The following is a 72,089-nucleotide window of genomic DNA, read 5'->3' on the forward strand; positions in this document are numbered from 1 at the left end:
TGGCCATGGGTCACAGTTCTTTGTAATGAGATATAAGTGGGAGTCTTTTGGGTGAATTTCATTCCCAAACAATGTGACAAGGCTTTCAAGGATCATAATGTTTACTCTTTACCCTCTAATATTTCCCTTTCTTCTTCCTAGAATGGAGGTACACAAGCTGGAGGGCCAGCACCCATCTTTCAACCATGAGATGAAAAGGTCCTATACCACAGATAGTACGTAAGTAAAACAGGAGGAGCTGGTTCCTTGGTGACGTCCTTGAGTTGCTACATTGGTCTTGGGCTGCCAAGCTTTGAGGAAATTGTTTACACCACGATTAGAGGTCTGCCGGCTCTGGAGTTGGACAAACCTGGGCCTGAAGTTCAGTTCCATCATCCACCAAATTATAACTAATTCCTCTTCTATACAATGGAGGCTAGAGTTGTTCCAACCACACATATGGTAAGCGTTCAATAGTGTTGGTTATTAGCCACTCATATGCCTTCTCTCTAATAATCGTAATTCTCTAAGAATCTTTTTGCTTTTCCTATTCAGCATGACAAGGTATCACCAGTCTTGAAGCATTTACTATTCAATCCCATTGATTTTCTTTATCATGCTTTTACCTCTTTCTTTCAAGGCTGACTTCTCTTTTAAATATATTTTTATTGATTTTTTACAAAGAGGAAGGGAGAGGGATAGAGAGTTAGAAACATCGATGAGAGAGAAACATCGACCAGCTGCCTCCTGCACACCTCCTACTGGGGATGTGCCCGCAACCAAGGTATATGCCCTTGACCGGAATCGAACCTGGGACCTTTCAGTCCGCAGGCCGATGCTCTATCCACCAAGCCAAACCAGTTTTGGCCCAAGGCTGACTTCTTGATTAGATGGATATAATAACACTCACCACTGTCATTTCTTCACCTCTCTCATTAGAAGAATTACATAGACACTCTGGAGTAGTGTCACTAGAATAACCTCCTTTATGAAATTCCCCAAATCAGCCAATTCCACCACTTATGAAGAATATTTTAAAATAGCCAACAAGTACAAATGATTATTTACAGTAGATATAAACTACTGGCTAAAATGAAGCTTTAAAATTTTTATTTAATTAACATTGTGGTTCTTTTTAACATAATCAAAACTTGGAATGTTGCACAGTATATGCTATCTGTAGGTGTTAACACAGTTTTGTGTTCTAAAAATTATTTTTTTCTGTCTCCCTATACTCTCCACCATAGAAGCCAAAGTACTTATTTGAGATCAGAGAGGTATTGCAGGGAGAAAGGTAAAATAAAGTACCAGTATTCTAGTAAGTCCAGGAAAGCAACTTATAACTAATTGGTCAGCTCTTTTTATTTTGTTATGGTTCCATTTTCAAAAGAACACATACCACCGGTCTCACTTCAGAAAACCACTTAAATTTAGGAAAATTACAAAAGTGTAACCTTTACTTAAAGCAACCATGTCCATGGCATTTACTGTTCATAGTCCTTGGTTCTTGAAATTACAATGGTATATGCTCTGTTAAGAAAGCAGTTTTTCAAATAAATAAACAAATATCAGAAAATATGCAAAAATGCCCTTTAAAGGGTCATAAGAAATATCATGAAATCCATTGAAAAGTAAAAAGTGTATACTCCTTACTCATAGAGAGACACTTGAGGCCTCACCTCTGAGCCCATTAACTCTTATTTTGAAAACAATTCTAATGACTTTGCCCCTCTGATCTCTAAACCTTTGGAAGATATTATAAGTTAAATGTAGGAAGAGATTGTGATAGAGGCAAACTGACAGCAGCATGAGTAACAGCTGACAGCGAGAGACCAAAAAGATAGCAATCTAAGGCTACAAAATGTGGGGATAAATATCTTTTCCATAAGGGATATTTGAAGCTTTGGCCTGACAAGCATTTCCCACCTGCTCCACCCCTTTTTTGGGGTCACAGCATACTCATTTTCTTTTGTGGAATCCCCATCTCCCCTGTTCCCCATCCATGTGGTTCATGAGGGACTGTCATCCTCACCTCCCCAAACTCCATGCATCACCAATGTTCCAGAGACAGGACAGGCCTGGCCAATGGGGGAACTCCCTCCCAATCACATTGATTGTTTCAATCATGAGCATGTGGCCCATGCCTCACCAATGAGGGTGAGATGTAAGGTATTTACTAGAACCACTGGAAAAGAGCTTTTTTGCTAAGCTCCAGACTGTTGACAATTCTTGTGATATACAAGGCAAGCCTTCCAGAGAACAAAATGACCACAGAACAAAGCAGATTCTTCATATGGAAAGGGAAGAAAACTCCAAACTAATAATCACATTGTTCGTACACCTGGAAGCATCTGTTTCTGTGAAGTGAGCCAATACCTTCCTTACCAGTTTGAGTTGGGTTTCTGTCACCTGCCACCAAATGAACCCTTAGTAAGACACTTTCATACCTGAACTGGCCCTGAAGGAGCCCCTGTATAATAACAGATGCTTAGGAAGGTAATTTTACATCTTCAAGAAAATGAAAAGAAAAAAATGATATGGAAATATTTTGTTTTAAAAGGCATTAAAATATACAGTACAGTTTAGAGATTTCTTTAAAGAGAATGTTAAAATAAAAAATTGTATTCAAGAAAATAGGTGCCCGTTATCCAGAAAAGTAATTTAAGTGAAATGTTTTGTTTTTCAACAATGTTGGCTTAAATGAAATATGGTAGCTTAGGGACCTTAATTATTTTTTCATTGTGTTCACGTATATCTTTTAAAATTCTTGGTCCCAGAGAAGGTTCAAAGGACCTGTTAAAAATTAATCTGACTTCTAAGTTTTCATGACAATAAAAATAATTGAAACTACATGAGATGATAAATGTTAACTAAACTGTTATACAACTCATTTCACAATATATACATATATCAAATTACTAGGGGCCCAGTGCACAAATTCGTGCACCTTGAAAGGAACTGTGGGCCACAAGGCTGCGGTGGGCACAGGGGCGGGTCTCAGCCCATCCTTTGCGCCCCCGCCCAGCCCCTCCTGCCGTGGCCCCGGTCCTCTGTCTGCCGGCAGCCCAGCTCCCACATGCTGATGACACCAGGCCACTCACACCTGCTGACAGTGCAGAGCGATTGGGACAGTGCCAGCAGCAGGTGTGAGCAACAGCTCCAGTGCTGGCAGCAGCTGCAAGAGTCGGCTGCCGGCCCTGATCGCCCCTCAGGAGCAGGAGGAGGTGGAAAAGCCCTGAGGGGCAGTTGGGACCAGCAGCCACCACTTGCACCTGCTGACAGTGCCAAGTGATCAGGGCTGGGGCCAGGCGCCAGCAGCAGTTGCGAGCAGTGGTTCCGATGCCAGTAGTGGGTGTGAACGGGGCTGGCACCGGCAGCAGGTGCGAGCGCAGGGTGGGACCACGGCCCATGGGAGCAAAGAATTTTCAGTAACCACCAGAGGCTCGCCCTGATGACAGCGACCAGCCTTGGTCTGGAGCCCCTGCTCAACTGCTCCACCATCCCATCACGGCCAATGCCCGTCATGTTCCACGTGCACCTCTTGGTGGTCAGCACACGTTATAGCGACCGGTTGTTTGGTTGTTCCACAGTTCGGTCTATTTGCATATTAGCCTTTTATTATATAGGATTATGTATACACCTTAAACTAATAAATGTTATATGTCAATTATAGCTAAAAAAATAAATAAACCATGGTGGGGAAAATAATTGATCTGACATGTGGGTGTCTGGGATAGAAAAATTAAAAAGTGAGAATATATGGCCCTGGCCAAGTGGAACATCAGTTGGTTAGAGGGTCATTCCATACACCAAAAGGTTATATGGTTTGATTCCAGTCAGGGCACATACCTAGGTTGCAGGTTCTATCCCAGGTTAGGGTGTGTACAGGAGGCAACTGATCAATGTTTCTCTCTCATATCAATGTTTCTTTCCTTTCCTCTCTCTCTAAAAAAAGTCAATAAATACATATCCTCATATGAGGATTGTTTTTTTAAAAAGTGAGAAAATAGATGGTTCCCAAGTACCTAAGCATCATAGTTTCATGGAATAATAAAAGTTGAAAAGGTCTTCAGAAATTATGTAGTCTGATTTCTTTTAATATTCAAATGAGAAAACTAAAGCCTAGAAAAGCTAAGTAACTTTTTTCAACGAACACATTATCAGCCAGAGCCTCATAGTAAAACTGTATAAAAATTTGTGGAATGAGTCTATCTTTGACTTCATGTCATTTCTATCAAATCACTGCATTCTATTTTCACAGTTTTTGCTGTAATATTTTGTTTAAAATCCCACTCATATATACCCACAGTTAATTGTAAGTTTGAAAACACATTCCACAAGAAGTTTAAAAACACATTCTATAAGCAAATATAAGTATTTTTATTTTCTACCTTGTATTATTTTAGCTTTACTCTTCCTCATTTTTATGAATATTATAGAGTTTATTATAAACAAAAAAATTACTAATCCATTTAGGATGCACAATATTGATAACAAAATGAATAGAAATAGAATTTTTATTCTATTCTCATGACAAATAATGTTTAAATATTCTGAATAACCAGCTAAGGGACAACTTGCCACTTAAATATGCCTTAAGAGTCTAAGAATGAAGGTGTTTTTCTTTAAAAAAATATTCAGTTAAGCCCTGGCTGGGTGGCTCTGTTGGTTGGGGCATCATCCCACACACCAAAAGTTTGCGGGTTTGAGTCTGGTCAGGGCACATACCTAGGATGTGGATTTGGTCCCCAGTTGGGGTGCGTATGGGAGGCAACTGATTGATATTTCTCTCTCACACCAATGTTTCTTTCTCTCTCACCCTTCCTCTCTCTCAAAAATATCAATGAAAAAACAACATATCCTCAGGTGAGGATTAAAGAAATATATATTCAGTTAAAATGAGATGCTTTGAGAGATTTTTTATACAGGAAATTATACTGAAAACTAGAAAGGCAAGGTATAATTTAGATAAACACTAAAAGATCTATTCACAGAAGCAACAGTTATTTGTTATTTTTTTGCTTCTCAACCAAGATATATTGCATTATTCATACTGATATACAACCTATAAACTGTATTAGAAGAAAATGTATCCTGTGTCAAATGGTAAAATTGTATAGATTTTATAAATTTAGATTCAAAGTTCTGCAACTCAAATGTAGATTTCAATAAAAGAATGAGAGTTGACGTAAGCCACAGGATGTGGCTGTTATGACTACTGTGATTGCACACTTCTTTGTAGGTGAGTAGGTCAATATTTTCTAAAAGACTACCCAAAGGCTGTTAACTCTCATGCTTCTCTTTAGCATTCCCAGTAAACAGAATTTCTTACAGGACTCCACACACTTAGAACACGTTGGCTTAAGTTGAGCTTTATTTTCCAGTATTTGGGACATATGCCACCAAACCCATGAAGCTGAGGACCTCAAAGGAACAGTCTCCTTAGTCTTTCCTTCAAACTTGAGAGAAAACTACAAATCAAGAATAACACATCAAGAACACGAGCAAGTGAGCACCAAAGCCCCATCGAAGCAAGTCTAGCCCCAGAGGGGTGTCTCCAGCACAGAAGTTCTCCCACTGTAGACACAGCTGATTCTCACAGCCAATTGGCCTGGAGGTCAATTCCTCACAGTGATAACTACAACAATCAAGGCTTAACTACAACAAGACTGTGCACAAAGCCCACAAGGGGGTGCACCAAGAGTGTCTACCTCAGGTAATTGGGACAGTTAGCACAGAAAGGCACTCTATCAACACAGCGAAGCATAAAAAATGCCGAGACAAAGAAACAGGACACAAACGACAGAATTGGAGGAAAGCAAACTGTTGGATATAGAGTTCAAAACCACACTTTTAAGGTCTTTAAAGAACTGTCTAGAAGCCGCCGATAAATTTAATAAGGCCCTCGAAAAGACTGGTGAGACCGCCGATAAATGTAGTGAGATCTTCAAGAAGACTGGTGAGACTGCCGATAAATGTAGTGAGAACCTCAAGAAATCTAATGAGACCCTCGATGTTGTGATAAAGAACCAACTAGAAATTAAGCATACACTGACTGAAATAAAGAATATTATACAGACTCCCAACAGCAGACCAGAGGATTGCAAGAATCAAGTCAAAGATTTGAAATACGAAGAAGCAAAAAACACCCAACCGGAAAAGCAAAATGAAAAAAGAATCCAAAAATACGAAGATAGTGTAAGGAGCCTCTGGGACAGCTTCAAGCGTACCAACATCCGAATTATAGGGGTGCCAGAAGATGAGAGAGAGCAAGATATTGAAAACCTATTTGAAGAAATAATGACAGAAAACTTCCCCTACCTGGTCAAAGAAATAGACTTACAAGTCCAGGAAGCACAGAGAACCCTAAACAAAAGGAATCCAAAGAGGACCACACCAAGACACATCATAATTAAAATGCCAAGAGCAAAAGACAAAGAGAGAATCCTAAAAGCAGCAAGAGAAAAACAGTCAGTTACCTACAAGGGAGTACCCATACGACTGTCAGCTGATTTCTTAATAGAAACTTTGCAGGCCAGAAGGGAGTGGCAAGAAATATTCAAAGTGATGAATACCAAGAACCTACAACCAAGATTACTTTATCCAGCAAAGCTATCATTCAGAAGTGAAGGCCAGATAAAGAGCTTCACGGATAAGAAAAAGCTAAAGGAGTTCATCACCACCAAACCAGTATTATATGAAATGCTGAAAGGTATCCTTTAAGAAGAGGAAGAAGAAGAAAAAGGTAAAGATACAAATTATGAACAACAAATACACATCTATCAACAAGTGAATCTAAAAATCAAGTGAATAAATAATCTGATGAACAGTATGAACTGGTGATTGTAATGGAATCAGGGACATAGAAAGGGAATGGACTGACTATTCTTGGGGGGGGGAAGGTGAGGGGGTGAGGGAAGAGATTGGACAATAATCGTGCACCTATGGATGAGGACAGTGGGTGGGGAGTGAGGGCGGAGGGTGGGGTGGGAACTGGATGGAGGGGAGTTATGGTGGGAAAAAAGAGTAACTAATGTAATAATCTGAACAATAAAGATTTAATTAAAAAAAGAAAGAACACGAGCAGTTCTATATATGCACCAGTATATGTATGTACACAGAAAAAAAAAAGTCTATTAACAGTAGTTGCCTTTGGAGAAGAAAATGGAATTAGCAGGGTTTTCATTCTCTTTATTCTCATTTTCAGTCTCTATTTCTGTATTAGAATTTTTATGAGAAGATTTTCTTATGTAATTTAAAATACATTACAAAGAATTATGCAATTCTTAAAGCTTTAGAGAATAGAAAATGATACAACTTTCCTTAGTAATATTTTTCATAGACAGCACCTGATCATTGGATTTTAGGTAACTTAATCCCACAATTTTTCTTTCTTATTGTGGTTTACAAAGAAGATAGGGAACTGCCTGGAATCTTCTACGGTAGTAGTTTTCAAATATTTTTCAAGCCAAAAATCCTTTACCCAATAAAATCTTATCCTGAACCCAACGAATGGGACAGATAAAGGTGGTGCTGGAGGGGCCCTGTTCACCCGCCACTGTTCTGCCTGGCAAGCGAAGCACACTTTGGAAATCACCTCTGTACCTGGTAAATATGTGTTCACATACGGAGAGATGTTGGCTAAATCAGCCTTCTCCTGTTCAGGTTGCCTTGGTGATATACATGTTTGAAAGGGCTTTCTGTAATATTCCAGAGAAAATAAAAGAGCTGTCAACTTGCAAATGTTCACAGGCTCTTGGTCAAGTGAAATATGCTTGATGATATCAACTGAATTCCTGCTACAAGATCATCAAATGGAAAAAGACTAGTTACCCCTGTTATTTTCTGTTTGTGAGCATTTGCATAGATTGCTGGAGGTGCTCTACGTGCTGGACTCATGCAGTGAAAGGAGCTTCTCCACAAGGATTCATTAATTATTATAATAATGACTAGAAGCCCGGTGCACAAATTTGTGCATGGGTGGGGTCTGGCCAGCCCTCCCCATGTGGGTCGATCTAGGGTGGGGCTGGCCGGGGTGAGGGGCTGAGGGCGGACGGGAGGTGGGGGCGGCGATCGGGGCCGATCGGGCCAGTTGGCTGCCACAGTGCACATCATAGTGACCGGTCGTTCTGGCATTCCAGTTGCTTGGCTTTTTATATAGATAGATTATATGCTCTATAATTACTATAATAATGGAAATCTCCTACCTTTGGTGCTCATCCATTCATGTGTTGAACATGTAGGTTCTCAGTCTCATGCAGTATTTCTATGCCGAATATACAGAAACCTTTCAATTTCTGGACTGTTAATCAATTCTAATCTAATGGTCATTTCCCAAATCACACCATACCCAACAAGAGGAATTCAGATCAAGCAAAGAGTAGGGCTTAAAATTTCCCTGACAATGAAATTACTGAAATGACTAAGAGCGTTTCCCCCAAATGAGAACTACCTTATTTAAAATTGTTAGGTGTGCCAACCACGTGAGACCAAGTATCAAAGGAAAACTGCTATTCTGCTTGTTTAATTGATATTGTAATTTGGTTGAATCATGAATAAAAGAATGTTAGGCCTAGGTAAGAAAGGACTCAATACTGGCTTCTCTCCTTTCTGATCCCTCTTCCTATGAAGGGCAAATGTATTTAATTATAAGTTCAAAATATTATTTCTTGACCTACTGAAATCAGACTCTCCCGAGACCGAATCTCCCCAAGTGTGGCTGACAAGATTTACTTTCCAAGTGCCGCTGCTCGGGTATGCCAGTGGGTCCCTTCCCCACTCCCAGGGGTAAGTCATGATTGGTCAATATCAGTCTTTGGAACACCATTCCTTTTTGCCAGCTGTTGGTTTAGGGCTAAGCATGATTCATTTCTTGCCAATGAAATTTGTGCACAATGCTATTGAGGCCCCTGGGTAAGATTTTCCTTCCTAATAAAAAGAGGCAAGGGGAAAATTCTCTTTTAGTCTTCAAAGGCCCGTGTGTTTATGTGTGGGGAAGATGAAGGGATGGGGGGGAGATGTGGATGGGGACTGTATTTCTTGGAACTCTAGCTGCCATCACTTACCCATGGGAAAAAAAAGTCAAAATTAGCTCATTGAAAGCAACCTAGATCCTGCTATCATTGGGCTACTGAACAAACCCCGTATCTACTTACTTTCAAACATCTTGTTGTATGAGAAAAGTAAACATATTTTTTAAGGCAATTTTTCCCAAATAACCTGTTACTTGCCGCCAAAAGCAGCCTAACCCGTGTAACAGATGACTCTGATGCAGAGCCAACTCTGGGAAGCTATGATAAAGAGTACCGATGAACAAGGAACCTTTGCCTTACGCAGGCTCCCTAGCTTTTTGACATGGTGCAAAAAAATGAATGATCACAACAAAGAAGATGAATGATCACAACACTGCCTTTGTACTGATAATTCTCAAAAATTTTCAGAAAATAACATTTTAGTGCCAAGGGTTTTAGGGTCATTCTTTTAGTCAACAGAGATTATATAGATTATAAGGTTATATAATTTCTCTTCCCAACTCTTACAACTTGAAGGGAATTTGTAATGTTTGAACACTGAATGAAAAAAAATAGCTGAACTTATCAGCATTTGATTGTTTTCTAAATTTCTACTCAAGTAACAAGCAAGGCAACAACAGAACACCATTATCACTGCTGCCTATAACTTTTCTTTTTGCTTTCTCTACTTGGCAAAATTCTACTAGTTACTCAAGATCTAATTTAAAAGTCACCCCAATTAGTATTTCCCAAGTCCATGTAAACTAACTCTGTCCTTTTTATTTTCTGAGGACTCATTCATTCATTCACTCATTCATTTAACAAACATCTATTAAGCTCTTGCCAAGTTCTATCCCTTTTGCTGGAATTCAAAAGTGAACAGGCTGTAATCTAGTCATTGAGTAATAGCTCATTCCTTAAGCAACCATAATGAAGTGTGGTAACTTTCAATTTTAAGCACATCACTAGCAACCTCACCCCTTACAATCTGTGAAGTTCATCAGACTTTTCCTGGGTGTCTATGGTGTGTAAGGCACCAAAAGATACAAAAGTGACTGAGATGCTGTCTCTCTTCTTTAAGAGAGTGATAGAGACTAATATGTCTTCACCAAACTAGTTTCCCCCTGCTGCCTGGGCATTTAGATAGTTGACATTTCCCAGCCTCCCTGCAGGTCAGTGTGGCATGTGACTGAGGTCTGGCCGATGGGATGTGGGAATAAATAATGCCTGTTACTTCCATTCCTCACCTGTAAGAAACATATCATGCAATCCTCCACATACCTACTCTCTCTTTTCCTGACCATTGCCTGGAAACCAAAGTCTTAGGGGATGGCAGAGCCCTAATATACAAAGAGTTGGGTTCCTGCATCACTGAATCGAAGGCCACCAGCTAAATACCATTACATGAGTGAAAAATAGGCTTTACTTGAGGGAGAGAGAAGCTTCCATTGCATTGTTACTGAGATTCTGGATTTCACCTGTTACAGCAGTTGGCGTTACCTTTAGGTAATCTTATATAATAAAGAGCTAATATGCCAATTAGACCGGACTACAGAACAACCTTCTGGAACAACCAGTGAGCAGGGCCACGAGGCAGCTGGGGCTGCCAGGGCCGAGCCCCTTGCATGAATTTCGTGCATCAGGCCTCTAGTATAATCATAATGTGAGAAGTGTAGGCATAGAGTTAAGCAGGGAAGAGGAAGTATTGCCTTGCTTGGCTGGGGTCAAGTGATACTTGAATAAAGCCTTGAATGATGACTTAGTCTTATAAATAAAATCAAGACCATTACAGGCTGAGGAACTACATGATTAAAGGATGAGAGGTGGGAAGGAAAGTGCATATAGGGAACTCTATGTATGGCTATATTAATTAGAGCATCATGTTAAAAATGTGGAGTGGTCAGAGGAATATGGAGATGAAAAGCCTGAGTGTAAATCCTGTGAACTGCCTCCTACTTGGGCCATTTTGGGCAAGTGAACCAGTCTGGATATGTTTCTTCTCCTGTGAAATGGTGATAATGCCTATGTCGCAAAATCTTAAAGCAGTACAGGGCATATGTTAGAGTCCCCAATGCAGTGCTCCCAATGCTTTGTCTTTCTGTTATAAGATTTTCCCTGAGAATGCATATACTGTACTGAAGAGCACAGATAAGGGACACTGGTAGATTCAGACCTTCCAGACCTTCATATAAACCACAGAAAAATAAATTTTAAAAAATGGGTTTTTAAAAAGGCAAAGAGCTTTTAGTATATGGACAAGATATACTTAATTACTTTATAAGGCTGTTAGAAAACTCTAGAACGTATCACAAGTGTGCTTTCCTTAACAGGTACTACACATGACTACACAATACTGAGACACCCTCTCATCACACAAGTGCATTCATTGGAAGCCCCATTTCCCCCTACACGATGCTCCTAGTCTTTCTCTTAAACAGATGTAAGCCCTTTCCCACAGAGGAAAACTGTTTTATCACTGGGGTGGGTGTGCTGACCAAAGAGTCAGTGGCCTACTGATTATCACTAGTAAATAACTGGTCATGAACCAGATATTCAACAATCTCTATAAATGCTTTAAACAGACAAATGTTTTACATTATACTTGTAGAGCAGCCGTGGGCAAACTACGGCCCGCGGGCCGGATCCGGCCCGTTTGAAATGAATAAAACTAAAAAAAAAAAAAGACCGTACCCTTTTATGTAATGATGTTTACTTTGAATTTATATTAGTTCACACAAACACTCCATTCATGCTTTTGTTCTGGCCCTCCTGTCCAGTTTAAGAACCCATTGTGGCCCTCGAGTCAAAAAGTTTGCCCACCCCTGTTGTAGAGCAAGAGACTTCAGAGATAGTCCAGTCCATAGGTAACACACTCAAATGCCTTCAGGGCCAATCTCAAACCTGGGGTCTGAGGCCATTGGAGAAGGCACAGCCCCACTGAAGACATTGAAATCACTGCCAGCCTCTGGATCTAACCTCAGGGTTTCATTTCTCATCTAAGGAAACTGAAGAGCTTAGGTGTAGGTGACCCCTAGAGGCTATATAGCAAACGCATTAATCAGAGGCAGGGAGAGCAGAAAACCGAAACCACTCCAGGTATTTTAAGCAGAAAGAAATTTCATACAGGGAATCAAGTAAACTGTCAAAAGGGCTAGGAGTACAGGATCTAGGCTGGGCCTCCAGGAATGACTTCTAGAACATTAGTAACTGAACAACTGAACAGTGTACTATTTTTGCACAATTAGGAAAGCCAACAGGGACTGTGGAGTTCAAGAATACCACTTGTAGCCGTGACCCCAAGAAGCTGGGATCTGGAAGCTGCCTGGAGAGGGAGCACAGACTATGTTGTTCACCACCTTCCTCAACTGCCTCTTGATCGCTACAGAGCAGGTGAGTCAACACAATAATGCTGAGTCTGGCCGTCACAGGCTGTAAGTCCTTGCCAACACCCTCAATTCTGGAGACTGGACCCTGACATCTCCAGGGCCTTCCTTGCCAACAGAAAACAGCCCCAAATAGCAGGGAGAGGGCCTCTGCCTCACCCCTGCCTTTGAAATCTCAGGCAAGTCATCTATTTGCCTGACCTTAATTTTGCATCCAGAACTCTAGCTGGAAGGCAGTGCGGGGAGTGTTTTCAGCTCGCCAGTTTCTCCTGGACAAGAAGGCACACCGGAAGGGGGAGGAATGGATTTGAGCGCCCACCTTCCATAACTAGCACAGCAACTTGTAGTGTAGGCTCCCGGACTCTGACCTACATTACGGACCTTTTCCCACTTATTCTATAAAGCCTTCTATGCAAACCCTAAAGAATAAAACAGCAACAACAAAGGGCATAAACCTTAAAGGGTATAATTCTAAAGATCTTAAGAGGCTGGGAAATACATTGTGTGAATAAGTCACTTTGCTCAGATCGTTAGTATAGCACGAATCACACTCCCTAACGACTTGTTAGATACACTCTGACCCTTTGGATTTGGAATTACTGAAAGGCAGGAGCTGTCTTTGATTTCTATTTGTATCTCCTATCCCCAGGCCTGCTTGGCCCAGAGAACACACACAGGTGTCTGCTGGATTGAGATGTTTCACTCTGGACTTGGAGAGAAACAGCCAGATTTCATGAGTACTAAGAGCTGCAATGTCAGGCGAGGTCCCTTACAGAGGAGCGGGAAAGGGGTGTTAGTCTTTCAGTGAAAACAGGGGTGGACCCGGCTAAGAAAGGTCCCGGTGCTGTCCACTTCTCGATGGGAGGCTTAAGGAAATGGTACTTTTCTGCTATTAACCTTTTAGGATCACAAATCTCACCCGAGTCTAGGGTGAGATGACAAGCGGATGCCTGGTCAGTAAAAGAAGCCACAGGCAGACTCAGCGGCCGCTCTGAGCAGGTGGTTCTTGTCTCCCGTCGGTAGGATCTGCTGGTTCTTATCACTTCGGGGTGCTAACCTCGCCCACGGCAGCAACAAACAAGAGCAACCCGCGCCACAACAACACAGCAGGGAGCACAGCCGCCTCTCCGCGCACAGCCAGAAACGCTGGGCGCAGCTGCAGGTCTCTGGCCCCGCAAGGCGGACTAGGTTCCCGCCGCGGACGCCGATTCTCCGATTCTCCGGACCCTCCGTATTCTGCGGGGACACTCACCTCGCGTCTCCAGCGCTGGCCCCGGGCTCTGCCCCGCGACTGGGAAAGGAGCCGAAAAGGTCTGCGAGGGAGCCCCGTGGCTGCGGCCCCGCCTTCTCCGCACGCGCGGGGCGGCCCCGCGGAGGGACCCTGGCGCCGGGCCAGCGCGTCCCTCCCCCCGGGAAGCTCCCAGGGAAGGTCGCGGGGGAGCTCAGCCCCGGGCTGGCGTGATGCGGGGCGAGGCCAGGCCCTGGGCCCTGCAGGAGCCGGGAGTGCAGGCCGTGCAGCCGAGGCTAGTTCATCGGTCCCTAAGCCTCTATATTCCGGACTTAAACGCCACCTTTTAGTTGTACTTTAGGAGTCTTCTGTGCGAGGGAAGATCAAGGTTCATTCTTCTGGTGACCCAGTAAGTGGGACAAAATCTTATTCTTCCCCCTTGTGTTGCTTGCTTCTTTAGCACGTGCCCTTCTTGTTCTTGTTTTAGGTTTAACCTTTCCATCAGCAGTTTGATTATTTTACCTTTAAAACTACCTTCCCTTGTCTGCCTTTCCTCTGTATATATTTTGACCCACCAATTGTGTGCATATGCCCGCACATGCCTTTGGGGGTATTTTACATTTTCTTCTGAGATAGCCCTAACCGGTTTGGCTCAGTGGATAGAGCGTTGGCCTTCGGACTGAAAGGTCCCAGGTTCGATTCCAGTCAAGGGCATGTGCCTTGGTTGCGGGCACATCCCCAGTAGGGAGTGTGCAGGAGGCAGCCGATCAATGTTTCTAACTCTCTGTCCTTCTCCCTTCCTCTCTGTAAAAAATCAATAAAATATATATTTTTTAAAAATGTGTTACCTGTTTTTCACTCCTTTAAGCAAGTGCCAATTTTAATCACCTCTTTCCAGGCAAGAGGGACAATGCTGAGTGAATGCCTCCAGCAGACAGAAAGCACTCATTCTTGTCTCTGGGGTCCTCCTTTGTGGAAAGAATGGATGAACCTATGTTCGGCCCAATAAGCTTTTTCAGAGCATCTAACACGATTATTTCCTAAACTGGCCCCTTCCTCTTCTAAAGCTTGGCCAAGTTTCTAGTTACATCCAGCTTCCTCTGACCACAGGAATGAAACACATTTTCCCTTTTCTTTCAGTCATATGGTCTTCATTGATACATCGCCCAATTTCATTAGCATGACTTTGGAGAACTGAACTATTGAGCTAAATTTTACTTTGGTTTTTATTGTGTATAATGTTTTATAGTTTACAGTTAGCTCTGAGAGAAATAACTACGAGGGAGCATGTGTTAAAGTTAGAATGCATTTTGTAGAATCGAGTTTATTTAGAATTCATCTGTTCATAGCTCTACATATACATGTGTGTGCGCTCACAGCGTGAAGTACTTCAGAATAAACTTTAGTGTTCCATACTTCACTTGATAAAAAGTTACAGCATTTGGGTTATGATGCACCTAAAAGAAATGCAAGTCATTTGGCCCAACTTCCTAATTTCACAAACCAGAAAACTAAAATCCAAGATAAACTGGGCAACGTGGTCTAGGTCACAAACCAAGCTCTCTGTGATCCCGTAGAGCAGCGGTTCTCAACCTGTGGGTCATGACCCCTTTGGTGGTAGAACGACCCTTTCACAGGGGTCGCCTAAGACCATCCTGCATATCAGATATTTACATTACGATTCACAACAGTAGCAACATTACAGTTATGAAGTAGCAACGAAAATAATTTTATGGTTGGGTCACAACATGAGGAACTGTATTTAAAGGGCCAGAAGGTTGAGAACCACTGCCGTAGAGGAACACCTAGCCCAGACCCTCATAGTGAATCTTATAATCAATGGACTCTTTGGGAATGCTAGTCAAAATATCCTTTGCTGTCAGTTTAACTCACTTTTATCAACTGCAAAATATTCTTCCTCCTAACATGTTATCCGTTCATTGTCCATTTCAATATTTTCCTTGTTACTATTAAGGTTCTAAGAGAAAAGGCTATCACTGTTTACTATCTACTCTATATGTGCATCATACCATTTGCTCTTTTGAAGTAGAAAAAATAAAAATAAACCCTGTAGCTAAATGAACAAGAAAAGGCTCTTTCTAATCATCTTATAGAATTATCACCTGTGAATTTACTTAAATGTTTTCTTGAAAAATTTATTTTCTTCTTTATGTATTCCTGATACATGATTCATTTATATTCATTTATCCAGAGACTATTTCTAAATTTCATGTATGTCCCCTTGTCTGTTATCCTGGAATTTGGTGAAAAAAAATCTATACTTAATCTAAGAAATATTCCCCACACTGACAATACTGCCAAGTTAGTTAACTACATTATTTTAGGCCCATGTCAAATATCATTGTTTATTTTAATAAATATTTTTTAGTTAGACTAAGAAGTTAAGCATTAAGAAAATAGTACTTAATTGTAAGTGATGGCATTTATTTAGTATAAATGCCTGATTATATTTCTTTTATGTAACAGATTAGCAATATAGTTCTGATTAAACTCCTTTAAATGTAAATTATTGAGCCAAACTCCTTCCTACTGTAATAAACGCCCCAGAGCTTAGGAACAATAGTAGCTTACAGTTAAATTAGGTCATTGCAGTCTCTGGCTTTGTTGCAAAGGTCACAGCTTCCTCTTCACATTTTTTACAGCCAAAAAGAGCATGTCACGGTATAGCTAGGGGTGACGGGTTCCAGGAACCTAACCTTTCAAAGGTATGAGTCTATATCCTTGTTGAGAAATAGAGCAACGAACTTTGTGTGTGTTTGGCCAACCGTTTTGCGGTTTTTGTGAATAAAAGCTTACTTCTACATCTGGTCGGGGCTGCAGTTTCGGTCCTCGCTTCAGTGTGGTACTGGCACTGCAGACGCTGGCCAGCTGAATAAAGGCTCCTAAATTCTACCCTTTGGCTCTGGTGGTCGTCTCTTACGGGTTGCCCCATAATGTTATGGGTTCACTCAGTGAGATAGACCACCGACTCAGAATTTAAATTTAGGAGCCTTTATTAAGCTGGCCAGCTGACTACAGTGCGTCCCTGACAACCCTAATCCACCTCCTCCACCAGCACGGGAGGGAGTCGGTTCCCCCGCATGTTCAGGGCACTCCTTTTTTCCAATGTCCTTCCTTTCTGCAAAATGCATACTGATTTTTCCCAAGCTGGGGTCAGACTCCTTTTCTCCCGCAAGGCTTTCCTTTGTCCTTATTGTCTCTCCAGCCCCTTGGGCCTTTTTCCTCATTTATGGCCAGGAGGACCTTTGCCATCCCGGTGTTTAAACCTGCTGTTGGGTCCTCCCAATTGTTAAAAACCTTCTGGGCCACCTCAACCAACTCAGAGATTGATTTCCCCTCAAAGCCCTCTAACTTCTGCAATTTTTTCCTAATATTTGGGGCCGACTGGGAAACAAATGCAACATTAACAGCCCTCCGATTTTCCGGGGCATCAGGATTTGGCCCCTGGACTGTCTCTGTCACTTTAGAGAGGTTTGTGGGTCTCCGAGCAGCAGCTCGGATGCCCCCCAATAGAGTCTGGTGATACCGATCGAGAGCCTCCTTTCCCCTGTCGCTATTGGGGTTCCAGTAGGGTCGCCTGGATGGGAACACAGTCTCTAATCTGTATGTAGGCTGTCTATCCGGACCCAGAACAAGTTTCCTCCCTTCTGCCCTGACCCTCTCTCTCTCTCTCTTCTGAAGTGAAAAGGGTTTGTAGCAGCTGCTGACAATCATAAAAAAAATGGACTCCAAAAGAGAAATTAACCCCTGTGGGTTCTGGGAGAAAGAAGGACCCTGGCCCCTCCAACTGTACAGGCCACCGGTAGAAAAGGGGACACGGACCACAAAAGGCTGCCCGTCTGGACCCGTAGGGCCTGCCTGCCGTAGTGGCAACATAGGAACTGCTGGACTGGCGGATGTCGCAGGGTCCCACAGGTTCTCCCCCTCCCTCTCTCTCTCTCCATACGCTGTCCCTTGCCTAGTGTGAGGAGGGGAGAATGGAGCCGGGTCCTGGACTGGTGTTTCTGAAGGAAAGGAAACCGGCTGTGGAGGAGGCAGGGGCTCCGGATCGGGGTCATTTGCCACCGTGGGACCGGTGGGTGGAGGAGCATACGGGAGAGGCCTGACCCCGGGGAGTGCCTCCTCACCAGGACCTTAGAGAACTGGGGGAATTTTGCCCTTCTGGGCCAAAGCCAAGAGGATTGTCTGTCTCTGTCCTAATTTCTTTTCCTCATTCTGGCAACTCTTTAACCACCTTGGTTTTTCAGTCAAAATATTGACCCACACTTGAATATAGGGAATTTGGTTGGGATGACCTGGCCAGCCATAGACAACATGGTGAACCCGATAAGCAGTGGTTAAATCATAAGTCCCTGCGTCCGGCCATCCCACCTGGAAAGTGGGCCACTCCCGTTCACAGAATTTCTGCAAATCAAGAGCATTAACATTATAACCTTTAAATCTACCCTAGAACTTTAATTTAATACAGTAAATTTACAACCTAGGTAAGAGCAACTGATAGACAGAAATCTTTATTAGCTCAGTGGGCTGATTCCCCTTTAATAGTGAGCAAAAGACTCTGAGAAAAATAATTCTCGCAGCTGCAAGAGACTTTTGCAGACCATCATGGGTCCAGCCCAAACGTTCAGCCAAGCGTATCAACAGAAAAGCAGAATAAATCAAAGTAGCTTTCACTTCACACAGACCAGTAATGAGCAGCCAAGGCAGACAAACACCCGTACTTTATACACTCTCTTAGTAGACTAGCCCAGACTGGAGCTGTATCCAGTCCCCCTTCTCTGTAGTAAATTGGCTAGTCTCACACAAACAAACTTTGTCCCGACCCCATGATGATCGGTGGCAAGAGACAGACAAGGGAGGGGGTGACCTGTTTTCACAGATCCTCATGCAGATGCCCACTTGGCCGTGTCCCTTGGGAGCTTAGATTCATCTTAGCTAAGGTGCACCCGTATAAACCCCGGGCCTGGTCACCTCCACATGGGGGTGAGTCACTGTTATGCCATATGACGAATCGCGGAACCGCAGGTTGGGGCCCACTCGGACTCCATAACCGAAGTCGTGGAGCCACACAAAAGAAGGGAGAGGGCAGGCCCCCTCCCTCCACACTCACACACTTTCACCAGACATTCACTCAGAGTTTAAACAATCCACCCAATTCCTAACAATTTCCCAATTCCTGAGGGAGCTCTATAGCTTCCCGGGAGGTGATCAAGCTCCCCTTCCACTCATTCGGAGTGGGCCTGATTGATAGGGGGTTGACGAAGATGACTGACCCTATCCCATTTTGACAAAGACAAAGACAACAAAGAACAAAGACAAAACAAACCAGACAAATGCAACCTAAGGTTGCCCGGAACCTGCAGCTAGCTCCTTGAAGTCCTGAAAATTTTTCAAAAAACATTGCAGCAGGGTGCACACAGAAGCAAACGACTTTTTTTTAAATATATTTTTTATTGATTAAGATATTACATATGTGTCCTTATCCCCACGTTACCCCCTAGCGCCCCTCCCCCCCCCCTCATGTCCTCACCTCCCTGTTGTCCGTGTCCATTGGTTAGACCTATATGCTTGCATGTAAGTCCTTTGGTTGATCTTTCCCCCATACCCCCACCCTCCCCTACCTTTCCTCCAAGGCCCGACAGTCCAATCAATACCTCTCCGTCTCTGGATCAGTCCTTGTTCATCAGTTTATGTTGTTCATTATATTCCACAAATGAGTGAGATCATGTGGTATTTATCCTTCTCTGACTGGCTTATTTCACTTAGCATAATGCTCTCTAGCTCCATCTATGCTGTGGCAAATGGTAAGAGTTCCTTTTTCTTCTTCCTCTTCTTAAAGAATACCTTTCAGCATTTCATATAATGCTGGTTTGGTGGTGATGAACTCCTTTAGCTTTTGCTTATCTGTGAAGCTCTTTATCTGACCTTCAATTCTGAATGATAGCTTTGCTGGATAAAGTAATCTTGGTTGTAGGTTCTTGCTATTCATAACTTTGAATATTTCTTGCCTCTCTCTTCTGGCCTGCATGGTTTCTGTTGAGAAATCAGCTGACAGTCGTATGGGTACTCCCTTGTAGGTAACTGACTGTTTTTCTCTTGCTGCTTTTAGGATTCTCTCTTTGTCTTTTGCTCTTGGCATTTTAATTATGATGTGTCTTGGTGTGGTCCTCTTTGGATTCCTTTTGTTTAGGGTTCTCTGTGCTTCCTGGACTTGGAAGTCTATTTCTTTCACCAGGTAGGGGAAGTTTTCTGTCATTATTTCTTCAAATAGGTTTTCAATATCTTGCCCTCTCTCTTCTTCAGGCACCCCTATAATTCTGATGTTGGTACGCTTGAAGTTGTCCCAGAGGCTCCTTACACTACCTTCGTATTTTTTTTATTCTTTTTATTCTTGGGTTGGGTATTTTTTATTTCTTCATATTTCAAATCTTTGACTTGATTCTTGGGATCCTCTTGTCTGCTGTTGGATCTCTGTATATTATTCTTTATTTCAGTCAGTGTATGCTTAATTTCTAGTTGGTCTTTTTTCATATCCTCCAGGGTCTCACTAAATTTATTGGCGGTTTCCAGAAAATTCTTGAAAAACCTTATAAACGTGGTTTTGAACTCTATATCCAGTCGTTTTCTTTCCTCCATTTCTGTCATTTGTGACCTGTTTCTTTGTCTCCGCATTTTTTATGCTTCCCTGTGTTGGTAGAGTGGTTTTGTGTGCTAGGTGTCCTACAGGGCCCAGTGGCTCAGCCTCCCCAGTTACCTGAGGTGGACACTCTTGGTGCACCCCCTTGTGGGCTTTGTGCACAGTCTTGTTGTAGCTATGCCTTGATTGTTGTAGGTATCACTGGGAGGAATTGACCTCCAGGCCAATTGGCTGTGAGAATCAGCTGTGTCTGCAGTGGGAGAACTTCTGTGCTGAAGACACCCTTCTGGGGCAAGACTTGCTTCAGTGGGGCTTTGGTGCTCACTGAGTCTGCCCCTTGAGTGTGTCCCTTATGGATCTGAGGAGTTGTAATCTGGATGGTCCTACTCTGACCACTGGGTACACTGGCTCTTGGATCTAAGGAGGTGCTAATTCAGCCTCTGCCTGAGGTTACCCAGCAGGAGCTACGAAGAGATCTGCAGATTCCCCTTCCTTTTTTGGGGTTTGGAGGTGCCCAGATGAGGCCCAGCTGTGAAGCAATGCAAGCTGCTGTGGGGCCTTGGGCCTTCTCTTGGAAGTTCTGGGCCTGTCTGGCCCAGCTGCAATTTGTTAGGTAATTTTCAGGTTGCAAAAGGCCAGGGCATTCATATGCAAAAGCCTCTGCTGCAGCCTGAGTGGGGCGGGGTCTAGGAATCAACAGGGTGGAGCAAGCAGCTATGGTTGATCCTCAGCCCTGCCCTAAGGGTCCACGAGTCTCAGTCTCCTGGTAATTGCTGCAAGCACCTCTGAGGGAAAGTTGCCCTCAAGTTCCAAGTTCTGCCTGCTGCCTGACAGTCCAGTTTCTCCCCGTATGAGCCCTGGGTCCCCAGAGACTTCCCGGAACCAGAGTTCAGAGCAGTCGGGAGCTTGTGACTCCCTCCCGATTCAAAAAAACAGCCGCGTCCTCAGGTACCAGCCCCTTTCCATGAGCGCTCGAGCCTCCGTACCTCTGCACTTTACTTCCGCAGCTCCTCTGAGTCTCAGTGTGCTTTTCTCTTTTCTTCTAGTTGTAGAATTTTCACTCAGCCAGCCTTCCTGTAGTTCTGGATGATGTCCGTTTTGTCTTTTCGTTGTATTTTTGAAGTTGTGGGAGGCAGCAATTTCCGGTGTTTACCTATGCCGCCATCTTGGTTTCTCGCAGACGACTTTTTGACACCAAGACAAACAAACACCAGACAGACAAACCCGGTGCAGCTACAGCCGCACGAACCAGGGACCCCGGCCATCGTCGTGGCCGCCGGTCAGGACCAGGAGTACCGCTGCATCCAGCCCTCCGTATAGGTCCTTCCGTGGGACGTCCCAATTCCAGTTTAACGACCGGTCTTCCTTACCTCTCTCAAGAGTCCAGGTGGCTCGGTTTCCGAATCAAACGTTTTGGGTCGAGTCTCCTCCACCTCCCTGGGACCCGGGACGGAGACTGAAGGCCTCCTTGGTAGTCGTTCCCCACAGGTGTGGGGTATCTCGCTGCGTGCCTGGCGATAAATGGCGGAGAGCCTCCTGCCTTAAATAGGGGGTCCCTCTCACCCCTGCCGGGGATCTCGCTGCGGGCCTCCAAATGTTATGGGTTCACTCAGCGAGATAGACCACCGACTCAGAATTTAAATTTAAGAGCCTTTAAATTTAAGAGCTCCTCTGGGAGCCTCGCAGCTTGTAGTGCAGACCAAGGGTCCCGCAAGGCTTTTTATTGGCGAGAACTACAAAGCATTAACTGGCAGGGTAAAAGTTCAGTAGGAAAACAGGATCACACCTGGCTGGAGTGTTTCCACAACACATTCTTTGAAAAACAGGTGTAACGCTTGGCTGGAGCGTGTCCGGGTCCTCGAAGTACAGATTGACATCAAGATACATAGAGTACAAAGAAGTTACAAAATTTTCTTTACCTCAGTTAAAGGTTACATATCTATACCCATTTCACTATATGACGCTAAGCGTGCATGCCCATCACAATAACACTACCTCTGGTATTCGTTTATAAAGGCGTAAGATTTTAAAATTAGTACCCATAAACAGACCAATGCAGAACTGTACAAAAATATTTGAATATTGGGAAATAGAGAAGAGGTAAAATAGAAATGAATATCTTTTCTTAAAAAACAACAACAACAACCTTCCTTTTTTCTTCATATTCACATTTTACTTTATATGCTTACAAATTGAGGTTTATTTTTAGAACTATTCATTTGCAGTGAGTTCATTATCTTTGATGTCATCTACAATGAATGTAGAAGAGATTAGAGAGCAATTAACATATTTAAAGAACCAGACTCATGAACAATGACATCATTATGAAGGCCTTGTTTTCATTCCTGTACCATTAACAAGAAAGACATGACGGGTGAGTATTCTTCAGAACCAGGCTCACAGTGGATAGGAAGGGCCTCCTCCCAGCGAGGAGAACTGAAGTCACAGGCTCCAGCCTCCATCGATGATGACAGGGTTACCTGTTACGTAGGCAGACTGCAGGGATGAGCACAAGGAGACAGAACAATTAACTAGGTTTCACACAGGGTGTTTTTCCAATTCATCTATGACTGACATAGCTAAATAATTTACTCTCATAGTAAAGGGAGCACTCAACAAAGAGAATTCATTAATATCTGAATTAAATTTTGGATGATTTAAAATCATTGTGTTCTTGTGGTCTGGCCTCTGGCTGGTGTTTCAGCATATGTCACATTCTAAGCAAGTCTATGATGTGTTTGGTTTCACAATCAGAAAATTAAGAAGTTAGGTGGCAGCCCTGGCTGGTGTTTCTCAGTGGTTAGAGTGTTGGCCCAAGCAACGAAGGATTAAGGGTTTGAATCCCAGTCAAGAGTTACGGATTAGCCGAAACCGGTTTGGCTCAGTGGATAGAGCGTCGGCCTGCGGACTGAAAGGTCCCGGGTTCGATTCCGGTCAAGGGCATGTACCTGGGTTGCGGGCACATCCCCAGTGGGAGATGTGCAGGAGGCAGCTGGTCGATGTTTCTCTCTCATCGATGTTTCTGGCTCTCTATCTCTCTCCCTTCCTCTCTGTAAAAAATCAATAAAATATATTAGAAGAACAAAAAAAAAAGAGTTACGGATTAGATCCCTGGCTCCAGTCAGAGGCATGTGCGGGAGGCAATCAACCAATATATCTCTCTCACATTGATGTCTGTCTGTCTGTGTCTTTCTCTCTCCCATTTCCCTCTCTCCTTTCCACTCTCTCTAAAATTCAATGGGAAAAATATACTTGGGTGAGGATTAACAAAAACCAAAGTTAGGTGACATATAGTCATTCCCGAAATTAGGATAAAGTCTAGGCTAGAACATTACATTTGCATTTCGAAACTCAGAACTATTCTAAATGAGCTGAATTTGGTGCCATTGATAAATTTTGAATATAATCAGGTGTGTCGGTCATAAAGTGGTCATGTCAATTATCAAACAAAAATTTTTTAAAAAGATATTGTATATACCAGTATAGTTGATCAATATATAAAGGCAATTCCAGGATCTGAAGCAGACTACATATATTTGAAAAATTTGAATGAAGATACTGTAATTATTATTATAATCTATTAAACTATGAAAAAATTTGATGCTTATTTTAGATACAAATCAGTGCTAAAGGAGTTAAAACAAATAACATTTTTTTTCCACAGAATTTCTCATTTTCCAAATTATGAAAGGTAAAATGATTTCTTGTGGTAGAGGTTTAAAAAATCTCTTTTAACTTAAACATGGATAATAAAGATTAAAATCTGTGTTCTTAGTTTTAAATTTTCCTAAAGCCTAAGACAATGGAAGAGGGAAGAGGGAAGAAGAAAAGACACAAGTACAGAAATCTTTAAAGTTTATTCTATGAAAACTGATCATATAATGTAGATAAACTAGGAGGGATACTAATCACTTTACCAAAAAATGACATCCCCCCCTTCCCAAGTATTTTTATAAGGCAAGCTCTCTGTTACACATATGTACTCCTCTGGGCCCCTTTAAAAGGCTAAAGGTCCTTTCGTTGCACATTTCAAGCCAGAACATTTCCAAATATGTAATAACCTAAACTCTGGATAAACAAAGGCAACTTAACTAGTCAGCTGTACCCCCAAGTCAAATGGGCTCTTCCAAAGACATGCATTCAGAGACAGCACAAAGGCCAACATACTTGCTTCATTAGTATTTTGTCTAGCAAGTTCCCCAGTTATTAACTGTTGTTAATAGTTCTAAGAAGTAGTAACTGCTCTGTCACCAAAACACTTCAAATCCTGTATTGGTCATATTCACCAACCACTGGTGTGCCTCACCGAGTTCCTGTAAAGAGGAACTAACTGGTGAGTAACACACCTCCTCACTCCTGCCTATGCACTTCCCTATCCTTGTCTCTTTTCATACATTGTGGTGCCCTGGTCATGTAACATTCAAAGCCATAAAGCAGAGAGGGATGTTCTTGTGCTCTACACCTTATAAATATAGTTTCTGCTTTTGCAGGAGGATGCCATTTAAAAACAGACAATAGCTGTTAAAGAAGAAACTGGCTCCTAAGTAGGTGCTAAGTGGAAAGAGACAGAATTAGGAATTTGCATACATGATGGCAAGTATGAATTCATAGGAAAAAAGAGCCAGTGGGACTCTGCTAAATAAAGGCACTGGTAAAACTAAAAACACCAATTCTGTGCTTGCCACATACAATGAAATCTGATGAATCTTCTCCCTGCTTCACCTGAAGCGCTCAGAATTTTGGAGGCTCATTTGCTTGACTCACACTTAAACAGGGTTTCCCCAACTGCAATTTTTGAAAGCAACTGTCTCTGTAAAACTTGAGCGATGTTTTTTCACTCCTCTATTTCATTTACTACAAGATTTAGTAACATGTAAAGCGGAATGAGGAAAAGTCGGCAGCTCAAATCAAAGTGGCCTTTCTTTGAGCAAATGAAATCAGAACGGATCCCTATCTAGTAACCGCAGCATCTTAGCATGTATATGCCCATTACTCTCTAAGACAACATATTTTTTTTAGCAAATATTGGCCAAATATGATTAAGATAATGAACCCCTTGCAAAGAGCAGTGCTTACTTCATCGGAAGCCAAATACACGCACAGCAGGGCTATTTCTTCTGCAGTTGCAAACCTTCCAGTCTTCTGTCTCTTCAGAAAATCGCTCAGTGCCTGTGACCAGAAACCATGCCAAACATCAGTGACCAGAGCTGAAGTATGAACTCACCTGCAATTCCTCCTGGGAATCAAAGGCAAGCTGAATCTACAGACGTACCACTGGCTTCTAGGCTTGATCATATATGATGCATAATATCTGAGAATATTAATATCATTAATTGTGGACTAAGCAAACCAAGCAGAGCTATGGTGACTTCCTAGCTATTCAAACTATTTTGTTACACTATAGACACCGTGACAAATCAGAAAGTTCATAGTAAAGAAGGGAGCTTTTCTAAAGTTGTAGTAAAATACACTTGGTGGGATATCTGCCATCTTCACCATCACAGTTCAGTGGTGCTAAGGACACTCACACTGTTGTGCAACCCACCTCCAGAGCTCTTTTCATCTTGCAGGACTGAAACTCCGCACCCAGTAAACAACTCCCCATTCCCATGCCCTCAGCGCCCCGCAACCACCATTCTACTTTCGGCTTCTATGAATTTGTCTACTCTAGGTAAGGAAGAGGGCGTTTTCTAACCGGAAGATTTAAACACGTTTAGGAGAGTAGATATACCTCTTCAGGATTTGGCCGGGCTTGTATTCTTTCTTGCAGAGATGGGGTATCCACAGTTCCTAAATCAAACAGGGACATTCAGCTTGGTTAGTTGGTTTAACTGAAAAAAGAAATTGACACTTAAACTCCCTTCCCATATGATAGGACAATCAGTGAAAGCCTTCTCCACGACTTAGAATGACAATTTCACATCTACCTGCCAGCCATTCTATGAGGTAGGCTTATAATTTCTTTAGTGACATTTCTATGACTTTCTAAAACACAGACTATATAGTCCTTTGTGACACTAGACAGGGACTCTGGGTGAATCACCCAGCATTCCCAAGATATAGATTTTAGTCACATTATGTTAACATGACCCTTTATGGATTTGAAGCACTTTTACATGTATTATCTCAGTTAATCCTCACAACCATCCTGAGATGTGAATACAATCATCGAAGTGCTTTCCCAGCACAAGGATCCAGACTGCCTGAATGCCCTCAAACCATCCCTGCTGTCGGGTTCCTCCGGGGACCGCGGGGCCAAGTCTGTGACTGTCATCGTCCCAGTAACTTAGGTGGTTCTCATTTTCCTCGTTCTCTTGCCTATTTTCATTGGTTTCAAATTCCTATTTTTAAGCACTCTCATAAAAAACGTAATTTGAAATTATTTCGCTTAAAAAAATGAATGACACTGAAGTTTTAAATCCCACTTAGAGCATGTTTCCAGACTTTCTGTTCACTCACATAGTCTGGCAGTTCTCTCGAGAGGGCTGTTTTTTCTTCTTCTGACTGAGCGTACTCCGGGGACCACATGACCTTCCTAAGGTCATAAATGACTTCACAGTCCTATCTGCAGCTTCATCTTTAGACCATGCTCCTGGGAATGCTATAGATTTGATGTTGCTTGGAAACCATTTCTTAATTTTGTCATTATTTGCCATTTCTCTGGAGAGGCTGGGAATCTTCAGAGTAGCAAATCCTGGCTCTTTTTTTGTGGAACAGCCCTTTCTTTAGCTTCTCTAGTCTATCCTCACATTTTACTGTAAGTGGGCAGCACTTTTGAACATTCCAGGTGGAAATAGCCTTTGCTCGATCACCCAGTTCATTAGGGATGTTTTCTACCTCACGTTACTGCGGGGAATAGTGTTGATAAACTTTCTGAACCACATAGCTTGTATCAGTTTCCAATAGTGTTTCCCTCGCCCCCTCATCAACAGCCTCCTCACAGTACAACATTCTACCAACAGTGTGCTCATAGCCCCTAACACGTTCACTGTACACTCTCTTCAAAATCCTTACAGCTTTAGCCACTTCCCTCCACCGAGGCAAATGAGCGTCAGACCCTACACGTGGCTGGTCTGAATGGCTATTACCTGAAAACTGTGGAGCAAGCCTATGCCTTCCACTTCATTCATTGCCACTGGACTCTGCTGTGCCCATGGCACAGACCACCACCCACGCCACAGTCTACACAAGTCCGCAGCTGAAGTGCTGTGACTATACAACCACCAGTGTCACCCCAGACACAACCATTCCTAGTCAGGTTTTCTCCTGTGACCGGCTCGGTGAGTCACGGCTGGTTCCTTGTTCCAAAGAGTTTGATAACATATTTTCCAGTCTCCTGAAAAGTCCAGCTGCTAAAACAACCATATTTTCCAAATCATTTTGCCATTTGTTCCATTGGGTAAATAGCACCAAGAATAGCTGTACCTAAGTTTCACCAGTATGTGTTAAAAATTATCAAAATCCTCCTTTTCTTAGTGTTACCTATGTTTACCTTTTTTAAAAATCCTTATCAGAGGATACTTTTCCCATTGATTCCTAGAGAGAGTGGAAGGGAATGAGAGAGAGAGAGAAACTGAGATGCAAGAGAGACACATTGATTAGCTGCCTCCCAAATGTACCCTGACTGGGGCTGGGGATCAAACGTGCAACTTAGGTACGTGCTCTTGACCAGGAATTGCACCTGTGACCCTTCAGTCCATGAGCTGATGCTTTAACCACTGAGCACTGGCCAGGGCTATGTTCACTTTTCTAGTCTACGAAAAATCAAGCAGAACACCTCAATCATGGAAATTCTGTAATTTGCAGGGTATTTAGTAGTTTTAACTAATAAGTCAGTGGTTTTCAACCTGAGGGGAGACCCTGATGGATTACATCAAAATCTCCTGTGGGGCTTTCTAATCACAGGCATACCTTGTTTTATTGTGTTTCCCTTTATTGTGTTTCACACCCATTGAGCCTTTTATAAATTGAACACAAGACCCTTTTGCCAGCAAAAAGATTATGACTTGCTTTATTGCGATACTAGCTTTATTGAGGTACTTGCTTTATTGCGGTGGTCTGGAACTGAACCCGTAATACCTCCAAGTTATGTCCGTACCATACACACAGTTTCCCCCCTCACTCCCCAAATTCCAGCAGGCCCTTCAGGTTTTTGAAAGGTCCCACAGGTAACTGTGAATTATACTTCTCCCCAACTCCTCAATACCTGTTGTGAACTACTGAGAGAAACTCTGATCCAGGACAGGCATTATTTAATTGCTTTCCAGAGAGGAAGTTAATAATTGTTCTCAGGCACCTTGCATTCATTTCGGGGTGGGTGGAGCCAGGTGAAAGGGCATAGCTACTTAACCGACACGCCCACGGTTATTAAGAGAAGGGGACGTTTTTATCAAGAAATAAGTTATTGAATGCTTTTGTTTGGACAAATTGAATGTTCTTTCTACTAATAATGAATTTCTCCTTTCTCCTTTCCTTTATAGGAGAGTCAACATACTTTCTGGTAAAAAGCCAGATAGGGAATATGTTGAGCTTTGAGGAACATTTGGTGTGCTTTAACTATTCAACTCTGCTTATAGCGTGGGAGCAGCCTCAGCCAACACATAAGCAGGGTGTGGATGTGCTCCCATTAATCCGTATTTACAAAACAGGTGGTGGCCGGATTTGGTCTGTAGGCCATCATTTGCTGACCCCCTGTTATAGCCTAAAGAAAGGTGTTCATTTATGGGCCTCCCCAGGTGGTTCACATGACCCAGCAGCTCCCTGTCTTCTGGGAGGCTCTTCTCCCTCCTTCCTGCTGTCCTGTCAGTAAGGTCTTCTTTTCCTCTTTGCCCGACGAGGTCATCCTGGTCTGCTTCCAAGACACCACGCCCTGGCCCGTGCTGTCTCTCACCACGTGGTTTGGAGTTGCCCCATGCAGATAAATAACATTAAACCCTTTGCCTCTGTGGCTTATTCCTAATGACTTAGCCTCTCATTCCCAATTATCCTAACAAGCCTCGCCCTTTCCTTTTGAACTTTTCCCGATGACAGGAGACAATGAAACACGGAGTAAACAAGCTTATGTAGATATCTTTCACAGTGGCAGCCAGGAAGTCAGATAGGACAGGTTCACGGGCCTTTAGTGTGAAACTCACCTGGACACACACAGTTGCACCTGATACCCTGCTGGATGAAGTCTGCAGCCACCGCCTTCGTGAGGCCAATCACAGCGGCCTTGGTGGTGCTGTACACACATCTGTTCACGACTCCTGGGGGAAGGGAGGGCTCAGCAATGGAAGGAATAAGAAACATAGCCTCCTTTAGAAAGGGAGCACAAGTAAGTGTCCCCAGCAACCACGGTCATGCTCCCTCACCCCACCCTTTAAAAAATTACCAGGTTTTCCCCCTTAATAGGGCTAGTTTCTGAAAGTGGGAAAATAATATCATTATTGGCACAATTCAACTGAGACTTAGGTGTTGACAAGCTGCACTTAAGTGACTAACTAGAGCGGTCTTCGTTTCTCATCATCAGTTGGTGGACCCCTTAGGCAGATTCCAAAAGAGAGTCAGGGTAAAGAAAAGAAAAAAAAAACCCCACAACAAAACAAAACCAAGAGGCCCAGGCATGTCTTTGCATTCCTCTCTTGTGTAGGTTTAACGTGTGCATCCTTGCACAGAGAAGGATGCTATCTCAGCAGCAGCTATTTCCTTTTAAACCTGCAAACCCATCTGTGCCAGGCTGTGGCCTTATCTCCAGCTTGCACTGCAATCCTGCTCTTCAACTTGACTCCTCATTCAGGGCCCAGATCAGCTGTCCCCGCGAATCCCTCCTCGTATCCACAGGCAGTTAGCTCCCTAGTGATGGGGCAGCACTTTGCACAAAGCTCTGTTATAATCCTCTCACACTGTGGAAGACGTGAGATTGCCTGACACCCCTTTAGGACTGTGAATTCTTCTGGTGCAGGGGCACATAGTGGGTGTTCATTTAAAAAAATTCCTCACCTGAAGATATGTTTTAGAGAGAGGAAGGGAGAGAAACATTGATGTGGGAGAGAAACATCAATCGGTTGCCTCCCATAAGCACACTGTCCGGGAATCAAACCCGCAACCTTTTGGTGCAAAGGATGACACTCTGACCAACTGAGCCACCTGGTCAAGACAACACATTTTTTTATTATTATTAATTAAATGCGGAAATGTTTTCTTCTCCCTCTTGATTTCCTCTTCCCTTTCCTGATTTTCCATTAGAAGAGATAAAAGGAGGGCAAAACAAAAAAAAAGTTTTATTTAATTTTATGACTGGTTCACATCTAAGGCAAAGGGCCTGGAAGTGAAGGAACTTAAGACCAGTTTTAAAAGGCAGTTTTGAAGTGACGTGTGGCTTTTATGGGTTTTGCTGTGTTCCTTCCCTCAGCTCAGGGAGGTGAGTGGCTTTGTGCATCGTGACCCCAGGAGACAGACCTACCTTTGATGCTGGAAGCCACAGAGGACATGTTGATAATGTTGCCAGATTTCTGAGCAAGCATCTGCCAAAACAAAACAAATTTTAAAAAAAATGCTACTCCGCAGGCTAAAAATACTGCCTCTTTAGAAGATGTGCATTTACTTAGGATTTGCAGATCCATCTTATTAGCTATTAACACTAAGTGCAGTTAAGCACTCTTAAGAGTCTAACCCAATCACTGCTGGGAGTTGACGCCCTGTGCTGGCTGGCAGGGACAGTTCCCAGGGGGATTACCCACCGCCTTGCGGTGGCTCAAGAGCATCAGCCAGACCAAGAATGAACTGAGCTGAATGGAAGGAAAAGAAGGGTAATCCTTACTGTGTGTCCTGATGTTGGAAAGCTCTCGCCTTCATTCACCACAGTATCTGCTGAATACCTACTGTGGTAGGGTATGGTGCTAGGTCTAAGAGACGGAAAGGTCAATGACAGTCCCTGCCTGCAGACAGCTGCCAGTCTGCTTGGAACGGCTGACTTAATCAGCACCCAGGACAGCAGCAACCTTCACAGAGAAGGGGGGTGGGGGTGAGAAGGGACCAATCCAGGTGCGGGCCACCCAAAAGAGGCTCTTGAGGAAGAAATATGTGGGTTAATTTTTGAAAACCAGTGTTAGTCAGAAAAATCGAAGAGAAGGCTGTTTGAAGGAGAGAGAACCCTGTGCAGAAAGGCTCCATCGCAGAGCTGGGAGGCAGGGATGGGTCTGGCTGCAATGCAGGGTGTGGAAGCAGTGAGGCTCAGAGGCCATGTGGGGTTGAATGTAGGAATTTGGACTTTACCCTGAAGGCACAGCAGTGGTGAGAAGGAAGGTTTAGTGCAGAGGAGAGGTATGTTCAGACGTGGGGGTTACGGAGACGACTCTGATATCCTGTAGAGGAGACCCCTGGAAGCAGGGGTAGTGATTTAGGAAAGGGGGATAAAGCAGAGATGCAGAGCTGTCAGTGGGTAAGAGGTAGCTGAGGCAGTAAGGGCAGGACTTGGTGAATGGTTACGTGCAGTGAGGGCTGCCTCCCCACCTAGAGCTGTGAAGATCACCTCCCTCAGAATTCCTCCACTAACGAGTGAACTCAATGAGAGGAGGGTCTCTGGCTGTCCTGTCCTTCTAGATCAGTGGTTCTCAAGCTTCCTAATGCAGTTCCCTTTAATACAGTTCCTCATGTTGTGGTGACCCCCAACCATAAAATTATTTTCGTTGCTACTTCATAACTGTAATTTTGCTACTGTAAACAATATGTAATTATATATGTGTTTTCCAATGGTCTTAGGTGACCCCTGTGAAAGGGTCGTTCGACCCCCAAAGGGGTCGCGACCCACAGGTTGAGAACCGCTGTTCTAGACAGAGGACACCATAGGTGGTCAATACATTTTGATGAATCAAAATAAAGTGCAGATTACTGGGCTCAACCCCAGACCTAATGGAATATCTAATGAAATAAGCTGCTATGAGTTACAACGTTTTCAAATGAACTTTATTTATTATAACATATATGTGTGTGTTTTCAAGATAATACATGTATGTGCAAGGGCATGGTGCCCATGAATGTTTTGGGGGGAGAAGTAAGAGGTGGGGAGCATTTCTGCCTCCCGGGCACTAACTTCTCACTGAAAGCTGAGAGGCCAGGAAAATGGCCACAAGCAACCAGGGGACATGGTGGACAAGAGTGGGGTGAAGAGTTAACATAACTGTCGGGGGAAATGGAAGAACCAACTAGAGAACAGAAGGAAAAAAACCAGTATGTTCTACATCATGAAAATCAATGAAAAGTTTCTACTGGGGTGAGTTTCTCCAGCAGCTTTCAGACAAAGAGGTGTAGGACCGGTGAAGGTGAATGAGTGGATGCATCCAGGGGTGAGGCTGCAAGCTTATACATTCCCTATGGTGTTCTTACTTCCTATTTTGATACTTAGCTACTAATTGTATCTAAAAGGAGATTCTAAAACAACCCTAAGGCATTGTGCTGGATGGACTAGCTGACAGTCGTGGGCAAACTACGGCCCTCGGGCCGGATCTGGCCCGTTTGAAATGAATAAAACTAAAAAAAAAAAAAAGACAGTACCCTTTTATGTAATGATGTTTACTTTGAATTTATATTAGTTCACACAAACACTCCATCCATGCTTTTGTTCCGGCCCTCCGGTCCAGTTTAAGAACCCATTGTGTCCCTCGAGTCAAAAAGTTTGCCCACCCCTGGACTAGCAGGACACAGGAGAGGCTGAGGTGACCCAACTAAGTCAAGGAAAACGGCAGGGGAAAAATTTACCCCAACTTATATAATAAAGAATACCATAATGAAATGGGGTCCTCAGGAACACCCCTGGATGGTTAGTACAGCATAATCATGCTGAAAACCAAGCCTTAAAATTATTCTTTCTCATTAAATTTAGCAAATAGCATAGCCCATTTTTATTTATTTATATTTTCCAGTTTTATTGAGCTATCCTTGTCTTATAGAACCCGTTTTAAATGCATATAGAATACATATAGCCCAATTTAATACATAAAGATGGGCTACTAAGTGAGTTCATTCTCCAATCTTCTGAAATGCAATAATAACTCAGGCCAAACTTTAGGAGATGGTGGTGCCGCCCTCTATCACCTGTACTACCCATTCAACCCAGGTTTCTCTGCTGATTCTAGAGCCCATAGTCCTTGCCTCCTTCTACTCTGCCTTCTTAACACCAGCTTGGTACCTGCTGTCATTGTGTGAACGCTCTTCCTGGCACCCTATGCAACCATGCTCTCTGGCAAGGACAACTATAAAGAGAAGTGCCTGGTACGTAGTAATGCTACGTAGGACTGATGTCCCTGAAACTCGGGCAGGGGCTAGAAAGATCTCTAAAGATTCCCTCTAGTTTCATCCTACTCTGACCCAGCCCTCCTGTTCCCACTGACCAGAGCTCAGCTCCTAAACGAGGCAGACATTGGCTTCTGGATCTTCAGTGACTCCATGCCTGACCTCCACCTGGATTGACAACCTAGATACACATATTCATTCAACAAGTGTTTTCTAAGCACCTCCATGTGGTAGGGGCTCTTCTAAGATACAGTGAGTGGTTGGAACCCCCACACACCTAAGACCGACCAGAACTCTTGCCATCATGGGTTTTCTTTTCCATTCCATAGTGGACCTTGGATTCTGCACTGATCTCCTTACAGCATTTTCAACTTGTTCTGTGCCATTTGACTGATCCTCCAGTTGTGGAATGATTTCCTGTTACCTACCCATGAACAAACATTTCCTACAAGGGTTCCTCTGTTTTGACCATCTGACATTTCAGATCTGCCTACACTTCAATCCTGGGCTCCCCGGAAAGTTCCGACCTGGTATACGTGCACCATGGTTAATGAACACAGAGGGTCCTAGACAATTCGGCCTGGAAGGGACTGGGTAGCCTATTACCCTCATTAAAAAAAAAATAGATCCTAAAAGGGAGCAAGTGCCATCTCCCAGCTCACATGGTGACTTAGGGGCAGAGCTTAGGCCAGCCGTGGGCAAACTACGGCCCGCGGGCCGGATCCGGCCCGTTTGAAATGAATAAAACTAAAAAAAAAAAAGACCGTACCCTTTTATGTAATGATGTTTACTTTGAATTTATATTAGTTCACACAAACACTCCATCCATGCTTTTGTTCCGGCCCTCGGTCCAGTTTAAGAACCCATTGTGGCCCTCGAGTCAAAAAGTTTGCCCACCCCTGGCTTAGGCAGTACCTGAGGCCTTCTGAGGCCAGGGGCCAGGGTCAGATGTAATAAGTGGCACTGAGTCCTGATTCCCTGTCCAAGTCATTAATATCTCTTGGGATTTTTTTTTTTTAACAAATGAGAATCTCTGGATCTCGACCAAGATGGCGGCGTAGGTAAACACCGGAGACTGCTGCCGCAAACAACCATTTCAAAAATACAACTAAAAGACGGAACGGACATCACCCAGAATCACAGGAAGGTTGGCTGAAGAGAGACTCTACAACTAGAAGGAAAGACAACGCAGAGGAGGCTCAGAGGAGGCGCAGTGTGGAAAATACAAAGGTACCGAGGTGCGCGCGAAAGCGGGCTGGTGGCTGATAGCGCGGTTGTCGTTTTCGGTCGGGAGTGAGTCTCAGACTCTGGGCTCCAGATCCGGGCGAGTCTCTAGGGACCCAGACTCAAACGGGAGAAGCGGGATTATCCGGCATCAGTTGGAACCTGAGGGCAGCTTTCTCTCCGAGGTTTGCAGCAGCTGCCGGGGTTCTGAGAAGCAGAGCCTCTGGGAACGGGACTGAGAGCGGCCATAACTGCTCCCTCCGCCCGCCCTGTTGATCCCGCCCCGCCCAAGCCCTGCGCAGAGCCATTTGCCGGATCGCCTCAGGCAAAGGCTAGATTAGCACCTCCCAGAGGACAGAAGTTTTCCACACAGCTGATTCTCGCAGCCAGTCAGCCTGGTGGTCAAATCCCTCTAGTATTAACTACAACAATCTGGGCTTAACTAGAACAAGACTGCGCACAAAGACCACAAGGGGGTGCACCAAGAAGGCATAAAAAATGCAGAGACAAAAAAACATGACAGAAATGGAGGATATGGAGCTAAAAATCGCAATTTTGAGGGTTTGCAAAAAACTCGAGGAGAGCCTCACGAAAACTAATGAGACCCTCGATGCTACGATAAAGAAACTAGAAATTAAGCATACACGGACTGAAATAAAGAATATTATACCCAATAGCAGACCAGAGGAGCACAAGAATCAAGTCAAAGATTTGAAATACAAAGAAGCAAAAAACACCCAACCAGAAAAGCAAAATGAAAAAAGAATCCGAAAATACGAAGATAGTGTAAGGAGCCTCTGGGACAGCTTCAAGCGCACTAATATCAGAATAATAGGGGTGCCAGAAGATGAGAGACAGCAAGATATTGAAAACCTATTTGAAGAAATAATGGCAGAAAACTTCCCCCACCTGGTGAAAGAAATGGACTTACAGGTCCAAGAAGCGCAGAGAACCCCAAACAAAAGGAATCCAAAGAGGACCACACCAAGACACATCATCATTAAAATGCCAAGAGCAAAAGACAAAGAGAGAATCTTAAAAGCAGCAAGAGAAAGAGACTCAGTTACGTACAAGGGAATACCCATACGACTGTCAGCTGATTTCTCAACAGAAACTTTGCAGGCCAGAAGGGAATGGCAAGAAATATTCAAAGTACTGAATACCAAGAACCTACAACCAAGATTACTTTATCCAGCAAAGCTATCATTCAGAATTGAAGGTCAGATAAAGAGCTTCACAGATAAGGAAAAGCTAAAGGACTTCATCACCACTAAACCAGTATTATACGAAATGCTGAAAGGTTTCCTTTAAGAAGAGGAAGAAGAAAAAGGTAAAGATACAAATTGTGAACAACAAACATGCATCTATCAACAAGTGAATCTAAGAATCAAGTGAATAAATAATCTGATGTACAGAATGAACTGGTGATTACAATGAATCAGGGACATAGAAGGGGAATGGACTGACTATTCTTGAGGGGGGGGGAAGGGGAATGGGAGATGCGGGAAGAGAATGGACAAAAATCGTGCACCTATGGATGAGGACAGTGGGTGGGGAGTGAGGGCGGAGGGTGGGGCGGGAACTGGGAGAAGGGGAGTTATGGGAAAAAAAGAGGAAAAATGTAATCAGAACAATAAAGATTTAATTTAAAAAAAAAACAAAAAAACAAATGAGTGTATTGGCTCATGTGGATTATTGTTAAAATGTTTTGTGGATACAAACTCTCTACGTTTTCAATCATAAACAAACTCATTAACTTACAAGTTAGTGTTTGATATTTTCAGTTAACTCTTATGTACATATTTAAATTTCAGCTTCACTGCACTCACACCTGCTTCCTTCACTGATATTTGTAAAGCTTTCCTGACAGCTGGCTGGTTTTACAAACGAGTTCCATACAGTGTGACCGCCTTGCCCATTGTTCCCTAAGCTTTCCCCTTATCTAACCAAAAATCCATTCTAGGCTCTCAACAAGTAGATTTAAAAAATTCCTTTGTTGCCGGGACCGGTTTGGCTCAGTGGATAGAGCGTCGGCCTGCGGACTGAAAGGTCCCAGGTTCGATTCCAGTCAAGGGCATGTACCTTGGTTGCGGGCACATCCCCAGTGGGGGGTGTGCAGGAGGCAGCTGATCGATGTTTCTAACTCTCTATCTCTCTCCCTTCCTCTCTGTAAAAAATCAATAAAAAATAAAAAAGATTTAAAAAAATTCCTTTGTTACTAAGTTAATTGTCCTAATTTTCCTTTTAAAATCTATCTGGATGCTTCCTGACATCAGACTGAATATTCAGAGCAAAGTACCAGCCGTGCCCTGTCACTGAAAAGCTCTCCAGACCTGGGCTGGGCAGCATTCAGTATGTCCGTCATCTAATCCAGCTGGGCGGAGAGAAGGGCTCTTCTGCATTTCTCGAGGGTTCAGTTTACAATCCTGAACTGGGCTGGTTCTGCACTCGTCAATCCCTTCCATTGTCTGAGCCTGTGCTGTCTGCGACTATTGATTTATAAGCTCATTCAAGTCAGTGCTATTCATATTTACACCTCCCTCCCCCAGAGCACCTAGTGTGGTGCTTTCTATCAAAAGGTACTTACTAATTGTAAAATAAAATTAAGAATGTTGATGAGTTGTGAAGGCTGGAGAATTCAAGGGTAGCAGACACAGGAAGATCACTGTCTTAGCATGCAATGTCTCTGACCTCTCTGGTACCTCTGTGGCCTAGCTCAGTGGTCGGCAAACTGCGGCTCATGAGCCACATGCGGTTCTTTGGCCCCTTGAGTGTGGCCACGAAGTTTCAATTGCACTGTACGTGCACGCCCGCACGTGGTATTTTGTGGAAGAGCCACACTCAAGGGGCTGCAGTTTGCCGACCACTGGCCTAGCTAACAACAGGAGTGCTGGGAGAACACTCAGAGTACAGAAAAGCAATGGGTACATCCATCTTGAAGGCATGTGCCTAGACACTGAAATTCAAGAAGGGGACTAGCTTCCAGGGTTCCGATCCTGGTTCTAACAACTTGCCAGGGACGTGACCTTGGGCAAGTTCCCCAGCCTCCTGTTTAATCTCTGCACCGCGGATGTGGTAAGCTGGTGCCCACTCATCAGACCAGTTCTGGCCAGTGTGCTCCTTGCTGTCCCTCTTCAAGGAGCCCTCTCCCAAGATTCCTAAGTGGGCCTCACTTCTCTTTCTTCAGAGCACTTATAACCACCCACATGATGTATGTTTATTTGATTACATATTAGCCTGCCTCATGAGCCCTCGAAAAAATGGGACCTCCCTTACAGAGGGACTTTGTCTTGTTCTCTTCTGCACCTAGAATGGAGCCTGGCATGTAGAAAGTGCTTAACATTCCTTGAATGGATGAACTGGGTGAGCTGGTTTATATTAAGTGCCTTGATATAAACGTTCAATACAGGTTAGTCATTATGTCAGCTATTATCACTCCTTAGCACCTGTGGGGGTCCTTTCTAGATGCCCGCGAGGAGACCTACTTATCCAGTGGTGCCTCCCCTAGCGGATTGTCTTACTTTGGGAAGAAATGCCTTGATCATCAGGTACATGCTGCGGACGTTGAGATTCATTGAGAAGTCCCAGTCTTTCTCTTCACAGTCCAGGATGGTTCCGTGATGCACAAAACTGGAACAGTGATTACACAATGGGGGAAATGATCAATCAATTAAAAATATTTCTATTCAATTTCCTTATCATCTTTATTGTCATTTATTGACTTAGACCATTGTCCCTTCCCTAACCAAGATTTTTAACATATCAAACATACTATCACGTAGTACACTAGGTTAGTAGGTATCCCAACAATATTTGAAAACAATATCCTTCTTTTGAAAGAAGAAGGCGAGAGTTTGGGGCCATCAAGCATAAGAAGCTCTTTACCACAGCACAGGAAACACGGAAAACAAACATAAATGAGAACGTCACACCTGCCCTGACTCCCCTTTCAAGGGCACAGTGCCCCCTGGTGGCACAGATTTAACATTCTCAAGGGAAATCAAAATTGCAAGGAAAATATCTCCAGGCAGCAAAGTATTATCACTTTGTCTAACATACGGAGTAAACAGAGTGGAACAAACCAAAAACCTTAAAGTAACATCACTCTTTTGCAAGTCAGACTTCCTTCAGGGAGCGTTGTAAAAACTGGGGTCCTAAGTGATGTCACTGTCCCCTAGACCAAAATTATGTAATTAATGATAAAATATTATTGGTGTGACTGTACTTCCAATTAAGTAGAATGACAGAAAGAACCACATGCTCTATCTCAATACCCCTTACTCAGCTGAAAGTTTAATAAATTCTCAGAAACTAATTTTTCTAGTTGATTTGTTTTTTATGGCTCTGGGTATATTCTTACATGAGGGATGAGCAGGTTGTCCACAAAATAAATAATCACAAACTGCTGCTTTAACTTAATTTCCATACATGGTAACACATGATTAAACTATGGATAGATCGAGGTCCCCTCTTCCCCACCCTGCCTGGGTCTGAAACATGGTTTGGAAGAAACACAAATATATATCAGGAGGTTCTAGGATTATTCTATCAAGCCAGCAATACAAATATGACTCTACATAAGAAAAGTGAAATTTCAGAATGTATCAACGCAGTTTCTGTGTAAGCCTCAATTGTACTCATTGCTACTGTCACACCTGAGAGAGGACAGTGTTGGCAGTCACTGCATCGACATGTAGCTGCTCCAATTCCAGTCTCATCATGCACGTGTGGTCCGGCAAGTTAGGGACCACCCTAACAAGTTTCATGAATTCCTTCTGCGCTGCATACAAAGGTACAGCATGAAACTTCTTTTCCTGGGATTCACTGTCCTAGTAAGAACCACTGAGCTTGGCATAGTATAAAGGACTTGCTAGAATGTTATGTCAAAAAATTGGGAATGTCTGCATTTCAATACACTGAGTACTTGGCTTCTAAGAATATACTTAATTTTAAAGACGCTCTACTGGAGAACAGTTTTTCATTTTATTTTATAAATCCTAGTGGGACATCAGTGACAAGTCCATTGGTGTGAGCCTGTCACCAGCCTAAAGAAGGTCAATACCTTTTGATTAGTACCAGTTGTCTTGAATAGACCTTAATTGCCTTTAGGCCCCAAACCCATGTTAACTCCCACAGCTGTCTTACTTGCAATAAAAATTCTGTCCAAAATCAAGTCGTATTTTCAAGGACTATATTGTGGCTCATGATAAATAATTTGGCCATATTATCAAAATTCTTTTAATAAAAGTCATAGGAAACTTTCTATTAGAAGAGTGAGATGAAAAAGTTCTGAATTACCCAGCAACATTAAAGAGAACATCAACTCTCTCGACTTCATTGGCAAACTGATCAATTTGTTTCTTCTTTGTGACATCAAGGACCCGCGTTTGAATACCTGAAAAATGAAACAGAAGACACCATTTCCCTATACCCATAAAAAACATCTAGCCTCGGAGATTCAGCTGTTTGGAAGTGTGAAGACTGCAGTATCTGCCCAGTTAGGCTTCATAGGATTGTTGATCATTAGTAGGGTCTTAAGAATCTCATTAGGAAAAACCTTCAAGTCCTTCCCAACTGGACCTCCCAATAACACGCTTCCCTGGCTCTCTTCCTGTCTCGCCATTCTCTGAATTGATTAATAAAGGTGTTTCTGAGTAATGACTTACAGTGAAGTATTAAATGATCTACGTCAGATGCTTCTCAGTAAGCAAATAGTAATAACTGAATGCCGGCTATTTTAGCCCCTTCTTTCCCCCAGTGGTTGAGTCCCTACTACAGAAATTCTGAATCGTGTGTGTGTGTGTGTGTGTGTGTGTGTGTGTGCGTGCGGGGGGGAGGGGGGGGGAGGGGGTGAGGGGGAATGGCAGGGCTGTGGGAAAGGTTGTTTCTATTTGTGAGCTTTATTTTTATGTCAATTCCATTATTTATTTAAATGACTTTGTTGGTCAAGGGTATCATCACTTATTTCTGGCCTAAACTGTAAGAAGAAATGAGAAGCCAGAGAAAAGATCTGGCCTTGAAAGAGCAGGTGTGGGGTCTGTAGTTACTAGAGAAATCTAAACGTTCTCTTAAGGAAAGCAGCTCTCGTTATTGTTATTTTTTAAAAACAATATACGGGTTATTTTATTATTCTCTTTTGGGTCTAGGAAATAAGACATGAACAAAGAAAGAAAGGGAAGACTGGAATCGAGTTTCAGGAAGACTCCTTTCCCCTTTGTGCTTTTTCTGCGCAATCGCGCTACTTTGAGCTGTTGGAGTGATACTTCAACATCGTCTAATTCAGTTAAATAGTTCAATGACCTAATTTGTGTTTGATCACGTAACCTGTTCTGTTTTGATTTCTTTCAATTTTCTCTTCTGATTCCTTTCAGAATAACTCTAACTGAAGTTCTCTGGTGTTGGGGTGCAGTAAGGGCTGATATACACATAAATAATTCCGGTAATCTCTTTGGGTTTTTGATCATGACACGTGATTTTAGGGCTGAGCTGTCCCCCATATGGAAGCCACTAGCTACATGTGGCTATTGAGCCCTTGAAAGGCAGCTAATCTGGACTGAAATGTGCTGTAAGTGTACAACACATTACAAATTTCTTGCACTGGGCCTCTAGTATAAAAATAATTCATTAATAATTTTTGATTATGTTAAATGATGTTTTAGCTATATTGAGTGAAATAAAATAGATTATTAAATGAACTTTCAACTGTTTCTTTTAAAATTTTTAAATGCAGCCACTAGAAAACTTAAAATTACATCTGTGGCTCACGTCCGGTTGCTCTGGGACAGCACTGCCCCTAGAAAAGGAGGGCCCAGAAGCGAAGAGTTGTCATAAAACGTTAACAGCTGTTCCACTCTCGAATAGAATTTTCTTGTTAGGTACTGAATCCTTCAACATGTTGGATACATAAACAATTTTAAGTCCGTATCTAAAATTCTGTGTGTACACTTAAGTATGCAGATTTTTGTCTGTAGCTTCACAGAATATAAATTTGACTGTCAGAGAGTCAGGCTCCAAAAAGGAGGCCAGTGGAGCTGCGCAGCTAAGGCATTCTCTTTCAGCACCTGAGCCCTGCTGCTCTCTAATCCCTGCAGACTCCGGATCCCAGGCTCAAGCGGCGGAGTCGCTCACCTGGGTACTTTTCCAGTTCCTGCAGTTTGGACTCATTGACATCTGTGGCTATGACTTTGGCACCTTCTCTTGCAAAAGCCTGGGAGACACAATACACAAATAAATGCTTTGTGCACTTGCTTAAATTGCTCTCATGAATGAAAAGTCATTAAGCCTTTTCTCCTTTAACTTATTTTCTTTGTCTCCCCCCTTCCCTATAAAATAGGTGGAATATCAAACTAACTAGTCTCACCTCACCCTTCCCATTGTTATTTTTATCATTAACTAAGACAACTGGAGATATATTGTGCTTGTCATCTGACTTTGTGCCCTTAACTAATATAAAGTAAATTAGTGTTAAAAAAAAAAACCCCACTAGGATTATTAACACCTCTCAAAATACTATTCTGTGATTTGATAGTCTGTATTCCATTTCTGAGCAGGTTCTTATTATATTCAATTTCTTATTATGTTCCAAATAATAAGAGAAAAATGGGTTATTTCAACACTTTCCTCTCCAAAGAATACCACTGTTTTCATAAATGTCAAACCACACGCTGCCATTATGCTTAAAGTACATGATTAGCTCAGGAGTGGGGTATAGTGTGGGAGGTTTGATATAAATGAGAAGGTGGAGGTGACCTGACAGTTTGAACTCTGGTGTCCTTTATCCGAAACGACATGATTTCAGAAAGCTATGCACTCCCGTAGGGCCCGGGTGCAAAGAAACCGAGATGGAGGAGTAAGTTTCTCAGAATCACAGGTTATCTGTAATGTCACATAGCAAACTTATGAGGTATTCATTCCCTCATCTGACTGGGGTCAGAAGTAGCAACTTTTCTTTTTGTAACTTTAAACAACAGAAGCACAAACATAAAAAAAAAAAAAAAAGTAGAGCAGAAGTAGCCAAGCAAGGAATCTTAAGTACTGAATTCACATAATTCAGTACTTCAACAGATAGTGAGCAAACAGCAAGAGACCGTAACAGATAGTGAGCAAACAGCAAGAGACGGTAACTTACGATGGCGGCTGTCAGGATGATGACTTTCTTATCAAGTCGACCCATAATGGAACCTGTGGTGAGATCTAAAGTCAAGTTCATGTATCTAAAGTCAAGTTCATGTACTGGTGGCCTAGTGGTCAGTTACCTGGGTCTTGGTCAGTTACTGGGGTCCGGCCCTGTGCCAGCAGCAACATCTAGAACGAATGGTTCAATGTACACCTTTAAGAGCCCATCATCTGAATGCTTATTACTCTGTACTAGCTGTGTATATCAAACACGTTTAGCATAACCCATTGAAGTGTTAACTGAGGCAGACATTGGATTTGCGCCTACCTTTCGTTTCTTCAGTACCCGGAGAAGAGGGCTCTGGTGGGACCCAGCAGGAGTGGAGTCCTTCCCTTCACTGCTGCCCACCCTCTGCACTGCCCCTGCATACGCTGCTGTGGCATCCCATGTGCCCTCACTACTCAGGCTGTTCCTTGCTTTCTCTCCTGGAAACTCTGGTCAGGGTTTGCACATCAATCACCTGAGGTTTTTCCTTGTCCCTTAGAAAGATGTCTCCGTTGGCCTCAGAGACTCATTGAACATAAGAGCTGGAAAATCAAATCATGTCCAATACCCTCATTTTACAGATGAGGAAACTGACCGGGCCTGCTCAAGGTCAAGGAGCTGGTCAACGGCAGAGCCAGCAGTAACCTCAGGCCTCCTGACTCTCTTGCTATTTGGACATTCCACCCACAATGCTGCTGGTCCTCTTTTAAGGTTAAGCATGCAGCAGTGACACTTTAACAGACACTCAGTAATGTTTAAACGGAGGCCTGAGGAATTCTGACACAGGGGAAATAGGATGTGCATGAGCTATAAGGCCAGTGCTTGCACTGCAGACCTTACAGTGAGAGGAATGACCACCGATGAGGTTGAGGTGGTTCAGACTCAGATGCTAATTAAATGAGGCCATCTTCAAGGAGCTCGGTTCCTTCTCCTACCCTATTGCTATCTTTAGTGTGTGCCTCTGACCCCACCCAAGTCACAGATTGGCTATGTCCCAAGGCGTCATATACCAGTAAGCATTCCAGGCAGAAACAAACAAACAAAAAGGCGGTGGTGGTGGTGAATGAGGTGGTGTTGGGTGAACCAATTGAAGTCGTACATGGACAACCAACTGAAGCAATCACTCCGCTGGCTTACCTGCCTGATCAGGTACAAGTAGCTAGCTCGTCTTGCCTAGAGGGCTCACATGACCCATTCCTTTCTTTTTGAACTTATCTCTGTTTTCTTCAGCCCTGCTTGACTTTAGGCTGCACTCGATGAGCACTTCCACTTCAAGCCTCCATCCTTTGTCCAAGCTGGACGTAATGAGGGGCTAGTCGCTCCTGAGGGCCATGGGCACTGACATGATCAGACATGTATTTTAGAAAGACCACCGTGGGGAACAGAACGTGGCAGCGAGACGGGGTGGGTGCGGAGACCCAGCTTGGCCATCAATGCACTCACTTCAAAGAGATCATGTGCTTTGCCCAGTGTTTCCACACTATGAATTCAAACCCAGGCCGGATTGCAGGGAAGCTCTGGTTCATGTTTTTCTTGTTTTGGTTCTCGAACGCACCCACCCGGCAGACCCCATGTGCCGTCTGGCCCCGGATCCCAGTAACTGACCACTAGGCCACCTGCGATACGAACCCCCCGCCAAGTTGGTGTTGAGGCCACCTTCCCGTGGGCCAGTGTCCGAGGGTGGTGCAAACACCGTAGCAGATGCATTTCTAGAAGACACGACGCTCCTCCACTGGCCTGGCAGGCCCTCGTGCAGAGCACCTGCAGGCTCCCACACAGCACGGCACCATCGCGGTGGTCTGCCGGCTCCTCCAGCCTTACCTAGTTCCTCCTTGTATTCTCTCATCGCTGCCTCCCCCAGTAAACCCCAGGCCTCTTTATCTATCTGGGAGTCCGCTCCTCAAGGGGCCGGATGAACGAGGCGTAGGAAGAACTGGCTTCAGGGACCGGCTGGCACCTTCCCAGGTGTTCTCTGAGTAAGCCCACATTTGTGATGCGGTGGCGAAGCTGGCTTTTAGGGTGCCTGACCCCCTCTGATGCAACCGATGCGTCTGCACTGTTGTTTTTTCTTATTACACAAGCGACACATTTTCACTTTAAACATGAAAAGAGTTAAGAGCTATATTCAATATATACTTTAGAAAGTAAGAGATTCCAACAGTCTGCACCCTCCTCCAGTCCTGAGCAGGGTGTATTACAAAGCTGTTAGCTCACACTCCTCTCGGCGTTAGTGACATCTGACACGTGGCCCTGCGAAGGCGCAGCTAAAGGTTCCCCCGTGACACGCTGAGAAGAGGGGCTGAACGACTGCTGAGGCACAGAGTAGCCCTTTCACTCCGAGAACCGGCCTCTCGCTGCCCGCCCTGCCTTTCTGGGGCCAGATTTTGGATCCAAAGGCTTACTATTAAACGAAAACGGATATATTAAGGAAAATGAGTGCAAACATGGCCTGCAATGGTGAAACGAGGCAACTTTCAATACATCCAACGTGAGAACCACACACGATGTCTTCCTTACTCTAAATATTGGAATCAAAATGTTAATTTCCGACGAGCACTGACACAAACAGAGCATTTTGACGAACTCTATTATCAGGAGCCAGGAAGAAAAATGTTCACGTAAGACACTGAAAAATCCTCTTTTCTTTGGCTATTCTGAAAAACTTACTAAAATATCAGAGTTTCAAACTCGCTAAAAACCCACCCTTATCCTGATTTAACTGCTAAAATTAATCCTGGAATAGATAATGTGCAGAAAAAAAGCAATATCTAAAAATTCCACCTCCCCTTTTCCCACTCCAAAGTTTCATTTGAAATACATTGAGAAATCTTACTTTAGAGCAGCAAATGGATGGCGTCCTTCTGATCGCTCAGCCAGCAATTAACTTGAGACCTTTGTGCAGAAGCAAGTCAGGCGCTTAACAGTGCATGCTGGGATTTGTAGTTCAGATCCCTTCCGTTTTTTAAGAGGATTCTCACGTTCATACTGTATATGTGTACGTGCTGCCTCCTAGTGGAGCTCCGTTGGAACTGTTAAGTCCAAGTAGAAGGTGAAAAGTGGAAAGCATTGTACAGCTTACTTAGGATGTGGCACTCATTTCCTTCACTTTAAGTTTAATCTCTCTAAGTTCTTGTCATTTGTTTGCACCTACTATGTGCTGTTTTTGGGTTCACAAGATGAATAAGCCAGACCCTGGGCAGTTGCGCAGTGGTTAGAGACTCAGCCCAATCACCCAAGGGTCTCGGGTTCGATTCCCAGTCAAGAGTAGCAGATGGGTTGCAGGTTCCATCCACGGTTGGGTCAAGGCTTATTGGGAGGCAACCAATCGAGGTTCCCTCTCACATTGATATTCCTCTCTCTCACCCCTCTCTCCCTCCCTCTCACTCTCTAAAAATCAATGGAAAAAATATCCTTGGTGAGGATTAACAAAAATATTGAGCCAGAAATTGCCTGTGGAAGATAGCAGCAACAAAATAGAAGGAACCCAGGCCATTGAAGATGCTGGAACCTTCCTTCCTGGCCTTCAACCTAGTAGATTGTTTTATTTTAAATATACATTTTTATTGATTTCAGAGGAAGGGAGAGGGACAGAGAAATAGAAACATCAATGATGAGAGAGAATCATTGATCGGTTGCCTCCTGCACACCCCACACTGGGGATCAAGCCCGCAACCTGGACATGTGCCCTGACTGAATCAAACCGTGACCTCCTGATTCATAGGTTGAGGCTCAACCACTGAGCCATGCCGGCCAGGCGCTAGTAGATTGTTTTGAGGGAGGGAAATAAAAATCGTCTAGTGGTTAAGGTATAGTTGTGGTTATTCTGTCATGCTCAGTTTATTCTAATCACTAATACATGTTTAGTGGCAGAAGGTGGCCATCCTGACTACACTGAGGCAGGGGGGTTGGGGATCTTCATAGGGGACTAGGTCATGTGGGCCCTCTATGCTAGGCTTAATAACTCGAATTTTATCCGACATGTAATTGGGCGGAATGATTGTGTGGGTTATTTGTGCATGTGATGTAGAAGTTGGCTTACTCAACACTCACCCCTCACTTTTCCATGCCTGTTACTTTTGAAAGGCCAAACACTCAATTCCTGCTAGAGTTGGCTGGCCAATGAAATGTAGTCTGGAATTTCTGAGGGCTTCTCTCTTAGAAAGGAGAGGCTTCTCTGAAAGGCTTTTGACATTTGCTCTCCACCCCTTTCTCCTGGAATGCAGATATGATGCCTTGGGACACAGCAGCCACTTTGTGACTTGGTGTGAGGTCAGAGGCACACGTTAAAGACAGCCAGGTAAGAAAAGGGACCTGGTTCCTTGAAGACAGCCTCAAGATAAGAGCCCTAGACTAACTCCTCTGGAGTTTTCATGTGAGAAAAATAAACTTCTTTAGATTCCTTTTTCCTTTAAGTTTTTTGTTCTTGGAGCTAAGTGTGTTCATAACAGTCATAGCGGTTGAGAACATTGTGGAGTCAGAAAGATGAAGGTAGGTTCCTATCTCTTCCTCAGTGGTTAAGTCACTTAACTCCCAAACCTGCTTTCTCATCTGTGAAATGAAGGTAACTATAGCACCTACCTCAGGGAAGGACTTAGCATGTAAAACCACCAGCACAAAGTGTTCCATTTGAACTTAATGTTATTATTAGAAATTAAATAATGGATAGCAAGAATTGTCCTTTAAAATTTTTTTAAAACCTTGGCCTAGTTTCTGCATGTGCCCACATGTGGTCTTTGCTAAAACGGTACCTCATTATCCCACTGTAGTTCCTAATGTTGGGTCTAGTGATCTGCAACCATGTACAGCTGCGCTCCTTGCTTTAATGATGCCTTTCTTTTGATTTATGAGGATTTTGGAATAGACTTTTATGAGTATGAACATTTTCTAATCAAGGCCAACTCCAACACTTTTTTTAAAAAGTTCATGTGAAGATATGTTTTCTATTGATTTTAGAGAGAAAGGAAGGGAGAGAAACATCAATGTGAGGAACATCAACTGGTTGCTTCCTGTACATGCCCCGAACCCACAACTTGGGTATGTGCCCTGACGGGGAATCAAACCCACAACGTTTTCATGTGCAGGACGACACTCCAACAGAGCCACCTGCCAGGACTCCAACACTTTCTTTGTTAATCCTCACGTGAGGATATTTTTTCCGTTGATTTTTAGAGAGAAGGGAGGAAGGGAGAGAAACATTGATATAAGAGAGACACATTGATTGATTGTCTCCTGCTCAGGCCCTGACTGGGACCAGGGATCAAACCTGCAACCCAGGTACGTGCCCTTGACCAGGAATCAAACCCGTGATCCTTCAGTGTGTGGGTGGACACTGTAACCACTGAGCAACACCAGCCAGGGTTCAAAATAAGTTTTAAAGAAGCTCCATGATCTACATGAGAACACAGACAACTAAGTGAAACCATGCAAATAAAACATGAACAAAATAAGAATATTTTGATAGAAACTATAAAAAAAGAACCAAACAGAAATTCTGGAGCTGAGAAAAATACACTAGAGGGGCTCAACAGCTAAAGAATAAAAAAAAAAAAAATGATCGAGCTGTGGAAGAATCAACAAAGTTGAAGACAGGTCATTGGAAGTTATCCAGTCAGAGAAGCAAAAAAGAAAAAAAAAAGTGAAGAGCCTAAGGCACTTACGAGATATCAGCAAGTGGACCAGTATATGCACAATGGTACTGCCAGTAGATAATGGTAAAAACTTCCCAAATCTGAGGAAGGCAATGGACATCCAAATTCAAGAGTCAAGCACCATTCTACTAGACTGGATACCTGATGGCTGACTATATTTTAATGGCCTCCAGGTAGCTTTATTACCCAGGTGTGCTTACCTACTAATTTGCATTATTTTTATTCAGTAGAGGAGCAGATATTGCAAAGAATCAAATCTGCAGCTCTGTTATAGTGTCTTGTTTGGGTAAGTGTGGAAAGGAGAAACAACACTCCCAGGGTACAGACCTGGGGGAGAGGAGAGGATTTGAGGGACAATTTCTTAGCCCCAGAAATTGCTATGATAGTATGTTAAGGAAAAATATGCAATACATTGACTAAAAATGACAGCTATGATGTACTTCATAATTTCTTTCCTGGAAATGAATCTTACCAAAAAGGCCAAGAATGCCTCGAAATGACTAACTCTGTTCTGAACTTCATGTAACTTATTGTTTTGTGCTTTTCCAGTCATGTGATACAAAATATCGGATACTCTCTGAAATCATAGTCCTTGACCTCTTAGAGCAGTGGTCGGCAAACTCATTAGTCAACAGAGCCAAATATCAACAGTACAACGATTGAAATTTCTTTTGAGAGCCAAATTTTTTAAACTTAAACTATATAGGTAGGTACATTCAACTTTAAATTCACCGTTTTTGTCTTCCATTTTTCTTTGCTTCTTCTTTGTAGCCATCTCAAACAGGGCACCTAAAAAAATGTTTCATTTTATAATAATAAAGCTACCAACACAAAAGAATTACAATTCTTAAATTGATGACAAAAATACCTGTAGGATTTGCAGCTGGTTGGAAAAATACAGGTAACTTTATGCTTTGAGTAGGTACTTTTGTCACCTGCGCACGATTTGCAGACGTGACTAGCACTAACCACTGCACATAAGACTGCTGACTGGCTCACTCAACTCGTGCATGAATCGCGAGCGCCTCCCCCGCGCTGCATCTCCCATCGCCAGACCGACTGACACCCCCCACTTCTTCCAAAGCCACTTCTTCAAAATAGACTCGCCCAGGCCGAAAACTGACTTCTGCGCATGGGCCATGAAGTTTCAATCGCACTGTACGTGTGCGCCCGCACGTGGTATTTTGTGGAAGAGCCACACTCAAGGGGCCAAAGAGCCACATGTGGCTCGCAAGCCGCGGTTTGCCGACCACTGCCCTAACCTGATAATCCATTGCTGTTTACCAAACCTTACCTTTGATATGTGTGTCTGCTTTGCTAAAGGTCAAAATGTGTAAATAAAAAGGCATGGGTCCGGACATTCAGAGAGCCACTCCACTAGAGATCTGGTTTCTGCCTGGCTTTCCCCCATGCCTTCCAAATTTATATTTCTTGTCTAGTCTCTATCCATTTATGCGTATCCCTTCTCCAGATTCCTGAACCCTTGCTGCGGAAATACTGCAGCAAAAACAAATATTATTTACTAAAAAATAACTAATCTTGAATGATATTGCTTGATTTTAAAAAAGGAAATACAAAAATAAATGAATGTGGCAATATCAGACTAAAAAGCTTCTGCACAGCAATAGAAACAGACAACAAAACAAAGAAGCAGCCAACCAGATGGGAGGTGATATTAAACCTCTCACAAAGGTTTAATTTTCAAAATATATAAAGAACTCATAAAACTCAACAACAACCAACCCAATAAAAAAGTGGACAAAAGACCTGAAAATACACCTCTTTCAAGAAGATAGCCAATAGTTCAACCGCACTAGCAATTAGGGAAATGCAAATCAAAACTACAATGAGATACCACCTCAACATCTGTTAGAGTGGCTGTTATCCACAAGACAAGTAATAACAAGTGTTGGAGAAGTTGTGGAAAAAAGGGAACCCTCATCCACTGCTGGTGGGAATGCAAACTGGTACAAACCATTATGGAAAGCAGTCTGGTGATTCCTCAAAAACTTAAGACTGGAGCTACCATACCACCTAGCAATCCTCTCCTGGGTATACTAGTATCCCCGAAAAACTTGAAAACATGTATTGGCAAAGATATATACACCCCTATGTTCATTGCAGCATTATTCATGGTGACCAAGATGTGGAAACAACCAAAGTGTCCAGCAATATAGGACTGGATAAAGAAGATGTGGTACATATACACAATGGAATACTATTCAGCCATAAGAAAGGATGACATACTGCCATTTGCAACAATATGAATGGACCTTGAGAATATTATGCTTAGTGAAATAAGTCAGTCAGAAAAAGCTAGGAACCATATGATTTCCCTCATGTGGGATATAAAACAAACTCGTGAACACAAACAGCAGTGTGATGGCTGTCAGAAGGAAGGGGGTGGGGTTAAGGGGTACTAATATATGGTAATGGGAGAAGATTTGACTTTGGGTGGTGGGCACACAGTACAATATACAGACCTTGTAACATAGAAACCCACACCTGAGACCTATATGATCAATGTTACCCCAATAAATTTTTTTTTAATATATTTTATTGATTTTTTACAGAGAGGAAGGGAGAGAGATAGAGAGTTAGAAACATCGATCAGCTGCCTCCTGCACATCTCCTACTGGGGATGTGCCTGCAACCCAGGTACATGCCCTTGACCGGAATCGAACCTGGGACCTTTCAGTCCGCAGGCCGATGCTCTATCCACTGAGCCAAACCGGTTTCGGCCCCAATAAATTTTTTAAATAAATAAATAAATAAATGGCCAAATATAAACCCATCTCTCATTTGAAGTTTCTCAGACAACTCTTTAATTAAGTTCATCTCTCTTTCTTCATAGAGCTCTGTTTCTTACTCCAACAAGGAGCCTTTTAGTGGAGCTGTTTATGTGTGTCTGCTATGCATTTAATCACGAGTTCCAGAAGATGAAAATTATGTCTTATTAATTTTTGTGTCCCCAACAGTGCATTCCTCATAGTAGTTATTCAGTAAATCTTTGTGTGTGTGTGTGTGTAAGGAGAGATTTATTGATTGAGAAGGTGCCAACAAAGAGGGAGATCTAAGGGTGCCTCAAATCCATCTTGCTCGCTGGACTAGGTTAAGGGACTTTAAGGAGTTAGAGGGAACAGGTATGCAGAAGTGCTGGTGGGGCAAGTTTTAATTGGTGGATCTTAGGACTTGGCCATTTATAGTCAGGGGCACCAACTCTGGATCTTCCTGGACAATAGACCCTTGGCTTCTGAAAGGGTTCGGGTGCTTAAGTTATGTCCGGTCCTTTGGTTCTGTACTGTATGAGTTGGCGGGGGGAGGCGGGCTTTGGTTTCAAAAGATTCCGGCAGCTGTGTTGTCCTTGTTTTTGTAAACTGGCAGACCACGTTTAATTTTGAGAAACCAAGCGCTTTTGAACGTCTTCATTCATAACTTGTTTTTTTATGACCAGGTTATCAATTTCCCCCTTCTCAGTGGGAAAGGGGGTTTGTGACACCTAACTGGCAGGAGGTGCAGAGGACAAACATTTACATTCTTGGCAATTTGGCTTCTTTTCTCCTTGGCCTCCTCCCTTCTGCTTCCCACTTCCTCCACCCAGTGGTTCTCAACCTTCCTAATGCCGCGACCCTTTAATACAGTTCCTCATGTTGTGGTGACCCCCAACCATAAAATTATTTTCGTTGCTACTTCATAACTGTAATTTTGCCACTGTTATGAATTGTAATGTAAACATCTGATGTGCAGGATGTATTTTCAGGGGTCGCGACACACAGGTTGAGAACCGCTGCTCCACACCCTGGGCACGGGCCACTTTCTCTGCAGTATTTGCTATCAACAGTTTCCATTCAGTTTGCTGGCTCTCCTAGTTTTTTCCAGCTTGAAATAACACCTGAAACACACCTGTAGGAGGTTTTGGTCCCATTCAGTGATGGTCTGGGAAATCTGGGCAGCCGGGTTTTCTTATCTACTGCACTCCCAGCACCGGATTCTCATGCTCAGTCTTAAAGTCAGATCACGTCTCTCAGAAGCATGAACGGCCGTGAAGTGAGTACCCACAGGCTTGGGCCGTCTGGTTCTCATCAGCGCCAGCAAGGCAGCAAGCAGTGCGGGGATACTGTCCGGGGGGCGCTGTCAGCTTGGTGAAGGCTTGCGCCAGCCTGGCGTTTTTCGGCAGCTCTCAGTGCGCTTGAGTGTTGGGTGAGCAGTAAGGGAATCTGTGGTTGGATTCTTCGCCAGGCAGAGAGCCAGACTCAGCTGAAAGATTTCCATGCCAGGGAGACGGCGGCTGAGTGGAGCAGAGCTTTCCACGCCGCCTTAATAAACGCAGCTCCGTAGGGAAGGGAAGGTGTAGGAGACCTGGAAGCGGGGTAAAAGGCAGCTCGCAGCGCTCTGAGCATTTCGCTCTCCCCTTGAATGCGCCCAGGACCTTCTCAAGCATCCCGGGCACGTCAGTGGTTAGTTTGGGGGTGGGGGTGGGGGTGGAGAAACTGCTAACATTTTGTAGATGAAAATTCTGCTCCCCAAGGATTCTCGCTGAAGTTCTGGGGGAGGCGGGGCAAGGGACGAAACCAGGACGCCCAGGAGGCTGAGACGCTCTCAGGCTTGGGTGCTCGGGGTTGGATGTCGGAGGAGGTGGGGCGAGGGCAGCGCGCAGAAATAGGGCTTCGGGAGGCGGAGCGCCACCAGCCTCCAGCACAGTCTTCTGCCCGGAGCCGGTTCCGAGGGAGGCTGGTGTGGTGCAGTACGGGACGCCCGCAGGGATCCTTACTCTCAAGGGCCTCCGTGGGTCACCCGCTGAGTTGTCGCGATCGCAACCGAGAGGAAATCAGGCACCGGGTGGGGCGCGTTCCCGGCGCCGTGGGGTCACCATAGCTAGCCTCTCCTGGCTGGGGTTACCAGCTCTGCGTGCGCTGCTGTGGTTTCCGCGCCGGTCTGCGCCTCCAGCGGAGAAAGAGTTAATCGGCCAGCAAAGGAGGAGCCCAAAAGGAAGGAGGGAAATTGCGGTCGTTGTGATACTTTTTCCTTCCTCTCTTTTTCCCCCTGCAGAGGTAAGTGCTCATTCTCCCGGGCCGGGCTCTGCGCCTCTGCTCTGCGAGCTGCGACCCGACTGGCTGACTGCCTGGGGCCAGGGACAGCCGTCGCGCCCGGACCTCCGCCGGGACCCCTTCCGAAAGGTACGCACAGCCATGGAGGGCGCAGAGCTGGCCAGGAAGATCCTTTTCACCTGGCGGACGCTGGTGCTCGGCCTCATCCTCCTGCCGTCGGCCTTCGGGGTGTCTTTGGGCATCTCCGACATGCACAAGAAGTTCCTGATGAAAACTTAGAGGTGAGCGCCTGCAGGGATGCGGCGTCCTCGCACCTCTGGGGGCTTCAGGGAGAGCCCGGTGGTGGGGGTAGGGTTGAGGCCGAGGGTAGAACTCAGTTTAGGGGGGACCAGTTCTGAAGGTCAGTGGTCGGCCGGGGTGTGCGTTTCTGTTTATCCTCCGCAGTAGCGCGAAGACAGCTTTTGCAGAGCTGGAGAAATCGGATCACCCTATTGTTCCTCTTCTTGGAGGCAGATGCTCAATGCAGATGCTCTTAAGTGGCCTCAGGGCATGGTGTTTTCCAATAGGGTTTGTCAACTGTTTTCCCCCCAGACAAGGCTATGTGGGAAAGATGTCCTCCGCTGCATGAGGGAATGACTGAGCCCAGGAAACTTGGGGTGTCTGCCTTCTGAGTTCTATCCCCAGAGTCCCCAGTCCTGGCTTCTCCTCTCACAGCTCCAGTCCACTTCACCCTCCCTCTGCTGGAGCACAAGGTTGGTGGCTCCACAGGGAATTTTGTGTGTTGGCCCTTTAAGAGGGTGCCTGAACTTGCAGCTGTTACCTCCATGCAGACAGTACCCCGCTATTTTTCACAGATGTTATGTGGATACCCTTCTCAGTTTTGGTGCTCTCTGCTGGGGGCGGGAGGGGGGCAGCTTGGGGGTTAGATCTCAGAGTTTTCAGTGGCAACCCCTCCCCCCACCCCCCCCCCATCCCCCACCCCACAGCTGAGATATCTCTGCAGGACTTCAGTTGCTGTCTGTGGGCACCCGGCTGGCCAGCCCTTTTACACCTCATCCTCCTACCAGTCTCTATGTGGTCTCCACTTTTGGTCCTTGGGTATCAGGGTTCTCTATTACGAGTTTTCCGTTGATTATTCAGGAAGTTTTTCTGTATTTTAGTTGTAGTTCCAGTTTGTTCCCGGGAGCATGTCTGTGCAGCATCCACTTACTCTGCTGCCATTCTTATCTCTAAGAACAGTGATTTAAAATGGAATAAAACTCCACTGATAATTTTCATCTTTAATGTTCCTTTCACAGTAAATAAATTCAAAAATTCTTCCCAAGGGAGCTACTGATTTTTCATGATGCCTATATGGAAATGTTTTTCACATTATCTTGAAAACATGATATGAATTTATTTAAATAGATTATTATAAAAGTGAGAAAACAAAACCCTCCTAGGTATGCAAAATTTATGTCAAAGTCGGGAATAAAATGCGCTGATGTTTTAGGCCACCAAAATGAAATCACATGCCTGAAAAATAAATATTGATGCATACATGTAGTGGTTCGTTCAAAAGCATTTTAAAATCCATGTGATATTTTTTTTTTAAAAAAGAATAAACTATTTGAATGTTTAACTTAACTGACTATTAAGAAAACTTTTCAGCCCTAGCTGCTTTGGCTCAGTGGATAGATCATCAGTCTGTGGAATTGTCCCGGGTTCGATTCCCTGGTCAGGAGAGTGCAGGAGGCGGTTGATCAATGATTCTCTCTCATCATTGATGTTTCTATCTCTCTCTCCTTCTCCCTTCTTCTCTGAAATCAATAAAAATATATTTTTTAAAAAGAAAACTTTACATAACAAAGCTTACAGAGTATTTTTTAATTAAAAGAATAAAAATATTGGAATAGTCATTATCTGTCTCAATTTAAAATAACCAAATGAGTGCTTAAATTGAATCTAGATAACATGAAACATGATTAGGGTAGATTCCCATTCACATAAAATGACTTCCAGGCAGAGTCCCCAGCACTTAGCACTCCTTCCGCTGAGCCGATGCAAGGATGGAAACTGCTGAAGGATGATGAAAACCTTCTTGCAGAGAGCTCCTTCATTCATTTCTTCATTCCACAAATAATTGCTGCGCTCACTTTATGGCAGGCATGTCCTCATAATGAGGAACACAGAGATGAACCAGACAGACCAGGTCCTAGCCCTTGTGGGTCTTCTGCTCTAGTGTGAGAAAACAGACAAGGGAGAGGGGAAGGAGAAAGGGAAGAAAAAAGAGAAAAGGAAGATCAAATGTTGTAGGTGCTGAGGAGAGGATTAAAGTAAGACGATAGATGGTGTGACTGGAGGACTCTAGATTGGGTGGTGAGGAAAAGGCTGTCTCAGATGAAACACCGAAGCTCTGAATGTCAAGTCTTTAATGCTAACATCAAAGGGAGGAACATTCAGGCAAGAGGGACTATGTGCTCAGGAAATATACTAAATTTAAGATCAGCCCAAACAAAATATAATTAACAGAATAATTTTGTGCCTCCACTAAGTAAGCTTTCAAAAACCTTTTCTTTCCCTTATTCATATCTCTGTTAAATGGACTATTCAGAGTCCAATGTTGAGAAATACAGCTCAGCAGCAAACACAGAGACAACTGAGAAATATTAGTGGCTGAGTGGAATAGTCACTTCTGATAGTGACTAATGTGCCATTCTTCCTAGACAGGAATCCTACCTCTTCCTGATATCAGAGTAGGAAAGAAGAAGAAAACAGCCCCAAACCAAGAAACCAAACCCAACCTAAAACATCCCACCTCACCCCAAATAAAAATAACCCATTTTATTTACCAACTTCATCAGTGAGAGACGAGATTGACATCAGGGTATGAAGTCATTATATTCCACATTAATGGCAGCAAAAGAGCAGAGAAGAGGTGAGACTTTGGAAAGAATGCTCAAAGAACTACACTCTTCCTCCTTGATTGTTTACATCAGACTTGAAATCAAATACTAAAAATATACCAGCTATAAATTGTTTGACCAACTCACCTACTCTGGAGTGAATTGTGTCATGCCCAAATTCATGTGTTAAAGCCCCAACCCCTTCATGAGATTGTGTTGGAGATGGGGCTTTTCAGGAGGAGATTGAGGTTAAATGAGGTTATAAGGGTAGAATCCTGATCTAATAGGACTGGTCCTCTTATAAGAATAGGAGGAGACACCTGAGCTGGGCTCTCTCTCTGCCATGTGAGGACACAGTGAAAAGCAGCTGGAAGACAGTCTTCACCAGAACCAAACCATTCCAGTACTTTCATCTTGGACTTCCAGCATCCAGAACTGTGAGAAATAAACGTCTGTGTGTAAGCCACTCAGTCCATGGTATTTTGTTATGGCAGCCCAAGTAGACTAAGAGGTTACCTTACCTCTAGGGGGCACAGAGATGGTTTAGTAAAATAAGTGAAGGAGCAAGATACACACCCTCCCCCCACCCCCAGCCCCAAATTGGTATTAGAAAAGATGGGATTGTGGTGTTTCGAGGATTTAGTGTAGAATTTAAAAAAAAAACACTCTATTTTTTGTAACTTTGAATTAATATATTAATATATTGTTTAAACCAAAAGTTTAGTAATATTTTAAAAGATCTTTTACATTTATAGCAGGCCATTTGAAATGTTCATTGACTAAATGAATGAATATATGAAAATGATACCACTGACCCCATAATTTACATTTTTCTCCCTGGTATTGAGGTTATCTTTATGTTTGACCAAGACTGGGCCCCTATTTAGTAGGTGGGTGTCAGCTACACCCTCCCCCAAACAAGTTCAGGGCTGTAGGATGACTTAGGGGGCTCTAGACCACTGCCTTCATGGGTCCCCTCCTCTATTAAAAATTTAAAATTATATATTTTAGAATGGCATTCTTATTATTTTATTTTTTAAATGTAATATTTAAAAAAATTATTTTACTGTTGAGAGTATTACGGATGTCCCCCATTTCCCCACCCTTTTTCCCCCCTCCATCCATTTTCCACCCCATCCCAGGCCTTCACCTGTCTATTGTCTGTGTCCATGAGCTAATTTGTACTTCTAAATCCCCCCAACTCTCCTCCTATCTGGCAACCATCAAAATGTTCTCTGTATCTATGAGTCTGTTTCTGTTTTGCTTGTTCATTTATTTTGATTTTAGATTCATAGTATATATATATATATATATATATATATATATATATATCCATTTTATGTTCATATTTTTTATCTTTTTTTTTCTTCTACTTCTTCTTAAAGAAGACCCTTTAACATTTCATGTAATATTGGTTTGGTGGTGATGAACTCCTGTAGCATTTTCTTGTCTGTGAAGCTCTTTATCTGACTTTCAATTCTAAATAATAGCTTTGCTGGGTAGAGTAATCTTGGTTGTAGGTCCTTGCTATTCATCACTTTGAATATTTTTTGCCACTCCCTTCTGGCCTGCAAAGTTTCTGTTAAAAAATCAGCTGACAATCTTATGGGAGCTCCCTTATAGGTAACTAACTGCTTTTCTCTTGCTGTTTTTAAGATTCTCTCCTTTATCTTTAACCTTTGGCATTTTAATTATGATGTGTCTTGGTATATGCCTCTTTGGGTTAATCCTGTTTGGGATTCTCTGTACTTTCTGGACTTGTATGTCTATTTCTTTCACCAGGTAAGGGAAGTTTTATGTCATTTTTTCAAATAGGTTTTTGATTTCTTACCCTTCTCTTCTCCATTTGGTATCTCTATAATTTGAATGTTGGTACACTTGAAGTTGTCCAAGAGGCTCCTTAAACTATCTTCATTTTGGGGGGTTCCTTTTTCTTTTTGCTGTTCTGATTGGGTGCTTTTTGCTTCCTTATATTCCACACTTTTTATTTGGTTCTTGGAATCCTCTAGTCTACTGTTGATTCCCTATAAATTATTCTTTATTTTAGATAGTGTATGCTTCATTTCTTACTGGTCCTTTTTTTATGTTGTTGATGTTCTCACTAAGTTCCTTGAAGTTCTCAGTAAGTTCCTTGAGCGTCCTTATAACCATTGTTTTGAACTCTTTTTCTGGTAGTTTTCTGGCTTCCATTTCATTTTGTTCTTTTTCTATGGATTTCTTCTGTTCTTGCATTTGTGACACATTTCTTTTTTTTTAAATATATTTTATTGATTTTTTTACAGAGAGGAAGGGAGAGAGATAGAGAGTTAGAAACATCGATGAGAGAGAAACATCGATCAGCTGCCTCCTGCACATCTCCCACTGGGGATGTGCCCGCAACCCAGGTACATGCCCTTGACCGGAATCGAACCTGGGACCTTTCAGTCCGCAGGCCGACGCTCTATCCACTGAGCCAAACCGGTTTCGGCATGACACATTTCTTTGTCTCTGCTTTTTGGCTGTTTCCCTGTACTTGTTTCTATGTATTAGGTAAATCTGCTATGTCTCCCAGACTTGGTAGAGTGGCCTTATGTAGTAGGAGTCCTGTAGGGTCCAGTGGCTCAGCCTCCCCAGTCATCTGAGCTGGCACTCCAGATGCGCCTCTGTGTGAGCTATAGGAAGTGTCTTATTGTAGTTGAACCTTGGTTGATGTTGGCATCACTGGGAGGGATTGTGAGGATTGGCTGTGACTACAAAGGAAGAGCTGCTGTGCAGGAGCTGACCCTATGGAGCAGGACTTGCTTCAGTGGGGCATTGGTGTTCACTGAGTCTGCCCCTGAGTGTGTCATTCATGGAGGTGGTAGGGTTATATTCCAGCATGGTTGAAACTGATCACCCGGTACTGCTGGCTCAGCAGCCTCCCAAGAGGTGCAAAGTCAACCACTGCCTGTGCTCTGCCCGGGGCCATCCAGCGTGAGCTACAAAGCAATCTGCAGATGGTTGCTACTTGTGTTGGACTTGGAGGTGCCTAGGAGAGACCAAGCTATGAATCAAGGCAGGCTGCTGCTAGTGCCAGGCCTGGGGCCACTTATTAAGAGGTACAGGGCACACTGAAGACAGCTGCTGCTTGTTTGAGAGGTTTTAGGAAAGTCCAAAGCATGAAGCAAGAGAGGCCAGTTGTATGGAAAAACCACTGGAAGTGGCTTGGATGAGCCTGCAAGTAGGGAGGGGCAGGGAATCTCCAGGGCAGGGCAAAAAGTGTGAGTCAGGTTAATGGAGATTCAGATATGGTGCCCTGCCTGCCAGCTCTGTGGTGGGGAGGGCTCGGCAAATGAACAGTAACCTCTGCCAGCACTTCTGTCTGGGAGAACGCTGCTTCTCTAGCTCTCAACATGATTCCAAGCAAGTTAGATTCTCCCCAAAATGTCCCAGTTTCCTTTCAAGCTGCTGTCCCAGCACTGGAGCTCAGAGAAAGTCTCAGTAAGTCCATGCACTGGCCCTTTAAGAGGAACTACCTGGGTCTCCAGCAGCCTCCATGTCGCTCAGCCACAATCCCTGTTAGTTTTTACAGACTGAAGTTGTGGGGACTTCTCTTCCTGGTACTGGAACCCTGGGCTGGGGGGCCTGGTGTGGGGCTGGGACCCCTCACTCCTCAGGGAAACCTCCACATCCAAGATATACCTCCTGACTTTAAACTGCCACACATGGGTGTGGGACCAGCTGGTTCCACGATTCTGCCTCACATCTCCACCCCTCCTACCAGTCTCAATGTGCTTCGTCTTTAATTCCCTAGTTGTAGGACTTCTGTTCAGCTAGATTTCAGGTGGTTCTGAATGATGGTTGTTCTGTATTTTAGTTGTAATTTTGATGTGGTTGTGGGAGACAGCGAGTACCACGTTTAACTACATCGCCATCTTGACTGGAACCCCATTCTTCTTATTTTAAAAGAATGAACATGAAAACATTTTCCTGAGCCCATGAAAAAATATCATGAGTCCTCAGCACTGTACCTCTGGACCCTCACAGAACGGTTAATTCTCTGTTTCTGGGGTCTAAGTCCAGCTTCCATCACTTATTAGCTGTGAGACTGGGGAGAGTTTATAAAAATGAGATGAATGAAGGTATAACAATATGAAGGAAATAATCCTTGTTAGCAACAAACTTGTTTGGTTTGGGAGAGACTTTGATACCCATCTTTGGGTGGGATATGTGGTAGCAATAACACATTGTGCACTGGAGCTGGTAGAGGAATCTGGGGGGCGGTCAAGAACAGAAATATCGAAGGGCAAATCTTACAAAGAGGCTTCTCTTCTTCATTTCCTCAGGCTATCTTTAGTAATATTTCCATTTCTCTTTAAACATTCTGAGAGTTGAATCTATTTTGGAGAAATAGAAGGTGCTGAGTTCTGCTCCGAGGTGAGCTTGAGTGTAGAACAGAAGCGGCAATGCCTGAGTTACCTGGGGAAGTTCCTAGTTCAGTGCCTGGAAGTGCCCAATAAATACTGTCTTTTAATATTAACAGCCCAGCTCAGGATTGAAAGCTCATTTCTGCTTCACATGCACCATCTTACTGTGTTTAACAAATACACTAACTAGCCTAGATAATTATCTTGGGCAGTGGTCCAGCTGGGGATGATTTCATGCCTTCTCCCCTAATGGATGTTTGTCGATGTCTGGAGATATTTTTGGTTGCCACAACCGGGTGGGAGTGTGCTACTAGCATTGAGTAGGTAGCAATTGTGGATGTTGCTAAACATTCTGCAATGTGCAGGACAGCCCTTACAACAAAGAACTGTCTGGCCCAAAATGTCCATAGTGTCAAGCTTGAGAAACCCTGATATGGGGTTTTTTTATGTTGTTGATGTTCTCACTAAGTTCCTTGAAGTTCTCAGTAAGTTCCTTGAGCGTCCTTATAACCATTGTTTTGAACTCTTTTTCTGGTAGTTTTATTGATTGTTTGAGAGGGGCACCCCCTGAAATAAAAAAAATGAGGGAGCACGCTATGAGTTAAGCTGACTCTAATTTAAAGAAAAAATACAAAGCAAACAACTATATGAGCTTCTTCCTTTCCACTGCCTCAGATGAACTAACTAACTTTAGTACAGTGGGGCCTTGACTTACGAGTTTAATTCGTTCCGTGACGGAGCTCGTAACTCATATTACTCGTATGTCAAATCAAAAAGTGAACGAGTGAGACACGTGATGCTGGGCTGATGTTGTAGCGTTCACTGTGACGTTCGCTGCGCCAACTAGCGGTGGGGTATCTGAAGCTGGCTCGTAACCCGAATTTTAGCTCGCAACTCAAAGCAAAAAATCGGCCGAGAGACGGCTCCTATCTCGAAAAACTCGTTAGTCGAGACACTCGTAAGTCAAGGCCCCACTGTATATGGTATATAATCTGCGGAATAAATTACTTTTTTTCTCAGAACCAAAAAGCAAAGGTGATTTTTCCAGTCACAGTATCCTAGCTGCAAGTTAGGCAGCCAAGATTTCTATCTTCATCTAAGCTACCATTGCTCTCTGCTGGGGAAGTTTATGACTGCTGCTTTAAGTACTGATGTGCTGGGCTGCATATCTGGCGCTTCGGCCAGACGGGTCATGCTGTGCTGTCTGTTCCTAAAACACATAGATAGGAAGGTACTGACATCAGGCCAGGCCTTGAAATATGGTCTCATGGCCCCTTCCCAGCACGTAGGCCTTCTTTCTCAGAAGGCCCGGAAGTCTCATTCCAAATTTGGGAGACAAAAGACTGGAAAAAGTATAAATAAAGAGTTTCCTCCATATTGGGGGGCCCAGAATTTGAAAGACACATTTTTCTCTGGGCCTCCACAAAATTTAATAATAAAATGTAACTCTTGCTGTCAGCGCTGCAGTTCAGCCTCTGCTCCGGCAGGGTGCTGTAACTCTAGTCAGCTGGCCAGCTTAATAAAGGCTCTTAAATTTAAATTCTGAGTCGGTGGTCTATCTCGCTGAGTGAACCCACAACACTGAGAACAATAATTGACCCTGGTTCATTTTAATTTAGCAAGTGTCTGGGCCACTAACTTTTCTTTGAACTCGTGATTGCCCACAAGGTGTGGGTTTATATTGATTTATGGAATAAATTTCTCTCTTATAAAATTTTAGGCATTTTTTTATAATGATTAAATATTCCTCATCCTTCTCTATAAGCACAGAATTAATTCATGAAGCAGTATTAAAGCTTAATGATAGATACAACCGAAGCAGATCCTAGGGTGTTCTTTTGAAATTTTTGAATACTTAACAATTATAGAAAATTTGGAAAAAAATATAGAAAAGGATGGCCCGGTGGCATGGCTCAGTTGTTGAACATCGACCTATGAACCAGGTGGTCATCGTTGGATTCCCAGTCAGGACACTTGCCCGGGTTGTGGGCTTGATCTCCAGTAGGGGGCATGCAGGAGGCAGCCGACCAATGATTCTCACCCATCATTGATGTTTCTATCTCTCTTTCCCTTTCTGAAATCAATAGAAATGTACTTTAAAAATAAAAGTAATTCTTTAAAAAACGAAAAGTGAAAGGAGGAAGAAAAACTATGTGTAGTCCCACTTCCAGAAGAAAAAACACACTTTTTTCTTCTTTTTACATTTTGGAATATTTTCATTTTTTCTTCTTTTTACATTTTGGAACTTTTTACATTTTGGAATATTTTCTTCTAGTCCCTTTTCTAGGAACATAAAGATGTTTTTAAAATGTTTTTATTGTTTGTTTTGCTTACTTGTCACATGCAATAGATAAAATTTTGTGTCCTGTATGTTTTTCTCTCCAAACATCATAATCATTTTCCCATGTTAGTATGAGCATTTTTTGTGACTGTGAGGAACATGTGGATGTGTCACCCAGACTTCCTTTCCAGGGGAGGACTTGGTGCCCCAACTGCTGCCTTTGGCTCCTGTGCCTCGGGAATTGCCTCAGCTCTAGGGAGCAACTTGGACAGGCTTATGGCCTTCCCAGCACAGCCCACATCCAGGGACTGGCAGAGGCAGGTAGATGGCCCAGCCACTTCGCCCAATGGGAAGAACTCTGTGGCCCTGTCGGCTCTGCAGCTCCACAGGGGTTCGTCTGAAGCTGGCCTTCTGCCTCTGGCCAGTGCTGCTTCCCCTCTTATCTTCCATGGTGTTCATTGGAGGCCACTTACTGAATACATCCCGAATTCACATAATTCCCTCACCATCTGCCTCCTATAGAGCATACCCTCTGTGCCTGTGACTTCTAATTTTTTTAATGTAGTAATATGTACATATTTTTTAAAAAATTGAACTGTACAAAAGAGTTTTCAGTGCAAAAGTAAGTCTCCCTTTAATCCTGACCCCACTACCCATTGTTATCCCCAGAGGCAAACACTGTTGTCCATTCTGAGGGCATCTTAACAGGACTGGGCTATACACATACAAACATGGATGCTGTGGTCGTTAATTTTATGTGTCCACTTGCCTGGATCACAGGATGCTCGAGTAGCTAGTTAAACAGTACTTCCTGGGAGTGTGTTTCCAAAAGAGATTAGCATTGAATCAGTGAACTGAGTAAAATGGGTGGGCCTCGTCCAGTCTGTTAAGGGCCCGACTAGAACAAAACGCTGGAGGGAGGGAGGATCCGCCCATTCTCTGCCTGACTGTATGAACTGGAACACTGATCTTCTGCCCTCAGAGCTCCTGGTTCTCAGGCTTCCATATATGGACTGGAGTCAACGCCACTGGGTCTCCGGCTCTCAGCCTGGGAATTGCACCACTGGCTCTCCTAGGTCTCTAGCCTGCAGGCGGCAGGTCCTGGGACTCAGTCTCCATAACTGCGTGAGCAATTCCTTATAATAAAGCTCTTTCTAGAGATATTTATCCATCTATCCATCCATCTATCCATCCATCCATCCATCCACCCATCTATCCAACTATCCCATTGGTTCTGGTTTTCTGGAGCAGCCTAATACAGATACATGCCACTTTAATTTTTTTAAATTTTGAAACAATTCTATATTTACAGAAGAGTTGCAAAAGTAACACAGAGTTACCTTCTCTCCTTCACACAGCTTCATCTATTAACATCTCGCAGCACCGTATTCACCACAACTAAGAAATTAACAGTGTACAATACTGTGAATCAAACTACAAATTTAATTCAGATCTCACCATTTTTCCATTGCTTTCCTTTTTCTGGACAGTGTGGGCCCCCACTTTGAATTGAGCATATCACTTTCTTTTTTTTTTTGCATGGACTGCTTTGGATGCCCTTTCAGCAGTTATTTATTTATTTATTTATTTATTTATTTATTTTTATTGCTTAAAGTATTACAAAGGGTATTACATATGTGTCCTTTTTTCCCCCGCCCTTGACAATCCCCTGGCCTCCCCTACCCCCCAGTGTCTTATGTCCATTGGTTATGCTTATATGCATGCATACAAGTCCTTCGGTTGATCTCTTACCCCCCTCCTTCCTGCTCCACAACCCTCCCCAGCCTTCCCGCTGCAGTTTGACAATCTGTTTGAGGCAGCTCTACCTCTGTATCTATTATTGTTCAAAAGTTTATAATGGTCTCTATTATCCATGAATGAGTGAGATCATGTGGTATTTTTCCTTCATTGACTGGCTTATTTCACTTAGCATAAGAGCATATCACTTTCAGTGGCTTCGTGATATTCCTTCCAGCAGATGTTCTAGAATTACCACACTTGGGTTGGACTCAAAGTAATTATTTTTTTAAATACGAATATAAATAACATGCTGGTTCACAGTGTTTTGTTTTTTATAATGCTTATTCTCAATTTCTGGTTCTTTTTTGAGGGTACAGGGCATGGCCATTTTTTAAGGGTGTTGATTCATGTACCAAATTTGCCTCCTACAGAGTTGCCTGTTCGTTCCAGGAACACATCACTGCCCTTTCCCACCACCTCTTGTCAGCAGGATGACCTTTGATGTGACCTAAATAGGTACACACTGTTTCAGTCCCTTCTTCTAGTTCTTAGGACAATTTTCCACAGCTCAGTCACATCCCATGTAAGTCTGTTGAGTTTCAGCTTATCTCTCGGACACGTCCCTCATGAGGCCTCCATTCTCCTGTCTGAGCTGGGTACTCTCCTGCCTCCTGCCCAACTGACACCCTGGGCTGTCGTTTTGGGGACTCTCTTTGACCCTCTCCTGAGCTGGTATCATAGCCTGCGTTCCCCCAGAAAGTAGAACCTGAGCCCCAAGCTGGCTTGTAGGTAGTTTATTTTGGAAAGTGACCCCAGGGAGCAAGAGTAGGAGCAAGAAACAGGAGGGCAAGGCATGCAAGTGTGTTGTTGGGAGGTAGGAGAAACTGATTGCATTGGGCTCTGGCCCCGGGTCCCGGCACAGGGCTCCCAAGACCCTTGTCGTTTCCTCAGTGATAAGAGCATCAGGAGCATCCCTTGTTCTAGTATTTGCTCTTTACCCCAGTTTCTGACACAGAGCCCTTAAATCCCTTGGTATTTTCTGGGTGATAATGTTACAGGATTCCAGGGCAGGAGGAATAGGGAAACAGACAGGAAAGATAAAACAAGGCCAAACAGTGTGGGCAATTTGCAGCCAGCTTGTAGCTAACAAACCATTATCTTCCTCAGCCGAGGACACGAGAACAAATGGTTAAAAAACTTCCCTAGTGAGAGAATATAGAAAGGAAGCGAGAAAGGGGAAAGGAAAAAAGGGCAGTTTTACTCTCTAAGAAGCCAGCAGTCTCAAGGCCTGGCAAAATAAAGTGCCAGGTGCTTCCCCTGAGTTCTGAGAAGGCCTCAGCAAAGTTAAAAAAAAAAAAAAAAGGGACCTTGAGAATTAATCTGCACCAAAATAGTCAGTAGAGGAATTTAGAGACCTATAGACAGGAGGGTATATAACGCCTCGGACCCCACCCAACCTGCTCTTCAGATTAGCTGAGATCCCAGCTGCACTTCATAAGCCAGATGTGTAGGTTTGCTTGCTTTGCTTTTTCAATAAAGGCGCACGCTTAAATTGCTTTAATAAGTTGCCCTTTCACAACGTAGTCAAGGTCTCTCGTATAAATTCATTTATATGAGAAGACTAGGATCACTGTTGGGAACAGCCCTCTCCCACTGACTCAGGGGGCTGTCTGGTAACACCTCTCTGTGTAGGTGAGAGGTGCCTATAACAATAGGAGTGTCTTTTGTTCTAATAAGGTTACTCTGGGATTCCCTTCAAAATAGTCTGGAAGGGGGCAGATAATACAAGATTGGACAGTATGATTGATAAATCATTCATTGATAATTGTTAAAGCTGGGTAATGTGAACATGGTCGTTTATCACACATACCCCCAACCTCTCCATGTTTGAAATTGTTCACAATAAAAACCCTTTTAAAATATGCTATTCCAGATTAGAGTCGTGTATTTGACGGCGGGAAGGTGGAGGGGGGCACACGAAGGTTGGCATTGATGCTAATGAATGACAGGCGCTCCACATGTCTCCAGATACATAAGTGTGTTAAGACGGTACATTTGAAGGGCAAAGAAAACAGTCCATTAAGAAAAGTGGACGCCTTCTTCTTCTAACGCCTGCTAGTTCCAGACTTTCCAAGCACACTTGTCAATCATGGTGAGAACCTGTCGTCTTTAAGAAATAAGTCCTAGTGATTATTTCACCCAGTTCTCCGTAATTTATTTTAAAAAGAAACAGAGAGAATCAAGCCTGAAATATGTCCTTAAAGGAATGGAGAGGCACAAGGCCAGAAGATGAGCCACTCGTTAAAGGCTGGCCATTTGTCTAAATTCTCTGTGTGCGCCCTAGCGGCTGCCAGTGCGGGAGGAGTATTTAAGTAGGATTACCTGAGCTATTTGCTGCTTCAAAGATGGATGACTTCTGAGTGGAACCTCTTCTCACAGTGACCAGGCAAGGTATTGATTAAAATAATGGTCAGCGAGAATATCACCAGACCCCTAATGAGAAGCTGATGACAGAAAAATTGCTCTAACATTCATCAAAAAGCCAATAAATGTCAAAGAAGGAACTAGAGCTGCAGCAGCTCATAAATTCCTTCTCAGGGGGCCTCTAGAGGGGGCTTTTAGGACAACATACCTGCTCTTTTTCCTGAATGTTGCTAAATTCACGTCAGGGAAGTTTAGAAGACTTTGGGGTGGTTAAGCCTAACGGTGTTGAAGGGATATCAACAGGGAGGCTGCTCCAGCTTTTGGTCAGAGGATCCTGTTTTTGGTTCTGATACTGGGTGGGTCTATATTTTTGAATCTTTTATATCTTGTCTGTGTGATGTCACAGTTTGTACTTAACTGAGACTCAAGTTCCCGCCTGGCTGGAAAAGCCAAAGATTTACATAGATGATCCCATTCGCTCACCAAAGAGTCCAAATTGATTATTCCTCTTGCGTCCCATAATACTATCTATGGTGTTCATTTAGAAACCAATTCTGTTGCTTTATGGTAACAGGTCTTCTGTTAGTAAATCTTGTTTTCACTTTTTTATTAGGGGAGGTGATGTTCACTGAGCGGCTAATGTGAACCTGCTTCCTTTTTAAAAAAATATATTTTTATTGAGGGGGAGAGATAGAAACATCTTTGATGAGAGAGAATCATTGATCGGCTGTCTCCTGCACATTCCCCACTGGGGATTGAGCCCACAACCAGGGTATGTACCCTGACCGGGAATGGAATGGTGACCTCCTGGTTCATAGGTTGACGCTCAGCCACTGAACCACCCTGGCTGGGCTGAACCTACTTCTTGACTGAGTTTGGGTTCTTGCAGTGGCAGACACCAAATCAAGGACTGTGTGAACTTTGTGTACTGGAAAGTAACCCCAGGAAGCACAAGTGAGGGCATGGGCCAAGGTCAGGCAGGGAAGGAGAAAAACCAATGAGCAAGTCATTAACGAGCAAGTCAGTGCTGTGAGCAATGAGGCTCAACCCTGCTGGGCCTTCTCAGGAAACACATCTCAGAATTGTTCCCTCAGATGATGCAAGGCTGGGGGACATTTATCTATGGACTCATATCTGTTGTTGCTTGAGGAGTGTCCCTGGAGGCCCAATATCCCTCTACTTCTAAGATGACCTTGTTGAAGCTGAGCAAGCTCTTGGATATCAAAAATCACCCTCAGAGAGGCAGAGACAAAGGTGCTTGAGGGAATGACATAGGCTACTCAAGCTGCTAAAACAAAATACCAGACTGGGAGGCTGAACCAGAAATTTACTTTCTCAGAGTTCTGAAGGCTGGAAGTCTAAGATCAAGGTGTGGCAGGATTGGTTTCTCCTGAGGTCTCTTTCCTTGGCTCGCAGACAGCCACCTTCTCTCTGTCCCCACATGGCCTTTCTTCTGTGCAACACATCCCAGGTATCTCTCTCCCTCTTCTTATAAGGACACTGTTCTTATTGGATTAGAGTTCCATCCTCATTTAACCTCATTACCTCTTAGAGGCTCTTTCTTTGAATACAGTCACAGTAGGTGGGGGCAGCAGCAGTGGGGTGATGGGGGCAGTGCCTGAGGGCTCCTGGGCAGTGAAAGGGGGAGGGCTGGGCTGAGGGACATAAAATGGGAATATTTCTTAAATGTGTAAAAATAACTTGCAAATTGTTTTGTGGGTTTGTGCTTAAACATTCCTGGGCAGGGCAGGGAGATTTAAAGGAAATATCAATATAAAATTAATGAAGGAAATATCAATATAAAATTAATAAGGATGCCTCATGACACCTGATTCACCCACTGCTTCTCCTCATCCCCATTTCCCTGTGGAACAGCCAACCTCGCTAACTGTGAGCCCGGTGGGCCAGTGTTCCATTCAAGAAATACTGCAGGCACAGCTTTTCATGGGTTTCTGGTTGGGACCTGAAAAATAAGTTTTGAGCCCAAAATACAAATGAAAAGCCCTTGCAAGACTGAAATTTAATATTTTAACTGCAAAATGTCAATTTCAATGTTGAATTTAACTCTTACCTACTTGATGATTGCCCAGAAATAATCGTTGTTAATCAAATATTTTTAAAATCTTAAAAAGCAAATAATTCCATTTCCTTCCCTAACTAGAATTATATTTGCTGCAGAATATGGGTGTGTTCTGGTGCTTCATGTGATAGGAGGTGGGGCTTCCAAAGGCTTAAGCACCGAGGGCTGAGGAAGCCCCTGAAACCTGCCCCAGGGGAGGACTTTAAGGGGCTCCTGGAAGTGTCATCTCCTCACAGTGCTCTCACAACTGCTCACAATTCACCACAAAGGCCCGATGCTCCAGTGTAGACACTGCAGAGAGATATGTCACGCCCGCCCTGGTGCCTGAGCTCACACTTTAGTGTGCAGCAGAATCACTTGTAAATCTCTTTTTAAAATGCATATTTTGGGGTCCCCAAACCAGAATTTATGATTCAGCAGGTCTAGTGAGGAGCTCAGGAGTCTGCACTTGGACAGTTCAGATCTTCCACGGGCCACACTTTGGAAATACTCTTAGCACAGTGGGTTTTCAGAGGAAGGAGAGAGGAGAGGGGGCGGCTGAGTAATGCACCTAGACAAAGGAAGGGTAGCTGCCAATTTTGATAGTGATCTGTCTGGTGTAGGGTCTTCCTAGCCATGACATCAGAAGGTTCAGGTGTGGCCTGAAAACCTCTGTGTCTGTCACAGATTTCTTGGTCTCAAATGTAATAAGGTGTTTTTAATGTAAAAATGGCATGCTCATATTCCTCATTCATAGAAGAGCATTTTCTTCAAACAAAAGCTTCCTGTTTCAAGTTTCACTCAAGTTTCCAAAACCAGTATTGCAGAAGCAAGAGGAAAAGTGTCCAGGGGTGCCATGTTTATGACGGGACAACAGAGTCCTGAAAGGGTTACATCATCTGCTCACAGCGACACAGCTAGTTGATGGCAAACCTGGGACTAGCGCCCTTTGTGTTCCCATTTGCGCTTTTCCGAATCCTCTTTGGGAAGCAAAACTGTTGCCTTGGCCGTGCCATTTCCGACTGGCTGCCACTGAGCACTGGCAGGCTTTCTCTCCAGGCCTTTGGGAGGAATGTAGTGTGGTAGTCAGGAGCACAGGCTTCAGAACCATACAGGTCCAGGCCCACGTGCTGGCTCCATGGTGGCAGATGCCTTCACTTCTCTGAACTCCCGGACAGCAGGGGCACAGGAAGAGCTACTCCATCGGGCTGCTTGACAGTTCTCTCCCGTAAAGTTCATCAGTCATTCGCTCCATTTGTTTATATTTTCCAGGGCCCAGGCCAGCCATGGGAATGGTGTCTTGGCCAGGTGAGCAGGAGTGAGCACCTGTTTCACTGGCCTTCCAGCTCCTATACTGCTGGGTTGATGACTGCTGGGATGAGCTCAGCAAGGCTCCCTGAGAAGTAAAGGGTGTCCCAAAATTCATGCAAGATTTGAATTTTGTGTGAGCATTAACAATAACAACAACAACAAAATAAAAGCCTAATTTTACTTGGTTTATTGAATCAGGTTCTAATATCTGTTGCCCTTTGATTTCAATCCCTTCAATTTGATAAGCATTACCAAGTACCAATTATGGCCCAGGAGCAGGGACAATGAAGACCACGGCTTTGCGTATGTACCAGCAAAGCTGTGGAGGCCATTTACCTGATGTGCTATTCCATACATAACCCTATACTGTATACTTTATGAATCAATAAAAAATTTACAATTTTTAATTATAAACCTGTGTTTTCTATCAAAATTACTTCTTGCGTGAATTTTGGGACACCCTTTAAAATGACACAGGGAAAGACAAATATACTAGACTTTCCAGAGGCAATCATGACACATTAGCAAAAATGTTCATTCTATGTCCCAGTGGAAGGAAGCAGATACATATTAACCCAAAATTTCTATTAGCCTTGGGGTTAATTATATGACATCAGAAGGTAGGTAGCAGACCTTCATTCTGGATTATTTATGCACAAGAGACTATTGAGATTTATAGCTAGTCTCTAAGGGCACATCAGTTCATAGGCTGGGAAGGCAGCCCAGAGGCCCCAGGATTTCATGGTTTGAGGGAATCGTGTGACTCACACAGACACTGGAAAGTTAATCTTTGCTTTTCATTTGCCAAATGTGTGAGGCAGCTCTGTTACTTTCTCCAAAGTCCAGAGAGTTTATAACACCTTCTCTATGCTGTGTGATCTGGCACTGCCAAACAGTGACTACCACAGCAGGCCCTGGAGAGAGGGTGCAGTAGGGACCTCACTGACAGCACTGTTCTGGCAGCTCCATCCTTCACCACCTACTTTAGAACTGCAGCCAGCTCTTTATTACTTTTGTAGAAAAACTCCATTAGTGGTCTGCCAATAACTCCAATCCGATGTCCCCTGCGCACTGGCAGAGTTCTGTAGCAAGGAGTGCCTGGTCTGTTATTTTGGTTGGAGAGCTGCCATGGAGCAGGAAAGTCACTTCTTCGGGCTGGCCTCCCCATGAGGCAGTGTGGCCAGGAGAAAGCATCCATGGCTTCCCCAGGCAGATAGAGTTTGGAACCTTCACTGTACTCAGTGTCAGCTGTTTGATCTGGGACCAAGTGGGCCTCAGCTACTCACATGTGAGATGGAGATCACTGTGGGTCCTGCTCCCTGGGTGTGGCGAGGACTGAAGGAGAATGTAGCAGGTCAGGTGTCCAGCAGATGGTAGCTCTAATGATCTTTC

General features: G+C 43.6%; 1 protein-coding gene across 1 annotated transcript; it reads right to left on the bottom strand.

Moving 5' to 3' along the window:
* Positions 1 to 22,410: 22,410 nt before the first annotated feature.
* BDH2 (3-hydroxybutyrate dehydrogenase 2) lies at positions 22,411 to 49,117 on the bottom strand. Its single transcript, XM_023758388.1, has 11 exons — positions 49,037 to 49,117; positions 48,574 to 48,644; positions 45,750 to 45,777; positions 41,884 to 41,962; positions 40,054 to 40,150; positions 38,277 to 38,385; positions 30,704 to 30,764; positions 29,394 to 29,507; positions 25,991 to 26,049; positions 25,336 to 25,428; positions 22,411 to 22,755 (listed from the first exon to the last, which is right to left on the bottom strand). The coding sequence occupies exons 1-11, from the start codon at positions 49,115 to 49,117 to the stop codon at positions 22,702 to 22,704; spliced, it is 846 nt and encodes a 281-aa protein (XP_023614156.1). The 3' UTR covers positions 22,411 to 22,701.
* Positions 49,118 to 72,089: the final 22,972 nt, after the last annotated feature.

This window comes from Myotis lucifugus, unplaced genomic scaffold (genome assembly GCF_000147115.1).
Source record: "Myotis lucifugus unplaced genomic scaffold, Myoluc2.0 scaffold_129, whole genome shotgun sequence".
NCBI lineage: Eukaryota > Metazoa > Chordata > Mammalia > Chiroptera > Vespertilionidae > Myotis > Myotis lucifugus.

Bases quoted from the DNA above. Each gene is read 5' to 3' on its own strand.
- BDH2 (XM_023758388.1), bottom strand. From the start codon at position 49,117: ATGACTGGAAAAGCACAAAACAATAAGTTACATGAAGTTCAGAACAGA. The intron at 30,765-38,276 runs GTAAGACAATCC...TTGTTTTGGCAG, and splicing joins TCAAGGCATTTCTTCCCAAA to ATGCTTGCTCAGAAATCTGG. The intron at 25,429-25,990 runs GTATATCTACTC...TTCTGGTCACAG, and splicing joins CCCGGCCAAATCCTGAAGAG to GCACTGAGCGATTTTCTGAA.